Below are 72,089 nucleotides of genomic sequence, written 5' to 3'. Positions count from 1 at the left end.
ACAGCTTTGTGCATTTTGCTCGGGACCAGGAGAGCCAGGATGCGAGAGCAATTGGATTTGTCCAGATCTCGGGATTCCCACAGGTGCAGGGTGCTATCGACTGCACTCATGTGGTGCTCAGCTCTCTGTCGGAATGCGCAGTCAACTATGTTAACCATAAGGGCTTCCATTCGCTGAATGTGCAGCTGGTGTGCGACCACAACAAACACATCCTGCAGGTCTGCACACGGTTTCCAGGGAGTGTCCATGACTCCTACATTCTCATCGGTCACAGATCCATGAAGTCTTTCTGGGTCCACAGAGGCTGCAGGGATGGCTCCTCAGGGACAAGGGCTACCCACAGAGGATGTGACTGATGACACCCGTATGGGGGCCTCAGACTGCAGCAGAGCGAAGGTATAACAAGGCTCATGCTGTACCTCGCACCTTGGTTGAGCAAATGATCGGAATGTTGAAAATGGGGTTCCGGTGCGTGAACCGGTCTGGTGGAGCCTGCAATATAGTCCACAGAGGCTGTCACACATCATCGTCGCCTGCTGCGCCCTTTACAACCTGGCACTGCAATGGCGTGAGGAGCTGGCTGAGGAGGAGATGGAGGAACAGGACTCCTGATCAGCAGAACATCAATGGGGATGAGGGTGAGGAGGTCCTTGAAGGCGACAATGACGTCGATGAGGTCATCGCACTGGCCAGATGAGGCAGGCATGCTCAGGAGGCCCTCATAGCTGTAAGATTTGTGAAGGATGATGACGACATGCAGTGAGGAGACACCATAGATCCTCATATTGCATCTTCTGAACGTTTGACTCCAGGCTGGCTGATGGCAACGCACATACCCTCTGTGAGAATGCTCATGTCATGGAGACGCAGTGGAGGCCCTAATAGTTGCTCAATTCCAGGAGGATGATGATGACATGCAGTGAGGACACTCCATAGATCTTCACATAGCCTCTGAGAATGTCTAACTCCTGTCTGGTTGAGGACAGCTCACTTGCGCTCTGTGACCAGGGTCATATCATAAAGGCGCAGCCATGAAACTTTAAATGCACCTGTTCTTTTGTCAGCCTTCAGCACCTGACCCGTTCAGGAGCACAGCATCACTGGTCACAGATGCTGACAAGATGGGGGGCCAGCTCCACCTTAGAGGTGCTGAGAGCACACAGAGAGAATGATGGAACTCTGGGACACCTGCCCGCGACATTCTGGCAGCAATGACAAGCACCATCGAGGTGCAGGCATCAGTAATGTTTCCAGTTAGTGTGAGGCCGGACCATAACTTTGGTCTGAAGGCTGCACAAAGCATAGGGAAGAGGCCTTGGACTGCGACACTTGTCTTTATCTTGTGCAGGAACCAAGGTTTCACATCTGAGTGACACAAACACTGCTCATCAGCACAAGGAGACAGAGGCAGGGAGGCATTCTTGGGAGTTTATTTACAATAGTGAACATTATGTACAAGTGATTAACATTCATGCCCAGGCTGTGCAACTACGTCTTCTTAACCTTCCTAACCCTGCCGCTACTTCTAGATGCTCCCCTGACATCGACAACGGAGGTGGAGGCAGCCTGCTGACTGCATTGCCCTGTTGTCTCTGATGACTTTGGCAGGTGTCCCCTGGAGGTCCGAGGCCCGGAGGGCCCCGGCCTGCTTTTGGGGTCCTGTTGTGTGGCAGCGGCATCCTCTTCGGCCTGTGGAGCTGGAGATGCTGAGGTCATAGGAAGAGGGGACTTGGGTGTGCCAGACACTCCAGGAGTCACCTGGATGGATGGCCCTGGGTGGTACACCTGCTGATCCTCCTCCATATGGGTGCCTGAGTGCCCCTGGTTGATTCCTTCAGAGAAAATGGAGTGAGATCGAGTTGCCACACACCCCATTCGCATACATACTGTTGGAGGCCACCTCTCACGTCAGCGATGGAGTTCAGACCATACAGCTGTGCAGGAGTGACATTCTTGACCAAGGTCTCCATGGCAGCCACCATCCTACCAGTGTTAACCTCAGTGCATTGGCATGCTGGCACTATCACCCCAGACTGAAAGCAGATGGACTCCTCCATCGTGTCTTGCATCTGCGGAGTGCAGCGGACATCCCTTCCTGATGTTTCCAAGCTGGCCTTTTGCAGCTCCAACAACTGAGTATGACTGAGTCCAAGGGCTCGTCATCTGATTTCTGGCCACCATCAGTCCTCTGAGTGCCAGAAACCAGGGAAATTCCTGCTGCTGTCGGCTGTGGATCACACAGTGCAATGTGCTCACCAGATTGTGATCCCGAGGCTACTCTAGAACTAGGTCCCACCGAGGTGTGTCTCTGTGCTGGTGGAAGGTGTGGGTGAGCACTGTTGCAGGTCTTCAATGAAGAAGCCTTCAGATTCCTCTTCAGAGATACCTTCGGTGCTTGATTGGAGGCCCTGGGTCATGGACTCCGTCGACTGTTTCCCAGATGTGTCTGCAGAAGCAAAGAAGGATAATTAGTGCAGGAGAGTTGCCTGTGAAACAGGATACATCATTCACGGCATGGTTGTCTGATGAATGCTGCATGTTGGATCCTCATTTGCTTGAGCACTGCCAATCTCACGGGCAGCACAGGAATGGTCCAGATCCTCACCAGCCAGCTGGATGACTCTGTTTTCAAAGTTCATGAGGACCTTGACTTCAGGCATTCCTCCACCAGTCTACGACCTTCCCCTCTTGTGTGCTAGCTTGTCCTGCATGACTAGAGATGGGGAAAGCAGGACGCCTGCCAGGTCAGATGATAAGTGTGCCTGGCATATGAGGGTGGTGAGTGGTCCCATGGATGGATGTAGACAATGAAGGTGAGCGTGAGAGAGTGGATGGTGATGCCCCCTGAACAGGCAGTGAGTGAGATCCCTGTGGATGTGTGATGGGTTTGTGAGTGTGTGAGTTGAGAGTAATGAGAAGAGTGACTTAAAAACAAAAAACTACTGCGGATGCTGGAAATCCAAAACAAAAACAAAAACAGAAACAGGTTCTGTTGAAGGGTCATTGGACTCGAAACGTCAACTCTTCTCTTCTCCACCAATGCTGCCAGACTTGCTGAGTTTTTCCAGGTAATTCTGTTTTTGTTTTTGTGTGAGAAGAGTGACTTGCCTGACAGAACAGAGGAGATAATTCATCCTTTTTCGGCACTGGGTGGCTGTCTTCTTTTGCAGGCACTGGCGCTGACCACCGCTGCCACTGCCTCCCATGGAGGATTAGTGATGTTCCTGCCCATCCTGTGGCCCAAGCAGGGTAGAGGACACTCCAGAAGGCCTCCACTGCATCCAAAAGGTGCTCGAGGGATGCGCCATTAAACCGGCGGGCTGCAGTCTCCTTGCCTTTTGGGGCCATGTGTTCTTTGCTGCAGTCCTGGGCTGGAAGCACTGAGCAGTGTGTGTGCAGCTGCACTCTAAATATGGCGTCTGGCATGAGGAAGCGGCGAGGTGATGGCTTGGTGGGCAAATGGGAGCCCGCCAGCCATCGAAATGGCGTGGTTCCTGCGAATGCATAATTGATGAGGTGGGATTGGGGTGATACAGTGTGAAAAGCCGCTGCGGCTGGCGGGTAAAATGTCCTTTTTCCCGCCTGCTACTGCACTTAGTGCAAATCTGCAACGATTCTGCCCTAAGCCCTCGGCTAAAGAAGTTGAAAATCTGGCTTACCGGGCTGAATTTTACACCGGGGATGGAGTCCCAACCCTCTGACAGAAAGGTCGCTGGCAATTCCACCTTTGCTTGGCCGGCTCACCCTGCATCTATTTTATGGCCTATGGGCCAGTGATTGGGCAGCAGGTAGTCCCAAAGAGGAGTTGCTGATGGAGCTTGGACTCCAAGCTAAGTCTATTTTCTCTCCAGGGCCAGGCTGGCAGTCCCAGCAAGGAGGATTGCCTGGGTGGTGAGGCAGGTTAGGGGGGGTAAAGAGGAAATCCAGGGGGACAGTTAACTTGGAAGAAAGCTTCCAATGGGCACAAGGTGCCCAAAAAGCAGGCAGCGCCCCTTGCCCCCCTCAGCAAGCAGTCCGCCAGGTGCCGTGGACACTTGGTGCCAGCCTCCCTCACCCCAGGTAAAATCCCAGCAGTGGCAGAGGAGGCTCTTAATTGGTCATTAATTGACCACTTAAGGGCTTCATTGGCCTATGAATGAGTGGGCCACTGATGCCTTCCGTGGCACTGGTAAAATTGTAGCAGGGATGGGTGGGGTGGGTAGACAGCGGGCGTCGTGCCGCTGCATTGGCTGCTAATTTTATGCAAACCCCCAACCTGCCATTCTTCCCCCAGGGGCTGTAAAATTCCACCCCCAGTTCTTGATCAAGTGGCCCCTGATGCAAAGTACATGCATAGATGTCACACAAGCATAATGCTGGGCTTAGTTGCACTGATATCCTTAGGCTGCTGAGAATTGCTGTTTCTGGTTGCATACATGAAGATTGACCATGAGGACTGATTGCAACCAACCAGCTGTACTCATCAAGAGCCAACTCCTTTGGAGAAAGAGAGAAGGAAAATTGCTCTATATTAGTTAAGGGCTCCACCCAGCTGTCAGCCTTTGGTTGCAAACTGAGAATAACTTCTATTCCAAATGGAGCAGCATCTATAAACTAAAATTCAAATACAACTAATTTTAAGCATTTTTCGAAAAAAAAACTTTCATTATCTTTAACTAATGCTATTGGCTATCTTTATCTTGCAGGTGAAGTCAAATAATGGGATTCCAATTTTTGCACGACTGCTGTTTTTTATTGCTTGCCAAGTACAATTCCCCTGATGTTCAGCAGCAGTTTGACAGCCAATTTGGTGGCTATGATTGTGTCAGCATCTCAGAAAGTCTTCTGTGATATTATTAGAAATCAATCTATGCTCCAGTACGAGTTATGGGCCCTTTTGTGAGAATGCTGGTAATTTTGCCATGAATTACTGTCAAGGTGAAAAATGGCACTTAGAGCAATAAAGTTCATTTTGTTGGTTTTAATGGTCTGCCATATCATCTGATAAAAAGGCTCAACAGTGACAGAAAGCTCAGTGTTAGGGGTCAGGTCCAGTTAACTGGGTAAGTCTGCCATTTTTTGATATCCAAAATGCTGAGTAGCATTGGTGCTATGATCTATAGTTGGATCCTGTTAGCACAAACACACAGAAGTCAACTTGTTTATCTACTGGAAGAAGTTACAATGTAAAATAAGTTACAATGTAAAATAAATTGGTGATGCATATTAATTGTTCTGAAACAATGCTGATGATGGGCAAAGAAATGTTCTGTTATTTGTAATTAAATTGTATGCCCACTTGTTAAAGCACATGATATTTTTTTATGTGAACCACGCAGATTTATTCCACAGTTTTCCGCATGCATTGCTAATTTGCTGGATCTGTGCTTTAGGATGGATGCAGGCAGCAGGAAGTAGTTTAACCCAGGACTGAGTGTGTGCAGTTGTTGGGTAAGAAAGTCTCAATTTTTATTTTGTATAAACCTAATTTAATTTGTAGTTTGTAGTTGGCATCAAACTGAAATCTACAGTTTAAGTTCTGTAGTTGCCGGCCTTAAGCAGGGTTTTTTCAAGGGTTCCAGTGAAAGAGCAGCTTAATTAAGAGCCAGCTGAAACTGAATTCTTATTAAGTGACTCAGATAGGCCTTTTGTGTTAGGAGCATATATAAGTAGCCAACTTAGTGTGACTTATAATAGAGTGCCAGAGTTGAGCGCTTCAGGGAGTTAAGCAGAGGAAGGGAAAAAGGTGTTTGGTTGCTTTTGTCTAAACTTTATCAGCCTCCAGCAATTGATTCTTGCTCTGCTACAGGAGAAGAAGCTGGTTAATTGGTGAGTATCTGGTCAGTGATTAAGGTTTACTCTAAGGCTCAAAATAGTACATTTTGAGCGAGAGGTGAGCCGGAGAGGATAAAAGGTATGGATCGAGAGGCCTACCCGCAGTAAGAGCAGCGGCGGAGTGATGTCATGAACCACAACGTGATGTGGGGGCAGGGAAAGCAGCTGATTGGTGAGTATTTCTAGTTCTTAAAGTAAAGGACCTTGGTTTGTGTTTAGGTCTCTAGTCGATGGCATAATGGTATTGTCACTGGACTAATAATCCTGAGCCCCAGGGTAATGCTCTGGGGACCCGGGTTCGAATCGGCAGATCGTGGAATTTGAATTCAATAAAAATCTGGTATTAAAAGTCTAATGATGACCATGAAACCATTGCCAATTGTTGTGAAAACCCATCTGGTTCACTAATGTCCTTTAGGGAAGGAAATCTGTCATCCTTACCTGGTCTGGCCTACATGTGACTCCAGACCCACAGCAATGTGGTTGACTCTTAAATGCCCTCTGAAATGGCCTAGCAAGCCACTCAGTTGTGCCAAACCGCTACAAAGTCACAAAAAAGCATTAAAACCAGACGGACCACCAGGCATCGACCTAGGCACAGGAAACGACAACGGCAATCTCAGCCCTGTCGACCTTGCAAAGTACTCCTTACTAACAGTTGGGGGCTGGTGCCAAAATTGGGAAAGCTGTCTCACAGACTAGTCAAGCAACAGACTGACATAGTCATTCTCATGGAATCATATCTTACAGACAATGTCCCAGACACAACCTTCAATATCCCTGGGTATGGTGGCAGCACAGTAATATACAGTCAGGAGGGAGTTGCCCTGGGAGTCCTCAACATCGATTCCAGACCCCATGATGTCTCATGGCATCAGGTCAAACAAGGACAAGGAAACCTCCTGCTGATTACCACATACCACCCTCCCTCAGCTGATGAATCAGTGCTCCTCCATGTTGAACACCACTTGGAGGGAGCACTGAGGGTGGCAAGGGTGTAGAATGTACTCTGGGTGGGGGACTTCAATGTCCACCACCAAGAGTGGTTCGGTAGTACCTCTACTGACCGAGCTGGCTGAGTCCTAAATGACATAGCTGCTAGACTGAGTCTGCGGCAGGTGGTGAGGGAACCAACAAGAGGGAAGAACATACTTGACCTCATCCTCACCAACCTGCCTGCCGCAGATGCATCTGTCCATGACAGTATCGGTAGGAGTGACCATCGCACAGTCGTTGTGGAGATGAAGTCCCGCCTTCACATTGAGGATACTCTCCATCGTGTTGTGTGGCACTACCACCATGCTAAATGGGATAGATATTGCACAGATCTAGCAACTCAAGACTGGGCATCCGTGAGGCACTGTGGGCCGTCAGCAGCAGAATTATACTTGAACACAACATGTGCCTGGCACATCCCCAACTCTACCATTACCATCAAGCCAGAGGATAAACCTGGGTTCAATGAAGAGTGCAGGAGGGCATGCCAGGAGCAGCACCAGGCATACCTAAAAATGAGGTGTCAACCTAGTGAAGCTATAACACAGGACTACTTGCATGCCAACAGTATAAGCAGCAAGTGATAGAGCTAAGCAATCCCACAATTAATGGATCAGATCTAAGTAGTCCTGCCACATCCAATCATGAATGGTGGTGGACTATTAAACAACTCACTGGAGCTGGAGATTCCACGAGTATCCCCATCCTCAATGATGGAGGAGCCCAGTGCATCAATGCAAAAGATAAGGCTGAAGCATTTACTATTATCTTCAGCCAAAAGTGCAAAGTGGATGATCCATCTTAGCCTCCTCCAGAGGTCCCCAGCATCACACATGCCAGTTCGATTCTTCAGCCCATTCAATTCACTCCACATGATATCAAGAAATGGCTGAAGGCACTGGATAGTGCAAAAGCTATGGGCCCTGACAATATTCCGGCAATAGTACTGCAGACTTGTGCTCCAGAACTTGCCATGCCTCTAGCCAAGCTGTTCCAGCACAGCCACAACACTGGCATCTACCCGGCTATGTGAAAAATTGCCCAGGTGTGTCCTGTACACAAAAATCAGGACAAATCCAACATGGCCAATTACCATCCCATCAGTCCACTCTCAATCATCGGTAAAGTAATGGAAGGGGTCACCAATAGTGCTATCAAGCAGCACTTGCTTAGCAACAACCCCTCTCACTGACATCCAGATTGAGTTCCACCAGGGCCACTCAGCTCCTGACCTCATTACAGCCTTGGTTCAAACATGGATAAAAGAGCTGAACTCCCGAGGTGAGGTGAGGGTGACTGTTCTTGATGTCAAGGCTGCATTTGACCGAGCATCAAGGAGCCCTAGCAAAACTGGAGTCAATGGGAATCAGGGAGAAAACTCTACCCTGATTGGAGTCATACCTAGCACAAAGGAAGGTGGTTGTGGTTGTTGGAGGTCAGTCATCTCAGCTCCAGGACATCTCTGCAGGAGTTCCTCAGGGTAGTGTCCTCGGCCTAACCATCTTCATTAATGACCTTCCTTCCATCATAATGTCAGAAGTGGGGATGTTCGCTGATGATTGCACAACATTCAGCACCATTTGCGATTCCGCAGATACAGAAGCAGTCCATGTCCAAATGCAGCAAGACCTGGATAATATACAATCTTGGGCTGAGAAGTGACAAGTCACATTCATGCCAGACAAGTGTCAGGTAATGACCATCTCCAACAAAAGAGAATCTAACCATTGTCCACTGATGTTCAATGGCATTACCACTGCTAAATTCCCCACTATCAATATCCTGGGAGTTACCATTGACCAGAAACTTAACTGGACTAGCCATATAAATACTGTGGCTACAAGAATAGGTCAGATGCTAGGAATCGTGTGACGAGTAACTCACCTCCCGACTCCTCAAAGCCTGTCCACCATCTACAAGGCACAAGTCAGGAGTGTGATGGAATACTCCCCACTTGCCTGGATGAGTGCAGCTCCCACAACACTCAAGGAGCTTGACACCGTCCAGGACAAAGCAGCCCAGTTGATTGGCACAACATCCATAAACATTCACTTCCTCCACCACCGGCGCACAGTAGCAGCAGCGTGTACCATCTACAAGATGCACTGCAGGAATTCACCAAGGTTCCTTCGACAGCACCTTCCAAACCCATGACCACTACTATCTAGAAGGACAAGGGCAGCCAATAGATGGGAATACCACCAATTGGAAGTTCTCCTCCAAGCCACTCACCATCCTGGCTTGGAACTATATCGCCGTTCCTTCACCGTCGCTGGATCAAAATCCTGGCACTCCCTTCCTAACAGCACTGTGGGTGTACCTACACCACATGGACTGCAGCAGTTCAAGAAGGCAGCTCACCACCACCTTCTGAAAGGTAACTAGGGATGGGCAATAAATACTGGCCCAGCCAGTGAAGCCCACATCCCATGAATGAATAAAAAGAAGTATTTTTGTCCTCTCTTTTTCTTAAAAATGGCTTGTTAAATATAAGATCAAGACTGGTGTTAAAAAAATAAACACAATGAAGCGTAAAGAGCAGGGGATTCTTCAAGCGTAAAGAGCAACTAGAGTAATTAATTATTAAATTAAATATGGTAGTGATGGCAGGACAGGTGATGTGTTGCTGCTGCAGCATGTGGGTAATGCAGGACACCAAGGTGATCCAGAGCGAACACATCTGTAGTAAGTCTTTGCAGCTCAAGGAACTTTGGATCCAAGTTCAGGAGCTGGAGTCTGATCTGCAGGCATTGTGCCACATCAGGGAGAGGGAAAGTTACTTGGACACTTTGCTCCAGGAGGCAGTCACACCCCTTCGATTAGGTCATCGAAATTTGGCCTGTAATCAGGGACAGGAGGGTGTGACTGCAGGTGAGGCAGGTATGGGGACCCATACCAGGTGTCTCGGCCCCTGCAATTTTCCAACAGTTATGAGATTCTTGCAAGCTGTGTGGACAAGAGCGGGGACTGCAGGGAGGATGAGTGAACTGACCATGGCATGGTGGTACAGAGATCATTTCAAGTAGGGGGAGGAATAGGAAGGTAGTAGTGGTGGGGGACAGTATAATTAGGGGGATAGATACTGCTCTCTGCAGCAGTGAATGTGAGTCCCAAAGGCTGTGTTGCCTGCCCGGTGCCAAGGTTAAGGATATCTCCTGAGGGCTGGAGAGGAACTTGGAGTGGGAGGGGAGGGATCCAGTTGTCATCATCCACATTGTTACCAATGACATTAATAGGACTAGAAGGGAGGTTCTGCTGAAAGAATTTGAACAGTTAGGAACTAAATTAAAAAGCAAAACCTCCAAAGTAATAATCTCAGGATTACTACCTGAGCCACAGACAAACTGGCATAGGGTAAATAAAGTCAAGGAGTTAAATGCATGGCACAAAGATTGGTGTGGGAGGAATGGATTTCAGTTCATGGGGCACTGGCACCAGTACTGGGGTAGAAGGGAGTTGTTCCGATAGGACTGGTTTCACTTGAACCGTGCTGGGACCAGTGTCCTGGCGAATCGAATAACTAGGGCAGTAAAGCGGGCTTTAATCTAAATAGAGTGAGGGAAGGTTCTGGAGAGGGGATACTTAGGCTTCCAAAGCCAAAGGATATGGTAGCATTGCAGGGCAGCTACTTAGGTAATGATACCCAGAGTGTGACAGGAAGGGGCAGAGTGTACAAATATAAAAAAAAAACAGCAGCAAGTAGGATCAAAGGGGGGAAAAAATGGTAAAAAGGCAAAATGAATGGCTCTTTACTTAAATGCATGTAGTATTCGGAACAAAATAAATGAATTAATGGCACAAGGTGAGGTTAATGGGTATGATCTTATAGCCATTACGGAGACACGGTTACAAGGAGATCAAAGCTGGGAACTAAATATTCAGGGGTATGCGACTTATCTAAAGGACAGGCAGGAAGGAAAGGATGTGAGGTAGCTTTGTTAGTACAAGATGTGATAAATATGACAGCAAGAAATTATCTTGGATCGGAAGATGTAGAATCCATATGGGTGGAGGTAAGAAATAACAAGGGGAGGCAGACACTGGAGGGAGTAATCTATTGGCCCCCTAACAGTAGCTATACTGTAGGCCAGGGAATAAATCAGGAGATAATGAGAGTATGTAAAAAAGGCAGTACATTAATCATGGGTAACTTTAATCTTCATGTAGATTGGGAAAATCAAATTGGCAGAGGTAGCCACAAGCAAGAATTCATTGTGTATTTGGGACAGTTTCCGAGAACAATATGTGGATCCACCAGGGATCAGACTATTTTGGATCTGGTAATATGTAATGAGGCAGGTTTGATAAATGATCTCAGAGTAAAAGATCCCATAGAAAACAGTGACCATAGCATGGTATAATTTAACATTCAGTTTGAGTGTGATAAACTTGGGTCAGAAACCACAGCTCTAAACTTAAATAAGAGTAATTACAAAGGAATGAGGGCAGAGTTGGCTGGAGAGAACTGGGAAAGGAGTTTAGCAGAAAAGACGGTTGATGAACAATGGCAGTCATTTAAGAAAATAGTTCATGACTCACAACAAAGATATATCCCAGTGAGGAAGAAGGATTCTTGGAAGGGGATAAACCAACCATGGTTAACCAAGGAAGTTAAGGATAGTACCAAATTGAATGAAAAAACATACAATGTGGCAAAGATTAGTGGTACGCCAGAAGTTGGGAAAGTTTTAAAAACCAAAAAATGATTACCAAAAAAAATAAAGAAAGAGGAAATAAACTTTGAGGTAAACTAGCAAATAACATAAAAACGGACATTAAGAGCTTCTTTCAATGTGTAAAAAGGAAGAGAAAGGCAAAAGTGATCTTCGGCCCCATAGAGAATGAGGCTGGGGAAATAATAATGGGGAACCAGGAAAAGGCAAAGGAGTTGAATAAATAATTTGTTTCAGTCTTCACGGTAGAAGACACTAATAGCATTCCAAAAATACTAAATAATCAAGGGGCAAAAGGGGTTGGGGTGGGGGGGTGGGGGGGGGTGGTGAGCAGGGGGTGATAAATACAATAACTATCACTAGAGAAAACGTACTAGGGAAACTAATGGGGCTAAAGGCCGATAGGTCCCCTGGCCCTGATTGGTTGCACCCTAGGATATTAAAGGAAGTAGCTACAGAGATGGTGGATGCACTAGTAGCAATCTTCCAAGAATCCTTAGATTCTGGAAAGGCCCTAGAGGATTGGAAAACTGCCAATGTAACACCCTTATTCAAAAAGGGAGAGAGACAAAAAACAGGTCAGTTAGCTTAATTCCTGTCAATGGGAAAATGTTAGAGTCTATTATAAAGGATGTAATAGCAGAGCATTTAGAAATGCATAATCTAATCAAGCAGAGTCAGTATGGCTTCATGAAGGGGAAATCATGCCTGACAAATTTATTAGAATTCTTTGAGGAGGTAACAAGCAGAATAGATAAAGGCGAACCAGTAGATGTAATATATTTGGATTTCCAAAAGGCGTCCGATAAGGTACCGCAAATAAGGATGCTTAATAAGATAAAAGCCCATGGTATTGGGGGTAGTATATTAGCATGGATAGAGGATTGGCTAACCAATAGAAGACATAGAGTTGGGATAAAAGGGGTATTTTCAGGATGGCAACCTGTAACTAATGGAGTGCCACAGGGATCAGTGCTGGGGCCACAATTATTTACAATATATATTAATGACTTGGATGAGGGAAGTGAATGTACCATTGACAAGTTTGTGGATGACACAGAAATAGGTGGCAAGGCAAGTGGTGAAGATGACACAAGGAGTCTACAGAGGGATATAGACAGGTTAAGTGAGTGGGCAAAAACTTGGCAGATGGAATATAATGTGGGAAAATGTGAGGTTTGACAGGAAGAATAGAGGAGCTGAATATTATTTAAATGGAGAAAGACTGCAGAAAGCTGCAGCACAGAGGGATTTGGGGGGCCCCTTACATGAATCACAAAAAGCTAGCATATAAGTTTAGCAGGTAATAGGTAAGGCAAATGGAATGTTGGCCTTTATTTCAAAGGGAATGGAGTATAAAAGTAGGGAAGTCTTGCTAAAACTATACAATGCACTATTTAGACCACATCTAGAATACTGTGAACAGTTTTGGTCCCCTTACCCAAGGAAAGATATACAGGCATTGGAGGCAGTCCAGAGAAGGTTCACTAGGTTGATCCTGGATATGGATGGATTTTCTTATGAGGAGTGGTTGAGAAGGTTGGGCCTGTACATATTGGAGTTTAGGAGAATGAGCGGCGACCTTATTAAAAACATATAAGATTCTTACGAGGCTTGACAGGGTAGATGCTGAAAGGTTATTTCCCCTCGGGGGAGAGTCTAGGACCAGAGGGCATAATCTCAGAGTAAGGGGTCACCCATTTAAGACAGAGATGAGGAGGAATTTCTTCTCTCAGACGGTAGTGAATCTGTGGAATTCTTTACCGCAGAGGGCAGCAGAGGTTGGGTCGTTAAGTATATTGAAGGCCGAGATGGACAGATTTTTAATCAGTAAGGGAATCAAGGGTTATGGGGAAAAGACAGGAAAGTGGAGTTGAGGATTATCAGATCAGCCATGATCTTATTGCCTGGCGGAGCAGACCCGATGGACCGAATGACCTACTTCTGCTCCTATGTCTTATGATCCTATTCTGGTTTTATAGGCCCATAGTTCTACATGTCCAATTGGCAGCGCACCCAATTTTTTGATGTTCATTTGCCTTCAGTGCAAATTAGACTGCGCTGCCAGCGTACCTGGGCCTTAATTAAATTTAATAATTTGGTAAATTAGGTCCCTCATCTGAACTTCCAACTATGGGAAAGGGTTACTTATTTGTTTGCTGTTTGCCGGTCGAACTGAGTATACTAGAAATCCCAGGGCCTAGCAGGCAAAAGTGATAATCACCCAATTTTGTTTTTCCTAATAACCATTAGTGCATTTCATAGCAAACATTAGTTGCTTTTACTGTTGTTACAGACAGGGCGGGATTAATTTAAACATCCCTGATTTCTCCACTCACTACCTGACCATAAACAGAAAGGTGTTTTTTGATTTTTGATTTCCCCCTTTAAGTAGTGGTGTATTTTCCCCAACCCTTCAGTTTTGGAGTTATCCAATCATCTATTAATAACCCCACAGCAAACTCAATATTAGGTTAAATAAATGGGGTAGTTTATTTTGCACACACAAAACACGGGTAGGGATTTTGCAACATCTGCTCCTTATGTATTCATAAAGTAAAAGAGGGATAAGGGGAAGATAATATTCAAGACAAAGACCACGATAAAAATAAGAATTATGGTTTCACTTGAGTCCAGAACCAATGTCCAAGGAGGGTTCTTTTAGTTGGCTTTGTCTGGCAGAATTCCTGGTCTTGGTCCTAGGAACTTGGTTGTAAATTGAGTCCATTGAAGATGCAGCAAAGTATTCTTGTATCTTGGGTATTAGTTCATTCCGTGGGCGAGATACAGGGCTCTTTCTGCAATTCAGACTTGGAGAGTGATGGATGTTAAAGGCAGACTGTTAGCCTGGAGTCTGGTTTTCTTCTGAGGTTAAACTGCAACTAAAGATAAAACTCAAAAGCTGTTTAATTAAAGCAATTCAAACAGGTCAAGTCTTGGTCATGTGACAGGATGGTTTCAGGTCAAGCTATTCAGCTAACAAGGCACCATTTTTAAAACCCATTGTGTTTTGAGCAGGTAACTGAAGAGCCATTAGTACAATGCTGGATATGACGAGTCCCAAACAGTTCTGCCTGTGTCCAGAGCTGGCTGGTGCAGACAGATCATATACAAATCCTTTGTGTTGGCTTGGCTCAAATGTTTATACAATACAGGTCACATTCCAGGAGGATGATGAGGTTGCCATTGTCATTTTATGTTTTCTTTTGAGAACAATGTTTTTTTTCATTATTCTCAGATGCTGCAAAGATTTAAAAGGCATTGTGCAAAGTGTTGTGCACTGTCTGGTCTCCAAACAGGCTGAATGCTTCTAATGGGGAAAACAAACTCATGAAGGGTTCCTAAGTGAGTCTGCAGTAACCCTTGAAGAATTGTGTTTGCACCTGTCATTACCTTATGATACTCCACATGTATATGTCTTCACTATATGATACAATTCCCTTGACTGCAAGTTGGCATCCATTGGACTTCAGGGTTCCTTGTGTCAACCTTCCTGCCTGTGTCTAAAGTAAGGGTTTTTACTCAATGTTCAAGTGGTATTATACCACAGAAATGTCATTGTACACATCAATGGTCATTATTCAGGAAGAAGAGGAGGCAGGTTCAACTGAGGCATTCAAGAGGGCATTGGATGATTATTTAAACAGAAACAATGTGCAGGGTTATGGGGAAAAGGCAGGAGATTGGCACCAAGTTAAAATGCTCAGGGAGCCGGTGCAGACACGATGGTCCGAATGGCCTCCTTCTACACCGTAACAATTGGGTGATTCTGTGTAAGTCATTGGGCTTGAACTTCCAAGGAGTGGCAGTTGCAGTTGGATAGTTACTCCACTCCTTTTTACTTACACTGGAATGCAGCTGCACCTTTCTCACTTGACCTTACGACTCGGGCCAGGTTAGAAAGGTGCAGCGGATTCCCGAGATTTTCAGCAGCCGAGTCGGAGGAAAGAAAGCCACAACCCCTTTTTTACGATGCTAGCTGCTGTAAAGCAAGTAAATTTAAAGGTGCAGCCACTTTGAGAAGGCAGGGAGAAGGTAAGTGTGTAAGGATGGGTGATGGGGGCGGGGGGGGGGGGGCGGGGTCTGATGGTGGGGGTGTAGCTGGTCAGGGTAGGATTGGATGGGTTGGGAGGCATCAGGTGCTCAGCGGGGGTGATAGGATGGGTGGGGAGGGCTGGGTGGTCAGTCGGGGGTCGTTGGGGGTTGTGGTGGGGGTGGGGGGGGGTTCAGTACTGTAGTTGCACAGAAATTAGAAGTGGTTTTAATTCTTCTTACCTTTCCTGGGTAACTATTCTGGTAAGATAGTTGGAATCAGCTAAAGTCTCCAATTTTAATCTCAGTTCCTAGTGCAGGGTAATTGCCCACTGTAAATTTAAACTTCCGGGGCATTTCTCTTACAGTCCTTGCCTGGAGACTTCAGGGGTATCCCCCAGCGCATCTTCTGAGGTACCTCCAGGTTACGACCCTCCGAAGATCAGAAGTTATGGGCCATTATATCATCAGTAACCATTAAACCATGGTGGCTGCATTTTTGGAAAGAGAAAAAGACATTGGCTCTTGGAAGACCTTAGCTTAGAACACTTCTATATCCATGGTGACTGACCCCACTGAGAAAACCAACAGCAATGATAAGGGCTGTGCTGAAAACCCGAGCACCTGCTTGTTGTCCATATCTACGACCTCCACATGCAAAATGTGCTGTGCAGCTTTGGTGCAATTAATGTGTTCAAAAAGGCAATGGTTATATATATATATGTATATAACTTAAAATGGTATCACAGTGTGTGGGAGTTCTTACTATGGGATTATGCAACTGAGCCAACAAGAAATACAATGAGGATGACACTTACATCAATTCTTTCTGATACCTGCAAACCTCTTCCGCACTTGCGGCCAAATGTAAAGGATCTGCAATTTCTCCTCAATGCTGTTTGCACTTGTGCTTTCACTGCAGGGTGGTTTTCCACCATGACAGCAATGCCCACATCCTGTGAAAGAATAAATTTAAAAAATGAATCCCTGACCTCTCCTGCCCCCGGAACTAAGTAGGTAACAGCCTGAGAGGCCAGAAACAAGTTGGGGCAAACGTACAGGTCGAGAATGACAGTGTCTAATCCCACCTCCATCCACTGCTGCCAGAACGCGAGATAAAGACCTCCTCCTGTTCTCAACAATGCCTGAGACTCTGGTGCTCCCATATTTCAGGATTTTTGTCTCATGCTATTGATCTCTGGAACATTTTCATTGCTGCTTGTGGAATTGTATTGGACAAAATAGCTGCATTATTTGCCTAGATAACAGACTACTTGTCGCAACTGATTCCTGATTTTGAGTGTTCCAGTTGCGTAAAAGTAAGTTGGTATATGGTACAATGTTTGTACATTACAATGTATCCCAAAAAATTAATGCGAGTTGGTGCTGTGATCTCTCATTTGGTGAGGAGAGGCTGATCGCACTTGCCTCATGCAGCCTCAATGCCAGTGAGTAGAATTATGTTCAGATAGAACGTGAAGCATAATCTTTGATTTTTGGAGTAAGAAGATTTCATAAATACTTATATGGTCGTAATTTCATGATCATAAATAACTGATGGCTGTCTTGAAGCCAAATTCTCCAGTACCCACTTTAGCAGCAGCCCGAATGCAGAGGTGGGCTTTGATTTGGTCTGTGGAATGTAAAATACAGACGATTGGAATGTCATTGTAATGCTGATGTGATGTCTACATTACCATCCTCCTCAGAGGTAGAACCCAACAGGGAAGATGTATTTTTCTTTTCACATGTAGATGATTTGCCAGTCACAGCAGATGACAACAGTAGAAAAAATTGCAGGGACCCTGTATGGGCAAGGGTGTCTACCTATGTGGCAAATAGGTGGCCAACACAGATCCTGGATTTAGAAATCAGGCCATATTTTTCGCGCATAAGAATGAGTTGTCAGCTGATAAAGGTTGTGTTATGTGGGAAGTCAGAGTTGTAATTCCTGGAAAGTACAGACACAGATACTATGTGATGTTCATAATCACTTAGGGATGAGTTTGACAAAGAATCTAGCAAGGAGCTCCCTTTGGTGGCCAGGGCTTGATAAGGACATACACAGTGAAAGGGTGTAGAGTGTGTCAAGCTGTAGAAAAGAAGCTGCCATCGGTACTTCTGCAACCATGGAAACAGCCAGCTAGAGTGTGGCAGAGGCTGCACATAGATTTCACAGAATTTGAAGAGCAACAGCTATTCATTGTGATAGATAACCATTCAAAGTGAGTTGACGGATTGATCCAACAGAGGTCACTGGTGAGAAGTGACTGAAGAATTCTGGGAGAAGTCACCGCGACTCAGGAGGGAATTGAGGAGGACCCACTGTCAAAGAGCGGAATAGCCCCAAACATTACATTGCTGTAGTGTTTCCATCCCTCCCTCCTCCTCAAACCTAAAAAAAAAGAGAGGGGAAGAGGCAGTGCCTTCAGGAGTGCACCAGACCTGCGAGGGACACTCTTCTGAAAGTTGATTTGAAAGAAAAAGTAGCTGATTGGTGAGTAAATCCTGGAAACAGACTCGGAGGGAGGAGCACCGGAGCGGTGAGTATAGATCTAGCTTGCCTCGGGGATTTGCAGCCTTGTCTCCGGGGAGCAGACTCTGAGGGAGGAGCACCGGAGTGGTAACCTCAGGGCACAGAGTAACTGAAGCCAAAACTGAAAAAGTGACATCACAGGAAAGCTGTGATCTGATTAGTTGGTAGGAAATCTGCACCAAATTTGAAAAAAAAACACTGAAAAGCTAAGTAATAAATTAATTATCTAAGTCAAGATGGCTGGGCAGGTGATGTGCTATAGCTGTATGATGTGGGAGCTGGCAGATCCCATTGCGAGCCGCAGTGATCACATCTGCAGCAAGTGTTGGTTGCTGGAGGAACTCTGGCTCAGAATTGATGAGCTGGAGTCCAAACTCTGGACGCTGCGGCACATCCGGGAGCAGGAGAGTTACCTGGACGCTTTGTTTCAGGAGGCGGTCATACCCGGTAGATTAAGTACCTCAAGTTCGGTCAGTGGTCTGGGTCAGCAGGGTGTGACAGCAAGTGAGGCAGGTAGAGGGATCCTGTGTTCAGGAACAGAGGAGCCTCAGCTCTTGACCTTGTCCAACAGGTAGAAGATACCTGCTCCCTGTGTGGATGAGGAACAGAGCTGTAGGGAGGATAAGCCAGCTGACCACAGCACCATGGCACAGGAGGCCATTCAAGAGGGGGGAGCAAAAAGACATGGTAGTTGTGGGGGATTCTATAATTGGGGGAATTGATAGCATACTTTGTAAGCAGGATCGAGAGTCCAGCATGGTATGTTGCCTGCCCGGTGCCAGGGTGAGGGACATCTCTGACCAGCTTGAAAGGATATTGGAGAGGGAGGGGGAGGATCCAGTTGTTGTGGTCCACGTCGGGACAAATAACATAGGTAAGACTAGGAAAGAGGATCTGTTTGGAGATTATCAGGAACTAGGAGCTAAATTAAAGAACAGGTCCTCAAGGGTTATAATCTCCGGATTACTACCTGAGCCACGTGCAAATTGGCATAGGGATGCAAGAATAAGGGAAGTAAACACGTGGCTAAAGGAGTGGTGCGGGAAAGAGGGGTTCCATTTCGTGGGGCACTGGCATCAGTATTGGAACAGGAGGGATCTGTATCGTTGGGACGGTCTCTACCTGAGCCGATCTGGGACCAATGTTCTAGCGAAAAGGGTAAATAGGGTGGTCAACAGGACTTTAAACTAGAAAGTGTGGGGGGAGGGAAGGGTAAAACTCTAAGAAGTATGACTAATGGGAAACAAAGCAGCAGGTTAGCGTGTAGGGGGGTGGATTCAACTTCATGGAAAATTATGAAAAAACTGAAAAGCAAGGAGAGCCCAGGAGAGGCTATTAAAGTCTCCAGAACACAAAATAGGACAGAGTGTTTGGAAAGGGCTAGGAATCTAACTTCAAGCACATCAGATAAAGGGATGACAATGAGAAAGGGGACAGGAAATACAGGACTGAAGGTGTTGTATCTGAAAGCATGCAGTGTACGAAATAAGGTAAATGAGCTTGTGGCGCAGATTGAAATTGGCAGGTATGATGTAGTGGGCAGCACGGAGACATGGCTGCAAGGGGATCAGGACTGGGAGCTAAATATCCAAGGGTATACATCCTATCAAAAAGATAGGCAGGTTGGCAGAGGGGGTGGGGTTGCTTTGTTAGAAAGAAATGAAATTAAATCGATAGCAAGAAATGACGTAGGGTCAGATGATGTAGAATCTGTGTGGGTAGAGTTGAGGAAGCGCAAAGGTCAAAAAACCATAATGGGAGTTATGTACAGGCCTCCTAACAGTAGTCAGGATGTGGGGCACAAGATGCACCAGGAGATAGAAAAGGCATGTAAGAAAGGCAAGGTTACAGTGATCATGGGGGATTTCAATATGCAGGTAGACTGGGAAAATCAGGTTGGTAGTGGATCCCAAGAAAAGGAATTTGTGGAATGTCTACGAGATGGCTTTTTGGAGCAGCTTGTGGTGGAGCCCACTAGGGAACAGGCAATTCTAGATTTAGTGATGTGTAATGAGGCAGATTTGATAAGGGAGCTAAAGGTGAAGGAACCCTTAGGAGGAAGTGACCATAATATGATAGAATTTACCCTGCAATTTGAGAGGCAAAAGCTGGAATCAGATGTAACGGTATCACAGTTGAATAAAGGCAACTACAGAGGCATGAGGGAGGAGCTGGCCAGAATTGACTGGGAGATGAGCCTAGCAGGAAAGACAATGGAACAGCAATGGCAGGAGTTTCTGGGAGTAATTTGGGAGACACAGCAAAAATTCATCCCTAGGAAGAAGAAGCATACTAAAGGGAGGACGAGGCAACCATGGTTGACAAGGGAAGTCAGGGACAGCATAAAAGCTAAAGAGAAAGCATACAATGTGGCGAAGAGCAGTGGGAAACCAGGGGATTGGGAAGCCTACAAAGACCAACAGAGGACAACGAAAAAAGAAATAAGGAGGGAGAAGATTAAATATGAGGGAAAACTAGCCAGTAATATAAAAGAAAATTGCTAGAGTTTTTTTTTAGATATATAAAGTGTAAGAGACAGGCAAAAGGGGACATTGGACCGCTGGAAAATGACGCTGGAGAAGTAGTAGTGGGGAATAAAGAAATGGCGGAGGAACTGAATAGGTACTTTGCGTCAGTCTTCATGGTGGAAGATACGAGTAACATCCCCAAAGTTCAAGTGAGTCGGGGGGCAGAGGTGAGTATGGTGGCTATTACCAAGGAGAAGGTACTAGGAAAACCGAAAGGTCTGAAGGTGGATAAATCACCTGGACCAGATGAATTACACCCCAGAGTTCTGAAGGAGATAGCTGAAGAGATAGTGGAGGCGTTAGTGGTGATCTTTCAGGAATCCCAGAGGACTGGAAAATCGCTAATGTAACCCTCCTGTTTAAGAAGGGAGTGAGGCAAAAGATGGGAAATTACAGGCCAATTAGCCTGAACTCAGTCGTTGGTAAGATTTTAGAGTCCATTATTAAGGATGAGATTTCAGATTACTTGGAAGTGCATGGTAAAATCGGGCAAAGTCAGCATGGTTTCATCAAGGGGAGGTCTTGCCTGGCAAATCTGTTAGAATTCTTTGAGGAGGTAATGAGTAGGTTAGACAAAGGGGAGCCAATTGATGTTATCTACTTGGACTTCCAGGAAGCCTTTGACAAGGTGCCGCACAGGAGGCTGCTCAGTAAGATAAGAGCCCATGGTGTTAGAGGCAAGGTACTAGCATGGATAGAAGATTGGCTGTCTGGCAGGAGGCAGAGAGTGGGGATAAGGGGGTCCTTCGCAGGATGGCGGCCGGTGACTAGTGGAGTTCCGCAGGAGTCAGTGTTGGGACCACAACTTTTCTCTTTATACATTAATGATCTAGATGAAGGAACTGAGGGCATCCTGGCTAAGTTTGCATGTGAGACAAAGATAGGTGGAGGGACAGGTAGTATTGAGGAGGCGGGGAGGCTGCAGAAGGATTGGGACAGGTTAGGAGAATGGGCAAAGAAGTGGCAGATGGAATTCAATGTGGGGAAGTATGAGGTCATGCACTTTGGTAGGAAGAATAGAGGCATAGACTATTTTCTAAATGGGGAGAGAATTCAGAAATCTGGAGTGCAAAGGGACTTGGGAGTCCTAGTCCAGGATTCTCTTAAGGTTAACTTGCAGGTTGAGTCGGTAGTTAGGAAGGCAAATGCAATGTTGGCATTTATTTCGAGAGGACTAGAATATAAAAGCAGGGATGTGCTGCTGAGGCTTTATAAGGCTCTGGTCAGACCACATTTAGAATATTGTGAGCAATTTTGGGCCCCGTATCTCAGGAAGGATGTTCTGGCCCTGGAGAGGGTCCAGAGGAGGTTCGCGAGAACAATCCCAGGAATGAAAGGCTTAACATATGAGGAATGTTTGAGGACTCTGGGTCTATACTCAATGAAGTTTAGAAGGATGAGGGGGCATCTGATTGAAACTTACAGAATACTGAAAGGCCTAGATAGAGTGGACGTGGGGAAGATGTTTCCATTAGTAGAGAGACTAGGACCCGAGGGCACAGCCTCAGAGAAAAGGGAAGACCTTTTAGAACAGAGATGAGGAGAAACTTCTTTAGCCAGAGAGTGGTGAATCTATGGAATTCATTGCCACAGAAGGCTGTGGAGGCCAGGTCATTGAGTGTATTTAAGACTGAGATAGATAGATTCTTGATTGGTAAGGGGATCAAAGGTTACGGGGAGAAGGCGGGAGAATGGGGTTGAGAAATGTATCAGCCATGATTGAATGGCGGAGCAGACTCGATGGGCCGAATGGCCTAATTTCTGCTCCTATGTCTTATGGTCTTATGGTGTTATTCCCAATGAATCGAAGAACTAGCAAAATTCTTGATATTTTGTGTCGTTTGTTTGCTGATTATGGGTTCCCGGCAGAAATTGTGTCTGACAACTGACCTCAGTTTTGTTCAAAGGAGTTAGCAAAATTCATGAGAATGAATGGGATAGAACACATTAGAGTTCCACTGTATCATCCTGCTTCTAATGGAGCAGCAGAGCACACAGCATAAGTTGTTAAGCATGTTTTTGTTAAGAAAATGCTAGATATAAATTGGAAGAAATATCAGTTGTCAATGAATCACAAACTGGCAAATGTTTTGTTTTATGTATTGTAACACACCTCATACTCCTACTGGCAGAACACCAGCTGAATTGTTTCTCAGAAGAGAGACTTGAACAAGGTTTTCATTGCTGAAGCCACATTTAGCACAGTCAATAGAAGAGAACCAAACCAGGCAGAAAGAAAGTCATGGTAGGAGTAGAATGAGGGAAAGAAGTCTGAAGTTGAACCAGAAGATAAGGTGAAATAACATTATCATAAGTGGTTGCCAGGTAGAGCCATAAAAACGTGGTCCGTGCACATATTTGGTCAAGAAGTTTGGCAGTGGGAAGGTTAGTTTGTACATAGATCATGTTTTACCTTCCAAGGTTCATGAAGAAAAAGGAAGTTGGGAAGAATCAGATGAGTCTGTTGAATTGGATAGTTGATATATGAGTAACGTGCCAATAGTTCCTCCAGCACAAGTTGTGCCTGAACCTAGTTCAAACATAAGAACATTAGAAATAGGAACACGAGTAGACCATTCGGTCCCTCAAGCCTGTTCCACCATTCAATAAGATCATGGCTGATTTTCTTGTGTTTCGATTTCCACATTCCCATCTACCCCCGATAACCTTTGATTCCATTGCCTACCAAGAATCTATCTACCTCTGCCTTAAAAATATTCAATGAACCCACCTCCACCACCTTCTGAGGCAGAGAGTTCCAAAGTCGCACAACCCTCTGAGAGAAAAAAATTCTCCTCATCTCTATCCTAAAAGGGCGACCCCTAATTTTAAGACAGTGCCCCCTAGTTTTGGACTCACCCACAAGAGGAAACGTCCTTTCTATGTCTAATTTGTCAAGGCCGTTCAGGATCTTATATACTTCAATCAAATCACCCCTCACTCTTCTAAACTCCAGTGGAAACAAGCGCAGTCTGTCCAACCTTTCCTCACAAGACAGCCCACTCATTCCAGGTATCATGCCTGATGAAGTGGAAATTTCAATTGAAGGTCAAGGGAAAAATCAGTTCTTATAGGATAAAATTTCTCCTCAGACTCAGGCCCAGATGGGTCCAGGTCCTTCCTCAGGCTCTGGAATTTGGGTCAAGAAAGAAGGCATCCTTTTAGGAATAGGAAACCAGTGGTTAAGTTGGGTTTGTAATTGAATGAAAAACAAGAAAGCTATATGAATTGTTTAGAACTTGAACATTGTGTACTTACTCATTAAGGAGGGAAGAGTGTAATAGTACCCTCTTGTGGCTATTTGTGTATGTATGTATATGTAGTCAAACTGGAATAAACTCATTTCAGTTGGTACTTGATTTTACATGTGGCACACTGTCTCTTTTCTGCCCTGCAAAAGATATCATAGCATGCTTTTTTTTTCTACTGGTTATTACAAATAACTCTCATTGAAATCTGTTCTTGTGCATCTTCTTTGTTTCATCTTAAGCCACTTTCATATACACATTGATTTCCCCATTTTGTTCATTTATATCTGTAAATTTGAATAATTTCAACTAAAATTTGATTGAATAATTTAACTTACCACAATAAATTGAATTTTAGAGAAGCCAAAAACAGAGTGCCATTGGCTCAGCAGCATATTTATGAAATATTTGGGCCTGACGTGAAAAAATTCACTGAAAAGTTGTAGCATCGAAGTATTACTTTAACAAGACTTTAAAAAGTCTTATCTGGTATGTGAAATTGAAATAAACACGTCTTTTAAAAATCAAAACATGAGTTTCAGTGAGCTATTGATATCACCCTAGTCTTGTTGTCTATCCTGTCTTTCAATTATGTCATAAGTCCCTTTAAGATGTAAATTTCTGTTGAAATCCAGCCTTTTTTTTTCCTAAAGCTACAATTTAAAAGGGTGCAATCTGCATTAAAACTGTTTGCCAGACACATGGCATGCTATCATTGGCATGAAACTGTCACAAAAAATGTAATTGCCTTCTTTGATATTATACCGGACCCTCAACTTCCCACCCCTTCTTCCCCTCGACAGATTCCTCTGACACAGTACAAAATAACTTCCCCCAATCTCAAATTCAGGTGATGTCCCTTGATTTGTAAACAGATTTGATTTAGGTTGCTGCTGTGAGCCCATGTATTAAGCAGATGTTGGATTTAAAAATGAAGAAAAAGAAAAATATACCGCTGATACATCAAAGTTCAAGGTAATTCTGACCCAATGTATCACAAAGTATATGGGCACAGAAAAATGGTTTATCATTCTAGAGAGGTATAATTTAAGAGTTAGTCTGCTCTTTATATAATTCTAAATTGTGCATTATGTTTATTATCCTATTACATTCCAGTATTTTATTACTTATATTTTGAACACATTGATTTATGGGCTACTTTTATCTCCTGTGTGTTTATGTTTTTAATGTGATCTTTTATTAGAATCAAGACCGCATTGAAGTTCAAAGATTTCTTGCACAATACAAGCCCTTTCTCTTTTCATGCCATTGTAGTTTAGCAAATCAGCTTTGACAAACAAAACGTTGGAATGTTATGAAGATCATGAAACTGGACTGCATGTCCAAATCTATGCAGTTTGCTGTCAGTGTAAGCAATGAGCAGTCCAAATTTTGTCACATCATATATAATCATTTGTAATGGCTATTTAAGCTTTTACATGATATATATGCTGCTGTCAACAAAGGCAGGGCATATCATATGAAATGTGTTTGGAATGTTGTCCCAACTTCTAACAGGTTATACTTCCATCTGCAGCATCAGTCCCATTCCAGACGTACTTAGATTGCATTTCAATAATCTATTTTATTGTAAAAGCAGAAGACATGTTGTTCCCATTCCTTTATAAAATTTTAACTTTTGTAAGTAGCTTTATTTCACTTGAAAACATTGGGTCAAACCACTTCACTTTTTCATTTAATTTTAAATGTGCAGTAATTGCCTAATGCAGCTGACACTTGAACTTCATGGATATCTTATGTAAAATTTAATCAGCACCACCAAATTCTATATAAAAACCTAGGAGGTACCATTTCCAATGGTCTCAATTATGTGAACTTCACTGGCGTGGCAATTTAAGTTGAAGCCTAGGAACTTTGTTTTTCTTTGTGTCTTAGCTTTTATGGAGAATTAATATGAGTATAATAATCAGGAGTGAAGAGGAGAATAAAACTAGTAGAAAACAGCAATAGATTTTTTTCCCCATTTTACTAATTGAGTTTTGACCCACTGATAAACTGTGTTTATAAAGATTATCCCAAAAAATTGCTTATTAGGGATCAAGTCCTTTTTAAAGGTCAAAGGAAAACCTGGGTAGAATCGAATATTCAGGAGGTTGATGGACACAAGGCTTATAAAATCTATGCTTTCTATATCTAAACATACTGATTGTATATGAGCATTTCATTATTGGTTATAAAACAGATACTCCCCAAATGGATGTACGTATGGGTGCAATCTGACTGTCAGGACCACCTGAAAAATTAAAGTCGCTAAAGTCTTCAGAAGAGATGGTTGCATATGGAGATCCTAGAGCTTCAGAATCGCAGGCAGTTTACTAGCCCAGTGTCGCTCATCCAAGTGACACTGGAGGGAAGAACTAAAAATTCTGAACTCATACTAATCTGAGTTAGTTATGCAAAAGATATAGTTAAATTTGCATGTTCCACCACAACATTGTTAGAAGTGAATAAGTTATCATGTGCATAATGTGTGTGCAGCTGGTAATAATTACCAATTATCTCATTGTAAAGCAGGTTTAGGAAACGATGACCCACAAGCACTGGGTGTATAAGAACTGGCAGAAACAAACTAAGCTAGGCAGATCTAGCACAGCAGATGTGGTTGTCTGGATCTTATAGTGGTACATGATGAGGTTCAGCCTCAACACTAGATCCACAGTGACCTTCAGGGATAGTGAACCATGTGCACTATATTACCGGTGGCAATGAGAGACCCTACTGCCCTCAACATATAAACCAGACACTCTTGATAGGCACCCACAATGTATCACAGGACTCAGGTGTCCTGACATTTACTCCTGCATTACCAAGGCAACTGAAAATGTTTAATCAGGAACACACTCACCTAGACTTCTGGAGTAGCAGTACCAGAGGTAGCCAGTTGCATTGCAAAGAAACAGGATATCACTGACTATACAGCTATGCCTATTCTTGCACTTTTCAGAAACAGAATACCTAAATAGATTAAAGCAAAATACTGTGGATGCTGGAAATCTAGAACAAAAACACCTGGAAAAACTCAGCAGGTCTGACAGCATCTGCGGAGAGGGATACAGTTGATGTTTCGAGTCCATATGACTCTTCATCAGAACTAAGACATATAGAAATGAGATGAAATATAAGCTGGTAGAAGGGGGTGGGACAGGAGAGCTCGATAGGGGGCCAGTGGTAGGTGGAGGCCAAGAAGAGACTGCCAAAGATGTCATAGACAAAAGGACAAAGGGGTGCTGACGGTGGTGATATTATCTAAAAGATGTGCTAATGGGGATATTAAGTGAAGCAAGCAGGACAAGCTAGTGGCAGATGGCCCTAGTGCGGGTGGGGTGGGGGGAAGGGATCGAAATGGACTAAAAGGTGGAGATGAAACAATAGATCGAAATAAATTTAAAAATAGGAGGGAAAAGAAAAAAATATAGTTGTAAAAAAAAAAGATAAATTATTGGATAAAGGGGGATCGGAAAGGGGGTGGGGATGGAGGAGGGAGTTCATGATCTGAAATTGTTGAACTCAATATTCAGTCTGGAAGACTTGAAAGTGCCTAGTTGGAAGCTGAAGTGCTGTTCCTCCAGTTTGCATTGAGCTTCACTGGAACATTGCAGCAGGCCAAGGATGGACATGTGGGCATGAGAGCAGGGTGATATGTTGAAATGGTGAGCGACAGGGAGGTCTGGGTCATGCTTGCGGACAAACCAAAGGTGTTCAGCAAAGCGGTCACCCAGTCTGCGTTTGGTCTCTCCAATGTAGAGGAGACCGCATTGGGAGCAGCGAATGCAGTAGACTAAATTGAGGGAAGTGCAAGTGAAGCACTGCTTCACTTGAAAGGAGTGTTTGGGCCCTTGAACGGTGAGGAGGGGGGAAGTAAAGGGGCAGGTGTTGCACCTTCTGCAGTTGCATGGGAAGGTGCCGTGGGAGGGGGTTGAGGTGTAGGGGGTGATGGAAGAGTGGACCAGGGTGTCCTGGAGGGAAAGATCCCTGCGAAAAGCCACCGGGGGGGGGGGGGGGGGGTGAAGGGAAGATGTGTTTGGTGGTGGCATCATGCTGGAGTTGGCAGAAATGGCAGAGGATGATCCTTTGAACACGGATGCTGGTGGGGTGATAGTGAGGACAAGGGGGACCCTATCATGGATCTGGGAGGAACAGCACTTCATCTTCCAACTAGGCACTTTACAGTCTTCCGGACTTAATATTGAGTTCAACAATTTCAGATCATGAACTCTCTCCTCCATCCCCACCCCCTTTCCGATCACTCTTTTTCCAATAATTTATAATTTTTTTACAACTATATTTTTTTTATTTTCCCTCCTATTTTTAAATTTATTTCGATCTATTGTTTCATCTCCACCTTTTAGCCCATTCGATCCTTCCCCCCCCCACTCCACCCACACTAGGGCCATCTGCCACTAGCTTGTCCTGCTTGCTTCCCTTAATGTCCCCTTTAGCACATCCTTTAGATAATATCACCACCGTCAGCACCTCTTTGTCCTTTTGTCTATGACATCTTTGGCAGGCTCTTCTTGGTCTCCCCCTATCAAGCTCTCCTATCCCACCCCCTTCTACCAGCTTATATTTCATCTCATTTCTATATGTCTTAGTTCTGATGAAGAATCATATGGACTGGAAACGTCAACTGTATCCCTCTCCGCAGATGCTGTCAGACCTGCCAAGTTTTTCCAGGTATTTTTGTTTTTTTACCTAAATAGATTGACCATCTAGCTCTGAAGGCGGCTCATACAGACTCAAAAGGTTAACTCTGTTTCTCTCTCTCCACAGATGCTGTCAGATCTGCTGAGTTTTTCCAGCATTTTCTGTTTTTATTGGATTATTTAGGTTTGATGCAGTTAAAAAGCTACCTGTAAGGATCCACTAGCTATCTCACCCCTTAACACTCTGGTCTGTGCAAATTTGCATTTAAACATTGCAATGTGAGTTTAATATTACCTTTATTTCATTTGCAATCTTTGAAATTTTGACTGCTTCACTTGCATACATGTTCATTATATTAAAATAGGGAAATATTATTCCTTTACCTTGATGCTCCTACTCAGGTAACTTTAGACCTCTTCCAAAGTCCTCAGTGGTTAGTGCCAAAGGAACTCAACTGACATATGATCATCCTCTCCAGGACAAATTTGCGAGGCACCCACTAAAACGTTAAACTAAACACACTTTTCCAAAACAGTATTCCTAATGTATGCAAATTGTCTGCAGCATTTCCTTACATAGCCAGTGATTACACTTCAAAAGTAAAGCACCTGTGTTATGAAAGGTTCTATATAAATGTAAGCTTGCTTTAGTCACCAATTTGTATATTAACTCATTAATTAGCTCATTATGGGCAATATCACGGGCATTGATCATATCTGGTAATACAGAACACCATTTCACTTCTACACAGGTGCCAAGGATAGATTCCAAAATCAAAACTGAATAATATACTAGTTTTTAACCATCACTAAGAAGTCACAAGCTCGAGCTTAAGTGCTAAAAGATAACTAAAGTCTAGATACAGAAATCAAAGTTTTCTTGTAACTGAACTCGTTACCAACACTTCAAAAGCCTCACCCTAAATACTACTAGCTTCTATTTTAATAACATTTTTCTCATCTTGCTTCCACTTAAATACATCTATGCCAGCCGTCTTAACTTGTCATGTCCATAAGACATGAAAGAGATCATGCACTGTTTAAATCAAACCTTATTCTCTGCTTATTTAAAAATGGGCTTTGCTGGACCAAAAACATGGCTGCTACAGGTCATATAATTTGAAAGTTGGCCACAGCCCTGGAAACTTCCAGCAGTAATTACAGGAAGAAGCTCAACCCTCATCCTTGTCGAATCTCACCTGTCATTACGTGGACCCATTACAATTAAAGAAACAAGGGAGAAGATGGTCTGTCAACCCAGCCTGACAAAGACAGAGCCATTGAAACTCTTTATACCTGTGGAGGTACTAATAGCCACCATCTATCTCCCAAGGTGAACAATCAATTTTGTCAAGAGATATAGAAACTGATTGTTAACCTGAAATTGACTTAGCAATAGGTAACACCACATGACCTCCTTTGGCCTTTGGAAAATTTTAACGTTACATTCTTGGACACCCAGGGCAGTCTGCTGTTAACATCCACCCTGTCAACACCAAAGCAGGACTCCAGGCTGACAACAAATCCTGCCTCAGGTCTAAACCTCCTCAAAGCCTGGTTCTCTGGAAGATTCCTGCTATTGCCGTGTAGTGGACCAAGTCTCTGTATACCAACCTCATCTGGTAGCTTCACCAGCTTTAAAGGAATTCAGCAACTCCTGCTTTCAGCTAACTGAAGCCACCTGAACTTTAAGTCCTACGTGAAGGAACCCTCAGTGGACTGACACTCTGAACTCTAACATTCACATGAATTAAAATTCCTACATTTATTTTTGTTGTTCTAAGTCAATATCTTATATTTATGGCCCCTAGTTTTGACCCTCCCCCTCCCCGCCGCCTGCCCACCGTGGAAACATCTCTACCTTTATTCTACTAAACCCTTTGATAATCTTAACAGCTTCTCACCAGATCATCTCTCAGCCTCCTTAAGGGAAAAAAGCCCTATCTTGCTCTCAATTCTTCCTGATAAGTGAGCTGTTTTGGTAGTATTCGTGCAAACATGTTTTGCACCTTCTCCAGTGCCTCTATCTTTTTATAAAAGTGCATTGAACTCTGGTCTAACCAAGGTTCATTAGAATTTGAACAACTCCTGCTTTTCAATTCTATTACTGTAAATGTTAATCTCTTATGAACCTATGTCACAACATTCAGGAATGTTTCCTTTTGCTCTGGTGTCCCATTTAGACTTATTTCCCATATATTGTACTGAAATGCACCCCCTCACATTTAATCTACATTAAAATTCTATTTCATCTCAATCTTGCTTGGCAGTAAATACCAGTAGACAATGCCCAACTACGATGGATCATAAAAGGTATCAGTCAAGTTTCCTTATTTCAAAACATGTAGAATGCCAAGGGCAGCACACTGAAAAGCTACTGCATCACAATTAATAATGAGAAAACTGGTCAAATTTTGGCTCCATATCCGGGTCCAAAATGTATTGATTCTATTGATACCAAGACAACAGCACAGAAGCCCCACATAAGGATGTCTCCCTAACCTAATTAAGAAATTGGCCTCTTAGCTAAACTAGATACATATTAATTGGGGACTCATCTGTGCTCAAATGAGAACAGACTGAAAGTTTGGCTGTTGATTGGAGGTGTATGATCTGCAAATAAAAGGTTTAAGTATATAAAGACGAGGCTCCAGTGCTCTTTCATTGCCTGGCTGAATTCTAACAACCTCTTCAGGGGAGATGTTCTTTGCTCTTCCGGGAGGCATTGACTGACCAGCTGCTTTCCAGTATGTGTTGCATTAAGTTGCTTTTACCTCCACTTCAAAAGGACATTTTGTCAAGTCATGTTATGAACCTGCATCACATTAATTCATTCCTTCTCCTATGGAAGCACAACATGAGAAGCTGGGCCTGACCACCTGCCTCCCATTTTACTCGAATACAGATGCCTAAATATTGACACCAGCAGCTCCAGAATGTGGGCAGGGGAAGGCAGGACCTGTGGCAGATGCCAGGTCCATGGCATGTTGGCAGGGGCAGGGCTTGCTGCAAATCATCTGGTTAATTGTAATCAATTCCTCCCTCACCCTAGGGGAATTTGGGCTTAATTAGAAATCAAAGCCTGTCTCCAGGAGAGCTGCTAGTACTATCCCCAGGTGTGCTGTCTCCCAGCACATTCTTCACCTCTATGGTTTAGAACTCACCTTTTTCAAACATGGCATTGCTGCTGATAGCTTCCAATCTTGTCCACTTTCCAGTGACATCACTATACCACATGCACACAGGACTGTGCAGATTTCAGAATGGTTGCCACCCTATTTCATTAGGGCAAATAAAGGATTACTTTTGCCTACACACTGGCAAAACCCATGAAACCTTCGTGCGGAAACCCAGTTGAGAATTCCTGCTCTAAACTACTTAGGCAAATTGTCAGTTTCTCCACATTGGACTTAGCTAAGAAACATAAATGTGGTAAGGCATCCGTGCTTTTTATAGCAAACTGCACCAAGAAATTTGCTCTTCACCAAAGATTATAGCAGAACATTGCTTGGTATCAATGTTGCAATTTTAGGCAGCAATGAACAAGTCACTCATGTGAAAAAGAGAAAACCAAAGGCACATTCCTTTATGGCACTGTCAATTCAACAACTTAGCCAATGGTTGGGACGAGTTTTATAAATCAATTGAGCTTTTTAAAAGCCTTCTGCAGGATGCTAACCTATGATTTTCTCAGGATGTTTAGTCATTCAAATCAATATTGAAGTATAGCTTGATGTCACTTTACAATTTATTCACAAGCAAATGAAGTAGATGCCTTCAGCAGAGGAGCTATGTGCCTATGCTGTACTTAAATGGGCAGACATGATAATCGTCTAAAGCTTGAAATTAAGAGACTGACCAACTTTTTTTTCAGTAAAAACAGGTACTGCAAATTGATGCTGAGGAGAGGCTCCCATTAAACATTTCAGATGCAGTGCTCCTAAAAAGGTGCTAAAAGTTTAATGTCATGTCCCACACTATGCCCATTGGCCTTCCTTTGTGGGGCATGTGAAAGATGTTAAAAAGGAAAGAATAGCCAAAATAATTACTGTCTAGAGTTCAGAAACCGAACCATCCTTCTTTTAATCAATTTATTTCAAGAATATAGTCTCATTTTGTTACAGGTCACACAGTACTTTAAACTACATCACATATCAAGTAAACCAGCTTATCCCATCTGAACACCAATTCTGAAGCATCCAATTCAAATCATGTGCAAGTACAGCTAGATATCTTTTTACATTTCTCAAAAAATTCAAGTGATTACATATAAACCTGAACATACATTTCAAGTCACATCAAACATGTTAACTATAGCCAAGTCTTTGCACACAATGGAATGAGCAGCTTTGACAGCTGAAGCAAAGAACAAATAATTCAGCAAATCTACAGTGCAAATATATCTAAATTCTACAAATTCTTTTACAAAAATGCAGATTCAACTTCACAAATCAGAAACCAGCTTTTGTATTTGTACAATTCAAGTTGAATATCACATGGTGCAATGAGGACTCATTTGCTAACCCAATTCTATTTTATATATTTAATTTTCAGGCCAAATCATTTTTCCCCCAAAAGTCAATATATACTCTATAAATAAAAAGATTGTCCTAAACAGCAGCAATGTTGTCTAATTAAGAAAATGACAGGATTTTTGAAAATTAAGCATTACACTCTTTCATAGTATAGCTTCTCACACTAGTTAATGCAACACTATATGTGGAAAGGTGCTTCAAAAAGTTTGCAGTTGCAAAGTTGTAAGTGGTTAAAAATACAGATTGAAATTGAAGTACTTCATAATGAAAAATAAAGCTAAAAATAAATCAGTTTGAACTATTAGGGGATATCTTTGCGGTGCACTGTTAACCAAAAAGTGTTGCAATCAAAAGGTTGTTATAACTAACTTCTGTAAAACAATGCCATACCTAAAATGTTACCACCCATAAACATTTATCTTGACCTTCATTATTGCTTTTAACCTAATACACAACACTCAGGATACTCCTGAATTCAACATGGAAGGAAAACCAAGTTTTTCGATTTAAATTTCATAAAATATAGCTGCCATTAACATTTCTCCAGGCAGAAACTAGTGAATGTTTATTTCAGATTTCCTCCATTCCTCTTAATGTGTGGATAAAATATGAATAAAGTTTGTGGGCAGAACTCTCCATTCAAGCATTTATAGGACAAAAAAACTAAGTCAAGATATTTTGGAACTGTGTAAAATTGGAAAATGCACAATACCAGCTAGAACAAAGGCATCAACCTCATTTAAGATGCACCAGCTTATAAATAAAGGCTACCTACATTGCAGTTAGTCATGTGCTATGTTAGGGTTGTGATAGTTTGAAGCGACAACTGAAAGTGAAAAGAGATCAAGTCTACTCTTATTAGCTAGTGGCTTACTTACCAGTTCACTCAAGGTACTGAATGCTTCAGATCTTCTAAACATTAGCCAATATAACTGGAACTGACTGTGAATGCTCATCAGAATATTGTAGTATGTACTACTACACAATTAGAGGGCTTCTGAGATTTGCCACAAGATACAGTGGCATGCCAAAGGTAATGTGGATCTCTGGAATTCAAAGTGGTAAATACCTGATGCAGGAAAGTCACAAAAAAATATCCCTAGGCCAAAAGGCAGTGTGGCACTTGCATCCAGTTGTAGATACCAATTCCCTAGAGATGCAATTGTACTGCTTGTATAACTCAACTTCTTCTTGCCTGGGAAGATTTTGCATGTTAATGCAGAGCAAAATGATTTAGTACCATCTTGTAATGACTGGAACAATAAATTCAAGACTGGAGATGGAACATTCAGCCATATGAACTTCCAGTATCAAACATCTCCAATTCACCTATGGCACTCATATAAAGCCTCTAATGTCAAATTGCGGTCTAATCTGGTATTCAGACGAGTTATCCCCTATGGCAGTAGTGCCTTTTTTTTTTCAAGGTCTGAATTTAATTTGTGGGTAGTTCTGTACATTGGCCAAGGCCTAGGTTCCCGCAGTCATTTCTTGTACCTTTATAACCAAAGAAAGCTCCCAGTGTCAACTAGAGTTCAGTTCTTTAACTAAGTGTAACTAAACCCACATCAAACAATGCCTAAAGGCAACAATCTAACTCATACACGTACTTTCATAAGCAATACTCACTGAAGATGTCCAGCTCCAAGTTGAGTTAAAACCCACTAATAACAATTGACTGTATTGTAGGAGCTTAGAAAAGTAGCAAACACCATACTCAAAATCAATGCTGTCCTCTGCTCAACTGGTTGAAAGTATACAATGCAAAGTTATGAAACTATTTGCGCTACAAGTAGGGTGGAACTACTAGATAAAGATCAATATCTAATTTAAATATTCGCTGATAGTTTGACTGACTAGTTCTGCTTAGATTACACTGATTTATCTGGCCTCAGATCGTCATTCTATTTTAGGTTATTTTTCAATATAATTTTTGCATTGTATTATGGATATTAAGAATCTTAAATTTATTTTCACCTTGAATGAAATGCAATGACACTTGCATGGATTGAACATTGCAAATTCTACAATTAGGTTTTAATTCACTGAAACTTTCTGCCAAGGTGTTCAGTCCATTAGAAATTATTGGATGAAATTACGATAAAGCAATTTACAAGATGTAGAACACAATCAAATCTACTGGTTGCAGACTAGGAAAGTTCACATCAGTGTAGTTTATCTCAAAGTATTCAAGAGGTAATGTAAAAACTTGGAAAGAATTAGGATCGATTCTTTCAATGGAAGTTAATGCTTGCCAATGGGCAATGATGGAATTAGCATCAAAAGGCAATATAGTACTTCCATCCAGTTGTAGATACCAATTCCCCACAGATGGAATTCTGCTGTTTGTATAACTTTTTTTTCCCCTGGGAAGTCTGCATGTTAATGCAAAGAAAGATGATTTAGTGCCATCTAGTGAAGGCAAACTATTTTCTGCTTATCATTTCCACTTAATTTTAAAGAGCTAGCCAACTTTGTGTAGTATATAAAATACCTGTTGCATGCATATTGAATTTAAACAAAACATTGTATAGTCGAAAACCACTTGTAAGAGTTATTTTTAGTGATTTTAAAATCATAAAAAGAAATACAGTTTTAATAAGTCACATATGAACAGCTCCTGGAACTGTTAGCATTTGAAATATTATGGGTAGGTTAGTTTGCTTTAGCTGTATTTGGCAAGACAAGGATTGTTAAATTGAAAATTCATATCCTCATTAGTCAGCAGAATGTCGATGACAATTAAAATTGGGCAATCAATAATTTTAATTTACTATATTACACCAATATTAGGAAAAATTGGTGCTAATATGAATTCAGTCTGAGATAGGGATGTTTTGCAGGTGTGTCAATTTATATTTTAGGTGGATTATGCAGCAAGTTTAAAAAGAATGAAGTAAACACTAGATATGAAAATAAGACTTACTTCATGTAAAATGAACAAAAATTGACAGTGTTTCAGAAGGAAGGCAATCAAAGTTTTCAATTCCTGCAGCAGGTAGAGATGTATTCAAGGGGAAAATGTTCATAACACCATTATCCACTTCATTCTCAATTTACAAAATGCCAGAATCATCACAGCAATTCTAATCTGTTCAAATTAAGTGGAGACGACATTGAATGCTGTCCACAAAGTTGTCAACTGGTAAAGTTCTGGTTTTACTGCAGTACCAATAACTGATCACAATACTTCTGGAAGCCATTTCTTGTAAAAAGATTAATTTAGTTTGCAAAGTGGATAAATCAGTTATTTTTCCAAACTCTGCTTCATTCTAAAACTATATACCCTGTTACAACAGTAGGTAGATGCACCCCAAGTAGTTGTTATATTCATTAACTGGTTAAAGGTTTGTCACTTGTTAATTGCATATTTTCAGTCTTTCAAAGCTGTGTAATTAAAACTGAAAGATTTACTCAAATTTTTAAGCAATGAAAGGACAAAATGAAATAATTTTACATAACAGCTACTCTATGCAGTGTGTACTAATTCCAAGGCTTGATCCTGGTACAACATTTCAATTGTTGACTCGCTGGTTATTCCAGATGATGTAGAAACCATTCAATTCGCTTGCTTCCCATTAAGATCTAGCCATCAAAATACCTTCACATTTGAATCAGGTCACTAAATGTAAAATGGTCAATTTTCAAATACAGACACTTAAAAAATACAGATGCTATTAATTTTGAACAAATTTATACCCGTATGTCTCATTAAAGGCTTTAGTTTTTCCATATCATTGGGCAAAACAATTTCTTACTGCCAAGCTGAATTTTGCCTGCTAGTCTGCATAGTTTTAAGATTGCCAGGCATTGGACAACTGCTATACAATTCAAGAAATGCCATTGAAGGAGCCAGCTAAAAATAAAAAATAAGCTATAATTCATGTAAGTAATTGCACTTTTATATTCCCCAGCACCAGTGAAAAGTTAGTAAAATTTGACTATAAAACTAAACATCTGAACAAGTTCAAAAACACTGCTACTTTCAAAAGCACCTATCCGTTTTCATTAGTGCTTTTAAAACAGCCATTTCGATTACACAAAATACTGTTAGCCCATGTCACACCATTAGTTCATGCAAGTTGCCAGAAGAAAATCAAAACACTTTCTGAAGACATTGTGGATAAAGTTTGGCAACAACACATTCAAAATGGCGGCCAAGGTCCCATAACTTGTCTGGTGACTCATACACTTTCTTCCACTGATCAGATTCCTCATCATATTGGTACAAAGAGTTCTTACGGCTTGTACGGAAAACGTGTTCCTCCACTACCACTTGTGTTGCTCGCACAAAAAGGTGCAGTTTGTTAAGGAGCAAGAAGAGTTTAATATAGGGGTTTGTGGACTGATCCAGTGGAAGGTCCTTCTTCCGCACCCATTTATTAAGTTGGATGTCATAAGTCTCTACTGTAAGCATCCGTTGATGTGCTTTACAAATTCCGGCTACATAGTAGATAGAACCTTTACAGACAGCTGACAGCCCCTGGGATCTAGGCACGCTCATTGGTGTCAAACAGCCCCAGTAGTCTTTGTGAGGGTCGTAGCACAGGAAAAATTCACCTAAACAAAGGAAGTAATAATTTAGGCGTTGTCCAACTCAAAATGATAACTGTCATTCTGTTGACCAATTCATTAATCTAGGTGCTATAAGCTAATTAGTTCACTAACCAAAGAACTTACCATATGTATTGGGTCACCAAGCAACTGCTCCCAATTTCAACTACATCACCATGGGACATTCCTAGTCATTTCCTCATACCTGGTTCAGAACATTTGAGAAAAGGCGTGGGAACTGCCACCTATCTGACCCCAGATGCAGGGCACAGGAGACAGTGATCCAAACTTTGTAACTCAAATTATTTTACACTTTTTAAAAAACAGTTCACCAAGTTGACACATCTTTTGTGTGACAAAGTGCAAAGAAAGGCTTAGTTTTTCATTTTTTTTTTGATGGGGATGAGGTTGGGGGGGGGGTGGGGGGGGAAAGAGTTGCAAAAACAAAAAAGAACCCAGCTATGTTGGATATGGCATTTAATCTGTGGCATTCTACATTTAATTTAAATTCTTAATCACAGCTCTTTACTAGTAGAGTTTGTTTTTATTAATGTCACACTTGGTTTTCATTTTCAATTTCAGGATCATAGTAATGGAAGACATGCATTTGGTTGGTCGATAGTGACATTCATCCAACATTAATGGCCAGCTTTCGAGCTAAGGGGAGACGCTGGTGTAGTGGTAACAAATACTGGCCTTGTCAGCAACACCCACATCCCATTTAAGAATAAAAAAAGCTATTTAGTGGGACACCACTGTTAGAATTCATTAATGTATGTATATTAGCACCGGTAATATCATCAGCAATAAAATATTCAATGTTTGCAGAAAATTGTTTGTGGTTCAGACTGTTCCATTAGCTAGTTTTAAAAACATTGCAATGGAGTGCAATTTACTCAAGAAAATTTAATATACTACAAAACCCCTGGCACACAAAACCCATTGATGACCAGCTAAATTCCATCTAGACAGTCATGTTTAAAATATATATTGTCAGCTAATACACTGCATTGAGATTTATTTTTGGTACTCATCCCATGACGAGGGCATAAAGCCATTCTAATTAAATAGATTTCAACATTTATCCAGTGGCTTTCTTCAGGAGCTACCCTGTAAATAAATTTTTACAATTCCAATACAAAACAAAATGTTTAAGAATCCAGGAAAACGGCATTAAGGGTATTCTGGAGCTTGAAGCAGAGGTCAAGTTAATTTTTCCAAGTGTCAAATGTAAAACAAATAGGCTGCAAATGAACTATAGCAGCAGCGAAGGGGTGTGCCCAACTACCCCCTCCCCTCATCTGCTGTCATACGGTCATGCTTTGATTTTCAACTTTTTGGTTTTGATGACAATTAGCTAGTTAGTTTACTGAACTTTGTTAATGTCCATGTGAAAGATGAATTGCAAGAAAAATATTTAGTTTAAATGGTATAAAGTTTGCTTTTAAAGTTGTTCAAATGCTAAATTTTCTCTGTTGTTAATGCTTCTTTTGCATTACCAGCTGTGATGACATCAATATTTCAGTTTCTGCGACTAAATTCCAAATCTTTTTGCACTAAAAATTCACTATCCAGTGTACAGTGAAGTGGAAAATTAGTGCCATAAAAAGATAATTTAGAATTTAAAATGAGTACAAAATAACTAGCATTTCAGGTACAACTTACCTTATGGGAGCACGACCACCTGCAAGTTCCCTTCCAAGTCACATACCATCCTGACTTGGAAATATATCGCCATTCCTTCACTGTTGCTGGGTCAAAATCCTGGAACTCCCTACCCAACAGCGTATGTACCTAAACCACATGGGCTGCAGCAGTTCAAGGCCGCAGCTCACCACCACCTTCAAGGAAAACTAGAGATGGGCAATATATGCTGGTCTTGCCAGCAACAGCCACATCACGTGGACGAGTAAACAAAACCATACTAAAGTATCATGCTAGGTGGTTCAATGCAATCAGAAAAATGCATGCCAAAGCAAAGTATAAGGCATTGACAAAGTTAAAAAAGTCTTAAAATGAAAGGAGTGATCAAATATTTGAATGTGGTCTCCTGCCAAGACATTCATCATACAGATGATCAAGATGATCAATTCAAGCAAATGATTAATCAACTAATCTTTTATAGGTCTCCAAAATGAATTACCCATTACAGGTTGAGTATCCTTTATCAATAAACCCAAAAACCGCACTTTTTTGAACCTCATACACCTTTAGCACGGGAAGTTCCTGACCTGAGACAAAATGACCCGAGCCAACAGCACCCAAGCTTTTGCGCAAGTCCCTGACCCGAGCCAACACGACCTTCGTCGACCGCATCAGACATTTAGCGCAGAAGTCTCTGATCCAACCTGAGCCACCCGCACCTGACCTTTAATGCATGAAGTCTAGTTGTTTGTCTGCACATCAACACTCTGAACTGTCTCCTACAAGCAGGATCACAGATGGCGTCATGGGTGGAAACTTATTACAGGTACCCTGTGTTTATTATTTAGTGATACATCTTACTTTTCTAGCCATTTTATTTAATTTAGACTATAGCTAGACTAGGCTTACACTACTGAAGTGTAAGTAAGGCCTAGTCCTACATGCAGTATCCGAAAATCAAAATGATCTGAAATCCGAAAAGCGATCGGGACCGAGGATTTTGGATAATGGATACTCGACCTGTACTTGAAAGCAGGTTGAAAGCACAGTAGCACTTTAAGTACTAAAGCATAACATAATAGATCACTCCAGCTCGAACCAGGTGTCAGTGCAAATCATGCAATTTGATTATAGGAGCCAGTTTTTTCCATTACTATTCATCTGGTATCACAAGCTTAACTAACAGAATCATGTATACTGCAGCATTTCATACATCACAGAGTTGATAACATTAAGTTCATTTTGTTTTACTGTTCCATCTGAATCTTTTAATTGATCACAGCCTTGAAATACACCCCACTTCAGTTATCCTTAATTTACCCAGAAATGCTAGATTCAGTATTCTCAGCTGGGGGTGGCAGGGGGAGGAAGGGGCAGGAAGCAAACTCATTCCAATACAACTTAGAGCCCGACAGCAGCAGGGAATAGGCCGCTTCTCCAACCTCTCGGGTCAGGGAATAATAATCTGCATCAGGGTATTTGAGAAAAAAACATAAGATTTAAAATAGGGTAGAACATTTTCCATATAAAAAAAGTTAAATAAATAAACATAAGCACCCTCTGGCTAAAATTGCTTCTGTCCCCATGCAATCAGTAGCCTTCAATATCAAGGCCATTGTGTGCTAAGAACAGCTGCTTCTAATATTTCCTCTCAGACCATGTAGCACACATTTGAAACTGAAAATTGAACTTTAAACATTTTTCTTTTGGGGGTTGGGGGTGGAGAAAAAAAAAGTGTGGGATATAAAAAAAAGGTAGAAACAATAAAACTATTCTTGATAACCAAGGTCAAATACAGAGAAACTGCAGGCTGTTATGGATACATATTGGTACAAGGCTATAAAGTATATTAACTTGATTTATTAACATTATTAATCCCTTCCTCTTAGCCCAAGTTCATATAACCCAGCCAAGCTCATTCAATTTGTATCTCACCGCCGACAGTCCGGGCTCGTGACAGATGCTGTGGCTCTGGCGTGAGAATTCTGTATCCCACAATAGAACTAGATCCTCAGAGCATCAACAGGCAAGAGCCACGATAACCATTGCAGGGAAAGGCTTTAGGTTCCATATTAAAAAGAAAGCAACTGTGATTTTTCAGTTCGGGTCTGAGCATCAATTTTAGAGCTCCTTTTTGTTTTGTACAAGTTAAAAGCAAAACCTTTGACAATTATCACACCTCGAGTTAAAAAGCAGCTTTAATGAGGTCAGAGCTGAATCCTTGTATAACCATGCAAACGTAAGGATAATAAATAGTACTCTTGCCAATCAAATACCTTATTTATTGGCATTGTAATTAAAAGTATTTTCTAAATAAAAAACACTGCTTCTCCTGCTATCAAACACACTGACACCTACTTACCAGCTCTAACATTCATGAAGCTATATGGCATTGCTCCAGAGCCCTTACTCGCATTAGGCCAGCAAACTCATACTGTGAATCTGGCATTGAATTTAGCTCAAATTTTAGAAGACATTCTTCCACCATCAGCTGGCTACAAATACAGCAGTGCAGTGATTAGATAAGCCAAGAGGACTCCCTAAAGCAATATTTCCTCAGATCAGGATTAGAGAATTGCAAGAAATTTTTGTTTTCTTCATTCTTGGGATATGGGCATCACTGGCAAGGCCAGCATTTATTACCCATCTCTGGCACAACTAGGCTATTTCAGCAGGGCAGTTAAGAGCCAACCATTGTGGATCTGGAGTCACACACAGGCCAGGTTTCCTTTCCTAAAGGACTTGAGTGAACCAAATGGAATTTTTGACAATGATAATTTCAAGGTTAACATTATTGAGAACTTTTTATTCCAGATTTCCAATATTTAATTAAATTTAAATTTCCCTAGCTGCTTTGGTGGGATTCGAATGCATGTCTCCAGAAAATTAGTACAGGCCTCGGCATCACTCACCCAGTAGCATAACCACTATGCTACCCCAACTTCTTTTCCCTGCATTTGTATGACTATATTCAGATTCAGCTCTAATCTAATTCAAGCTGCTTTTCATTTGGGGTGTATCATTGTTAAAACATTGCATACCAACCGATGAAAATGAATGCAACACAACAATGGGTACACTGGCATCCACACCCTTACCTTGTAACACATAGATATTATCCTGATACTCCACAGCAGCATGAAACTCCATAGCAACAGGCATCGGACACACAGCTATCCAGCAATTATCCCTGGCATCATAGCACTCCACTGATTTTAGTGCATTCCGTCCATCACCTTCATACACCCGACCTCCAATTGCATAAATTTTGCTACAACAATAAACTAGTTTACACCCTATTCGTGCCCTCAGCAATGGAGCTCTGGGCAACCACCTGTTTGTTGCATGGTCATGCATCCAGAAATCACTCTCTGCTTTATGATCTATAGAAACATCACTGTTACTTGGCCTGTAACCTCCTGCAATATAAATGTCATTATCAGGTGACACCAAGATTCCCACCTCCCTTAAATCATTGGGAGGCTTGCATAATTTGAAGACTTCTCCTGTGACAGTATCTAAACAAGGCACAGTTTGTTTCTTTCCTGAGTGTTTGTTGGCAGCCTCAAAGCAGATAATCATCTGTGAAGCAGTCATACCAAGTCTTGGCCTACAGCCATCAGCCCCTTCATTGTTTCTATCTTCTGAGGAGTTTCTAGCCATAGCCTGTGCAAAAGTGCAAGGAATTTTCTGTAAAAAGGTCTTTTCCATCAGAGGTACACGTATACATTTGGCAAAAATGTCTGCAAGATGTGGCTCCCTTTTGTCTCTGCTATGCTCAAGCCACTGAATTATGCTTTCATAAACACACTCTTCCTTTTCCACATTTAAGTCATCACTGTTTAGAATGCTCGTGAGCTGGTCTTTAGTCAAATGGAGGAACTCCTGCTCTTTGGCAACACACAAAATTTTCTTTCTAATATAATCTTGAGATTTCTCCTTCAATTCCTGGTGTCCATAAGCATCAGCAAACATGAAAACCCCAATGGAGTTCTGTGGATCCAGTCGGCTGATCATATACTGGGCACACTGGTCCTGCAAGGATGGAATCTGGAAGAGACTAGCAGCTGTGAAAAGAGCCTGCACATTGACCTCTGTCAGTGATACTCTGGATGTATATGCATAGTCCAACACAAGCCGCATTGCATCATCCTCCACTCCCACAATTCGCACTTTTTTCTGCGTGCTCTCTGTAAGGCCACTTGTGAACATAGACCTATGAAATAAAAAAGCTTAATGAACTGAACCCATTCTGGAATAAAAGATTTTCATCCATATAATGACACATCACAAAAGCATGTTAGCACACAGTTGATTATTTTGCAGGTATAGGCAAACAGGCAAACATGAGTTATTGCTGCACAGCAAGAAACTACAAACAGCAATGGGATGAGTGACTGATCAATTTTTTTTTGATTATATTGGTTAAAGGGATATTGGCCAGTACACTGGGAAAATTCAATTATTTGAATAAAGTGATTGATCTTGAATGTTTCAGTAGTTCAAATACAAACAACTGGGACCCCAAAATTCTTACCTAAAAGAAAACTCCCTTGGTGCTGCCTTGGGGAATCAGCCTAAATTATCTACTCATTCCCTAGAATGGGGTTTAAATTCCTAACCTTTCAGTATAGAGGAAATGCTACCTACCGATTGAAACAAATGGAAAACCAAATTTCCTGAAAACTCAACATTACACTATTTTACTCAAAAGTTTTGTGAAACTACATCTTAACATGGAGAAAACTCAAAAATCAAATACACTAATCCAACAAGAATTGAAGAAATAGCTTTTCATAGATTTAATCCCAATAAACCAGCTGTCTGGTCAACTTGCTATTCTCTTCTACTGAAAATAAATTCTCATCAAAAGCAAATTATGAAACACATTTTAACTTATTTACAGTGGCTTCCTGACAGGGTTAAGAATTAAACTCTGGAATTATATTGTAGACTCTCATTCTTTATAACAAAGTCATCTTAAACATCATCTGAGATTTATTTTCAAAGCAGAAATATTCGTTCAACTCCATGCCATTGTACATGGTAGTGTAACTGAAAGGACTAGAATTTCAAATCCTTCAAAACTCAGATTCAAAGATAAAATGGCTGTTTAGTTCACATTGATTGACTCCATTCCCACCACTTTGATATGCCATAAGCTGGTTTGTAATATTAATATGTGACTAGCTACCAAAACAGCAAAAGCATACCTAAAGTAAGGACTAATTGCAGCGAGTACATTTCGGTGACAGGAAAACGTTTTTCCATGATCTACCTCCACCACAATGTCTGTCAGCTGCTGTTCATCGTACATACATTTAAGCTGCTGCAGAATGCTACATGCATGTGCAGGATCCATCCCGATATTCTGACTTGTACTTGAAACTCCATTGTGTCCCAGTGAAAATTTATTCAATTCTGTGGAAAGACAAGACAGTAGCAATCATCGTTTATCTCATACAAAAAAATGTGCAACAGTCATAAATATATTACACATAGGCCTCAAAGGGAAACACTGAAGCTCAAAATATTAACTGATTACAATTTTATACACATCTCCAACACCTTACCTGGCTAACAAGAGATTAACTTCAAGGTTTGTCCATCAGAAGTATGGGTCTTGATGAGTCTATTTAAAATATTAACCTGTGTTTTCATAGTTATACATCACAAAAACAGGCCCTTTGGCCCATCGTATCCATGCCAGCCATCAAGCACCTAGCTATTCTAATCCCATTTTCCAGCATTTGGCCCGTAGCCCTGTATGCTATGGTGTTTAAAGTGCTCATCTAAATACTACTTAAATGTTGAGGGTTCCTGCCTCTACCACCCCCTGAAGCAGTGTGTTCCAAATTCTAACCACCCTCTGGGTGAAAAGATTTTTCCTCAAATCCCCTCTAAACCTCCTGCCTCTTATCTTAAATTTATACCCCTGGTTATTAACACCTCCGCTAAGAGGAAAAGTTTCTTCCTATTTACCCTATCTATGCTCCTCATAATTTTGTCTACCTCTATCAAGTCCCCCCTCAGTCTTCTCTGCTCTAAGACAACATTTAACCCTTTTAACCCCATACCACAGATGCTGATGGGGTTTGCTTGACGTCTATTTCAGACATTTTTATTCCAATAGTACCAGTATCAGGACACTGAGAACAAAGTAAAATTCAGGGATGAGAACAATTCCCCCATTCCTAGGACATGAAATCAAACTCAATTCCGGACCAACAAGACCAATAGCAGAGGGGAAATGCTCAGCCCAAGTAAAAATAAAAGGTTAGTCAGTCTCACCCCAGCTCCCGTTGATGCAACTCAAAACTACAAACAACTCTTAGTGACCACTAGGATAGTGTTACCAGTATGACATGTCACCAGCTGTGAGGGAAAGGCTGAGGTGAAAGGGATTCATGTACATCTTTACAGCAATAAACTAACAGTTTTAATTAGATATAACTGTACCTATACTACATTTCAAGGCCCTTTAATGACAAGGCTAACATTGTACAGATGCGGTTGATGTACTTCATTCCAAGTAACATCAGGAACAAAATTCACAGACATTAAGGAATTTCCCTCTTTTACTCCTCCTGCATTAAGCAGAATTTGCAAACACAATACTTAAAAGGAGTCACATAAATCTTAATCCGCTTTGTTTGATGCACAAGTCATTTTAAAGGATTTTCAACTAAATCATTGACAATAACTCCAGAAATCATGCATTCGAAGTCACCCTTCACTTTGTAGGAGAGTGAGATCTTGCTAATGGGAGTAGTCTTTGGAGCTAAACACAAGAAAATACGAGCAAAGCCCAAAAATAATTATAGTAATATGTTCAAAATTACTTATTTACAATTCATATTTCAGCTAAATAGTGGCCCAAAAATATTGCAGCACTGAAGTAAAATGGAAAAGGGATTTTATTACTGAATTAATCTTATCACCCCCGGATCCATAAATGGGGATGAGAGAGATTTGCATTTATATAGTACATTACTACATCAAGACATTGCAAAAGAGCTTCACATGTAATAAAATTACTTTGAAGTGCAGAGACTTACATAAGTAATTTTGCACACAAGGCCTTACAAATATCAGAAAAGGTGTTAAAGGAGGAATGTTGACCAGAACAAGGGGAGAAATCCTTTGTACATCTGACACACCCAACCCCCACCCCCTGCCACTCGCTCCCAAACCAGACCCCAAAATTTAGCATTCTCTCAATACTGTTCTGGAGTCATCTGGGTTCATTTGCTGAAAGCAAACTCCAGACTACAATTTTCTGACTCGAAGAGAGAGGACCAACAGTGAAGCAAAGATGAAGCCTTCACTAGTCATATTTCAAGCCAAATCCTGTGCTCCAGATTCTAGACAGATTCTCATTTGCCATTTCTGCTCAGCTACTGGGGGCCAAATTTCCAGCTGTGATGACCCAGCTCTCAATAAGACGCTTATAAATCCACCTCGTCAGGTTACTGTGCTCTGGCTTCAAGCCGTCTAAACTTGCACTTGTCTCCCCCCACACTTCAACAAGTCCTCTATTTCTTAACTCTCCGCCTCTTTTTTCTTCGCGGTAGTGAGAGGATGGGGATGGGGGGGGAGAGATTCAAACTTTCAACAGTAACTGCATAAGTTATGGAGTTTCATCTTTGGGAGAAGCTATATCTACCTGGCAATTTCACTAGAAATATTACATGAAGCTAGGAGTAATTTTCTTTTCATATAAACATTTCAAAATCAAATTTTAGAATTGAGCAAAGCCCAAAGGGATTTGTAGGTTATTGACCCTCATATTTTGTAATAAGGACGCTGCATGAGACAAAGGCCAAGAAAGCAAGCAGAATGACTCACGACTGGACATATGATTTTCTGTTTCCTCTGCATTAAGCCAGAATACTTAAGGGAGAAGCAAAGTCTAAATCCGCTAGTAGCAAAATAGAACTGCCCTAGCCTAAAGGCTTAGGAATTTAAACAAGGCTGAGTTCAGACAGAACTGGAGAGGTAGATTTACAGAGTAACAGTGAAAGAAGAGAATATCCACATGGCAGCAGTGCAGAAGGATGGATCGAGACAGCAGGAACTACCTTTTCTTCCTCTCATCACCTTTTGATACAAAAGGCTGATATTGCCAACACCAGCAGTCTTATCTTGACAATTCTTGAGCTTGAATGTTCTTTGCTGCTAGGAAAATCAGCCTCTTAAAGCACTCATAACATTTTAAAAGCATCCATTCAGTAAGAATTACTTCTGATATATTAACAGCTACGAGTGCTTTATTTTAAAGAAAGTTAACAGCAAGGCTCAGAGCTACAAAAAGCAGCCAGTCTGGGGTTACTGTGCCTCCCTTCCTTCTACCTTTTGGCAAAGGGGAATGGGATGAAGTTAAAAATGAAAAGAGCAAGGGAAGGCAAGGAGTAAGACATGAAAATACAAAGTACAGCAATGATTTGAGTTGTTTACAGTCAGAGATGAACATTCTGTATTCACCAGAGCCACCCTTCTGGAAGCACTTGTGATGCCCTGGAGCAAAATGATTTTATTTAGATTTTTCTACAAACAAATTAGATCTCACCACCCCTAATTAATTAACAGGCTCTCGGATAAACAGATTCAAATGACATTTAGTATATAGTCTTTAAAAGCAGATATGCTGGCAAAAATAAGTGCCTGAATAGTACTAGATAATTTGATACAAACTTTGGTTAAAAGATGTCCACAGGCTCAAGAAGCCAGTCATTAAACATGTATAATGGTAGCTTGCTTTTTCATAGCAGATAGATATTCAGAATAACCAATAGCCAATGGGTTTTAATAACTTTCAGTCACTAGGGTATGGCTGGCAGCTTTCCTAATGTACAGATAACAAGACCATTCATTTAGTTTTCACATCCATCACAGAATTTGATCGTAATATATCAACATTATGTATTAAAGTCTTATTCACACTTTGGATTAGCAGGCCAATCAGAAGTACAGTTGCAACAGTGACTCCATCTGTTACCGTTTAAATCATTCACACCATTACTGCTTCTGTAATTTGCCAGGAAGGAGACAGGGACTGTAAGTATATCATATCAAAAATAACTAACATCGGACCAATTCACCAATATTTAAGTTCCCCCCCACCCAGAGTATGAATCCAAATCCATTTCCAGCTTGCCCACTCATTTTTAATCAGTACTTATCACAGAATTTTAGGTACTAAAGAGCTTAACTACATACCGATGCACATGTCATTTTCACAAACTACTTGGCAATCCATATCTAACTTTTTTTAAATATATAAGTGGCAGGTACTCAGGCTGGCACCATTCATTGAAATTAAACTGTGCACACAGCCGACTGTAAAAAGTCAAAAAATATTGAATAAATTGTGGGGAAAATTATAGAATTGGAATCATAGAATGGTGCAGCAAAGAAGCTGCCATTCAAGTCATTCTGCCTGTTACGGCTCTTGGCAGAGCCATCCATCTATTCCAACTCGTCTGCTCTTTCCCCATAGCTCATTACCCAATTCTTATTTGAATGTGACTATTGAATCTGCTTCCGCCACTTTTTCAGGCAGTGCATGCCAGATCACAACTCAATGTTAAATATTCTTCCCTCATATATCGTGTTCTTTGGCAATTCACCTTAAATCTGTATCCTCTGGTTACTGACCCTTTTGCCACTGCAAACAGTTTCTCTTTATTCTATCAGTAAACCTTCTCTTAACCTTCTCTGTTCTAAGGAGAACAAACCCAGCTTCTTCAGTCCCTCCACATAACAAAGTCTCTCATCTTTGGGACCATTTTAGTAAATCTCTTCTTCACCGTGTCAAGAAGATATAATAATGCTACAGCAAGTTATTTTAAAATAGAGTTTTGTGTGTGTGTGTGTCTCTTAATTGGATTAAAGCCAGCTGGCCTAGAGGCTTTGATATACAGAGAAGTAGATTTGAAAAATTAGATAAGCGTCGGGGAATAGGTGGCAAGGTATAAAGGGGGAAATATGCATTTTTAAATAGACCATTCAAAAGAGCAGGTGAAGTATTACATCTAATCAGGTGAAGCTTAGAAACAATGTGTTTATTTTTTAAAGCTTACTAGTAAAGTGGGTATTATGAAAGGGTTTTGTTAGAAGATTTAAAGTTTTTTTAAAATTCTAGTGACAATAAGAATTTTCAAAGGGGGAAATATCTATAAAGGAAGAGAAGGCTGTTGGTAAAAGGAGGAGGGATTCTAAGATCTAAAGCCTCCAGCCTGTAAGCCTCAAGTCTGTCCGCAAGGACGCAGAGCTGAAAGAAACTCATTTTGAATGTGACTGTCCAGGGTGTGCTTTGCCAGGGGTCTGTTTAAATCTGTGTTTTACTGTTGCTTTACCAGGGTCTAACAGAGTCAGACTAATTAGGGGATGTTTATAGTTATTATAGCAAAAGTTTTGAAGACATATGTTTGTGACTACAATCTTTGTATTAATAAATGTTTAATTTAGTTTGATTAAAAACATTGAGACTCAGTGGTCTTATTACTACCGGATTCAAAGCCTGCATCTCGAAACCTAAAAATTGCAAAAAATTGGTTATGACAGTTATTTCAGGTTTCCCTCTGAGATTTGAACAACTCAGCTTTTACTATTGGCTGTGTCATAATAACCCTCTCCAAGGTCCATCCTTCCGAAAGTATGGGACCCGGAATTGAACACAATACTCCAGCTATGGCCTAACCATTTTTTTAAACAAATATTTAGCATAACATCCATGCTTAACCCAAGAATTCCATATGCTTTAATAACTTTCTCAATTTGCCCCGTCACTGTCAAAGATTTATGTACATGCACCTGTAGATCTTTGAGCCTGCACCCTCTAAAATTGAACCATTTATACTGCTTCTTGTTCTTCCTACCACAATGTATCACTTCACACATCACTGTTAAAGTTTCTGCCCGTTTTACCTGTCTAGATTCTCCTGAAGTCTGTTATTCTCCTCATTGTTGACTACACTGTGCCATTTGTAAACTTTGAAACGACACCCCTGTATACCCAAGTTCAGGTCATTAATATGGCATTAAGAACATTGATCCTAATGCTGACCCTTGGAACGCACCACTGTCTAGCTCCCTACAGTTTGAAATAATTGCTCACCACTACCTTCGGCTTTCTGTCCCTTAACCAATTTTGTATCAGTGCAGTCACTGTCCTTTTAATACCATGGGCTTTAAATTTGCTTAACAAGTGCATCGTGCGATACTTTGTCAAAAAACGTTTTGAAAATTCATACAGAAATCAACCTTTTTACTTCTCTAGAGAACAACTCTAATCTACAGTGTTAAAAAGCTATGATTATTCTGTCATGGCTCAGTGTGGATAGTGCGCTGTAATATCAAGCCCCACTGTTCCAAGCCGTGACAAATGTGAAAAGTTTGATCAAACCACCAGATTGCCCCAATTCTACCTAACTGTTTAATTTAGGTTAACAGAATACAAGCACCAGGTTTGTAAACTTAATAGGTAACTAACTGTTTATTGAACAAACTTAACCAGTGTCAAAAAAAAAATGAACTGCTAATTTCTAACTAAACTCTACCCCTCCTTAAATCCCTATACACACACATACAAAGCACATAAGACACACAAAAGAATATGGATTTTAAGGGTGGGAATAAACAGTTCAGTAGCACAAATTCCGGAGTACAGGACTCAAAGGGTTGATTTTGATTGATGTCTTCCAAATCCCTTTCCATTCTTGTTGTTGACACGAGGTGGTCTTCCCACGCTCAGTATTGAGTTCACTGGTTGACTACTTGCCTTTCAATTACTCTAACTGACTTTCCCCTTTACCTCATGACAGGGGTTTTCAGAGAGAGCAGGTTATAGAGATACGAGGAGAAAAAAGGCAGCTAGCTATTAGTGTGGAATTACTGGAATATTCCACACACAGGAGATAGAGGTTTTATGTCTTTTGCCTTTCAGGCTAGGACGTATTCAGCTCACTGCTCTCACACAAAGCCTGGTCACCTGGTCAGGAGCCAATTAAAACATTGTTACCAGGCAGCTCCCTTGGTCCAGGACTCATTTCAAGCACCATCCTGTCTTTCATGGCACACACTGTTCCAGGACTGCAACATTGTATATATCTCTCATCCTGTTCCAGTGGACATGTCTTTCAAACTGCAGCCATTGTAATTTTAATACACAGTCCAACAGAAAATAAAAAGATATGTTTCTTACATGCCTCCGCCTTTAAGAGATGAAACACCATTTCAAAAATACATTTCATCACAAGGTATGTGACACACAGACAACAAAACACAAGACTTACACTCATCCTTCATCCCCCTATACAATTGTCAGTATTTCTTACCCCTTTAACTTATTTTATTATTTTAAGGGGAGGTGTGGCATAGTGGTATAGTCACTGACTAGTATTCCAGAGACCCAGGGTAATGCTCTGGAGACCCGGTTTTGAATCCCACCACAGCAGATGGTGAAATTTGAATTCAATAAAAAAAAATCTGGAATTCAAAGTCTGATAACAACCATGAAACCATAGCTGATTGTTGTAAAAACCCACCTGGTCCACTAATGTCCTTTAGGGAAGGAAATCTGCAATCCTTACCTAGTCTGGTCTACAGGTGACTCCAGACCCACAGCAAATGTGGCTGACTCTTAAATGCCCTCTGAGCAAGGGCAATTAGGGATAGGCAATACTGAGTGTTTTTTTTTATTATTCATTGGATTTGAGCATCGCTGGCACAATGCATTCACAATCACAATTATCTTTACCGGTAATGTGAACAATCTTTATTTTGAATGGTTGAAACAATAGACTCCATTAAACAGTTTCACATTGAGTTTTAAACTTTTCAATGAATACCAACGGATTATGGTCAGAACAAAAACAAAAAACTACTGCGGATGCTGGAAATCCAAAACAAAAACAGAATTACCTGGAAAAACTCAGCAGGTCTGACTGCATCGGCAGAGAAGAAGAGTCGACGTTTCAAGTCCTCATGACCCTTCAGCAGGAAGGGTCACGAGGACTCGAAACGTTGACTCTTTTCTTCTCCGCCGATGCTGCCGGATTATGGTCAGTGTAGGTTAGTGTTTGCTATCATGTCGGACATAAATTTCAAAGTGTTGAAGAGACAACAATAATGCTAGCGTTTCTTTTTCTACTGTAGAATACTTCTTCTGATATTGATTTAGTTTCTTGGAAAAGTACCCCACCAGCTTCTCTATCCCTAATTTATCATTGTGTAATAGGACTGCACCTACGCCCAAGTCGCTAGCATCAATTCCCATTTTAAAAGGTTTGGTAAAGTCAGGGTGGCCAACACTGGTTCATTTATTAAGATTGTCTTCAGCTTTTCAAAGGCTGCTTGGCATTCTGCTGATCATGATATTTTTGCCTGTTTTCTTAACAAATTGGTGAGAGGTACAGCTATTGTGAAGTTAGGCACAAACTTTCAATAAAACCCACACATTCCCAAAAACCTCATGGTTTCTCATTTAGTTTTAGGAATGGGGAATTCTATTAGAGAGCGCTCACTTTTGCTGTTCTTGGCAACACTTGCCCTTGTCCTACCAATGTGACCTAGGTAAGTAACCTTTGTTTTTGCAAATTTGCTCTTGGCCAGATTTATGACTAAGGCAGCCAATTGCTTAAACAGGTTCTCTAATTGCTTTACAGGTTCTTCCCATGTGTTACTATATATTACGCCATCGTCAAAATGAACCACACAGTTAGGCGCTTCAGCTGCGACTTGATTCAAAAGTCTCTGAAATGTAGCTGGGGCGTTTTTAAACCCAAGCGGCATGACTAGACATTGATACAACCCACTTGGTGCAACAAATTTCCTTTAGCCCTTGATGTTAATGGCACTTGCCTGTACCCCTTCAATAGGTTAATTTCAGAAAGAAATGAGACACTGCCAACCCTATTAATGGAATCTTCTAATTGAAGAATTGAGTACAAATCTGTCCTTGCTACAACATTCACTTTCCGGTAGTCTAGACAAAATCTAGTGGATCCATAGGGTTTAGGAATAAGCACTACTGGTGAACTCCAGCTGCTTCGGCTGGGCTCAATCAATTGATTTTCCAGCATATATTGGATCTCTGTTTCTAACGGAGCTTGTTTTTTGGACTCAGCCGATAATGATGTTGTTCTATCGGCACTGAGTCTCCTACGTCCATGTCATATTTATCTAACGTGGCACATCCAGGTGTATCCCTACAAATTCCCTTATGCTTCCTAAGTAACCTTATTAGATATTTCTTTGGTCCTTCCTCTAAATATGACTACACGGTGTCTAACTGTCCCAGTACTGTCGTATTGGCTAGTTGAATTGTAGGAGGTTCACTTTGGGTACTGTCTATTTCTCCTTCTACCTTGCCCTTACTGTCTCTGTCATCCTCTACTACTATCATCTGGCACACTTGCTCTGTCTTATCTTCTCTGCAATGATATTGCTTCACATGTCTATGTGACATAACCATTTCTTCTTCCTACACTCAGGAGGGGTATCTATCAGGTAAGTCATTTTACTAACTCACCTAACTATCTTACAAGGGCCACTGAATTTCACTTTCATGGGGTTCACCCTGCAAAGGTAATAATACCAATACTTCATCTCCTGCTTGGAACGTTCCAGTTGTAGCATGTTTGTCTGTCCATTCTCTCATTTTGGCTTGGGAAATTTTGAAGTACTTTTATGCTACTTCACATGCTCCTGAGGGTCTTTCTAGAAAGATGCACAGGTAACCCAACATGGAGGATTCACCTTTCTCCTTTAGGAACTTTTCCTTGATCACTTTTAATGGACCTTTTATTTTGTGATCACAGATCAATTCGAATGGACTAAATCCAGTAGATTCACTCGGAGAATCTCTGGTAGAAAATACTAAGAAATCTAATCCTTTGTCCCAATCTTTTGGGTGTTCATTGTAATAGGTCTTAATAATGGTTTTGAGTCTGATGGTGTCTCTCTCAAGTTCCCCGTGTCTGTGGGCGACAGGTGGTAGACTTTAGCTGTCTGATTCCCTAACTGTTGATTACGTCTTGGAAAATTTTAGACATGAAGTTAGAACCTTGGTCAGATTGTATTTCAATTGGTAGGCCATAACGAGTGAAAAACTGAGTTAACTTTTCCACTACCACTTTAGCTGTAATTGTCCTTAAAGGAATAGCTTCTGGAAATTGGGTCATCGTATCCATGATTGTAAGGATATACTGATGTCCTGCTTTTGTTTTGGGCAATGGTACTACACAATCTACTAATACTCAACTGAGCGGTTCTTCAAAAATTGGTATGGGTATTAAAGGTGCTAGTTTGATTAAATGTTGAGGTTTATCTACCACCTGACATGTATGACACGTTTTACAAAATTGCACTACGTCCTTATGAAGCCTTGGCCAGGTAAAATGCCTGTTTATCGATGCTTGGCTTTTCCGTACTCCTACATGTCCTGCCATAGGGATTTCATTGGCTGCTCAATATCTCCTTACGATATTTGGGCAGCTTCACTATATGACCAACCATCCATTCCTCATCCGCAGGTCTGTGAGGGTGTCTCCACTTCCTCATTAGAACTCCATTTTTAATGTAATAGCACTTTGGAATTCCTTCCACCTCAGCTTCAGCCAACTGTGCTAATTTGTTTAACACTGGATCTGCTTTTTGAACCTCAATTAATGAAGATATGCCAAACACTTCCTTTGAATTATCCTCATCCTTAAAGAAAGTTTCAGGTACTCTACATCTGCTCGTGGTATTACTTTGGCCCCTGGTGATGGACATTGTTTAGCCATTGCTCTGGTCACCATACACGATGGAAAAATACCAGAAATTTGTTCTTGTAACTGCTCCATCTCTTTAGCCTCTCTTGGACTTTCCTTAATTATGGGTGAAGCTGTAACTTTCACTCCTGCCATATCATCCCCCAGGAGCCAAATCAACTACATCCACTGGTAATTTCTTAGCCACTCCTACAACCACTGATCCAGACAAAACATTCACACTCCAATTGCACTTTGTACAATGGAACCGGGATATATCTTCCACTTATCCCATTTACCAATACTTCAGCTTTCATTTGAACACTCTGGAGGGAAAACCAGGTCCTTCTCCAGCAAGAGTTTGAGTAGCTTCTGTGGCCCTTAATATAGTTATGGGTTTAGCTGCATCATTTGATGAAAAAGGGGTTATCTTTCCTTTAGACAAAAACCCTTTATATTTCTCATCTACTTAATTAATTTTACCTGCATTTACAGCAGTGTTTACCTCCAGACCTTTATTTGTAACTCTTTCGAGTACATTCACAATTCTTAGTTTTTTTCCAGGAGTGGGACATGAACCCACAACCTTCTGATTCAAAGGCGAGGGTGCTATGAACTGAGCCACAGCTGACACAGTTAAAGCTACAATTTGATCCTTGGCATTTTCTTTTCGAGTTCCCTTTTTGGACTCTTACAAACTCCAATAAGTCCCATGGGCTTCCCTTGCAACTTCCAGCATTCTGAACGAATGTGTCCCACTTCATTAGAATGGAAACACTTAGGCCTTCAAGTTTCACCTTCACCCTCAGTACCTTCCTTCCTGATCTGGGGAGGAGATCTCAAGTTATTCCTAGCTATCCATTCTTTACATTGGCTACTTGCCTTCCTTTCACGCTCCCACTTTCTATCCTTTTCAAATTTATGGGGTTGATGGAAAAAAGGTTTTGTTTTATTGATCAACTCAATCGTCCACCATTACTGCTGCCTGTCTAGCAGATGCAACCCTTTGGTCTTCAACATGGATTATAGCAGAAGGTAGAGGCTTTTTAAATTCTTCCAAGAGAATGGTCTCGCTAAGAACTACATAGGTAGTTTCAACTCCTAATGCTCATATCCACCTGTCAAAATTACTTTGCTTAATCCTTTCAAATTCAACGTAAGTTTGCCCAGACTGTTTCCTTAAATTTCAAAACTTTTGTCTGTATGCTACAGGGACCAACTCATATGCACTCAAAATGGCCTTTTTCACCACATCATAATCCCTAGAAACCTCCTCTTGACAGTGAAGCATAAATTTGCCATGCTCTACCTGTCAATTTACTCTGCATAGGCAATGTCTAGTTTTCCTTTGGCCAGTTCATCTGTTTAGCTATCTTCTCAAATGAAATGAAGAATGCCTCAGCGTCCCTTTCCTCAAATTTTGGAAGAGCTTGTACATATGTAAACATCTCACTGGGTTCTGATCTGGAAATAAGTCCTGCCTCACCTACTAGCGTCTCTTTTTTAACAGTCAGCATTTTAAGCTGGAATTCTCTCATTTTCTCTTTCCTCCTTTTCTAACTTTGCCATTTCTAGCTCCCTTTGAAATGTCTTTTCTCTTTCCTTTTCTGCCTGTTCCCTTTGGAATACACTCTCTCTCTTTTCCTTTCTCTGCCCTTTCTTTTTCTGCTGCCCCTAGTTCCAATTTTTTTTATTTGTAACTGAATTTGAGCCCATTCCAATGAACCAACCTTTGGAGAACTGAGTCTCTGATATTCCTTCTAATTTAAAATGCTGTGCCATCTTTGATTATCTCTGCCTTCCTAGCTTTGGCAGGCAATCCTACTCTTAATTTACTTGCCAATTCAACTAACCTGGCTTTTGGGATCTCCTGTAAAATTGTCAGGGATATCTCTTCCACTTGCAGGAAAGTTTTAGCAGTTTCCAGTGCCATCTTATTTTTGACAGTACAAACCTGGTGTTTCCGTTTAGCTTTTATTACTTCCTAAATCTGCACCCAAATTGTGGCTGTCTTTTGTTCCAAAATATCCCAGACCCGAGCCCCCAAACTTTGTCACGACTCAGTGGGGATAGTGCGCTGTAATATCAAGCCCCACTGTTCCCCGAGGTGTGACAAATGTGAAAAAAATTGATCAAAACACCAGATTGCCCCAATTCTACCTAACTGTTTAATTTAGGTGAACAGAACATGAGCACCAGGTTTGTAAATTTAATAGGTAAATAGCTATTTATTGAACAAGTTGTTAACCAGAGGCAAAAGGAAGGAATAGGAATTACTAATGTCTAACTCTATAACCTAAACTCTACCCCTTAAACCCCTATACACACACAAGACACATAAAATCCATGTTTTGTTGTGTGTCTTAAGGGTGGGATAAAACAGTTTAATAGCACCAATCCCAGAGTACAGAATTCGATGGGTTGATTTTGATCGATGTCTTCCAAATTCCTTTCAGTTCTTGTTGATGACACAAGATGGTCTTCCAGCACTCTGTATTTAGTTCGCTGGTTGAGCACTTGCCTTTCAACTGGGATTGGTGCTATTAAACTGTTATATCCCACCCTTAAGACACACAACAAAACATGGATTTTATGTGTCTTGTGTGTGTATAGGGGTTTAAGGGGTAGAGTTTAGGTTATAGAGTTAGACATTAGTAATTCCTATTCCTTCCTTTTGCCTCTGGTTAACAACTTGTTCAATAAATAGCTATTTACCTATTAAATTTACAACAGTGACTTTCCCCTTTGCCTTTTGACAGGGGTTTTCAGAGAGAGCAGGTTATAGACATACGAGGAGAAAAAGAGCCAGCTATTATTGTGGAATTACTGGAATCTTCCACACACAGGAGAGAGGTTTTAGGTCATTTTCCTTTCAGGCTAGGGGCTATTCAGCTCACTGCTCTCACACAAAACCTGGTCACCTGGTCAGGAGCCAATTAAAATGTTGTTGCCAGGTAGCTGTCTTGGTCCAGGACTCCTTTCTGGCACTATCCTGCCTTTCATGGCACACCTTGTTCCAGGACTGCAACATTGTATATTTCTCTCATCCTGTTCCAGTGGACATGTCTTTCAAGCTACAGCCATGGAAATTTTAATACACAGTCCAACAGAAATAAAAAGATATGTCCCTTACAATACACTGAGCAAATGAATGGGTATTTTTTGTTAAACTAAAATACAATAATATTGGGAGTGTGCAAACATCTGTTCACCTAAAGGTTTTAAAAAAAACCATGAATGAAAACCAGCATCCTGCACAGATTCTCTTACTTGAAATAAATGCTGGTCTATTATTGGGTAAATTGATCACTGCCATGAAGAAATATGACCAAACTACAATCTGGCCAATGACCTTCAATTTAATTTCTAGTTTAAAATGAAACACTCACGTTTCTTAAATAACAATTACAAAAGTACAAGTTTAAAGTGCAGCAATGAAGAAACAATATGCAAAGCAAATGACAAAATCCAACTAATTACTGTCAGAGTCAGAGTGAAGTTGCTTGTTGATTATTTAGTGTGATCACACAAAAATTAGTATAATCATGAAATATAGACTTCTGTGGAGAGATATAGAACTATATGGATTGTGCGGGATATTATGCACATAACACATCCCCCAAAACTGATCTGAAGCAAACACAAACTATACATAATTAAGAGGCCAAGCTGTATTGCACAAAATTCCACAACAGTGCTCACTATTCAAGTCAATGGGGTATCAATGTAAAAAAAAACAAAAGTTTGTGATACGCAGTTATACGTCTTTTGCAAAGTTAGCTTTTTTCGGTTTAGACATTAATACAGCAGGTACCAATTATATGCTTCCTGTTTACTCAAAAACTTGATTTATATAGTGCCTTGCCTAAAAGTAAACATCCCAATATGGTTTGATGAGATTCATCTTGGGCTCTTGCAATCAAAGGAGATATCAGGCTATTAGGGCAGGTGACTAAAATCCTCATCAAAGAGGTAGGTTTTAAGGAGAATCTTCAAGAAGAGAGGCAGAGAAGTTTAGGGGAGGGAGTTCCGACTTAGGGTCAACACAGCTGAAGTCATGACCTTCAATACTGAGTCAAGAGGAGCTTGTTGGGAGGGGGAGGGGGGCACTGTGTCGAGCAGGGGATGGGTGCACAAGAGGCTAGAGCTTCAGAAAGGTAGAGTTCGAAGTGGGTTGCAGGTGGTTACAAAGGGAGGAGCAGTCCCATGGAGGCATTTAAATACAAACATGAGAATTTCACATGTGAGGCACGCTGTGATAGGAATTTGCTGCAGGTTAGGATTGAGCAGCAGAATTTGGATGAGCTACAGAGGGTGGAAGATGAGGCCTAATAAGAGGGCATTGGGATGGTCATCATTAACACATTCCTCAGCTAATATCACCACCGTCAACACCCCTTTGTCCTGGTGTCTATGACATCTTTGGCAATCTCTTCTTTGCCTCCACCTATCACTGGCCCTCTATCTAGCTCTACCTGTCCCACCCCCCCTTCAACCAGCTTATATTCCACCTCATTTCTATATTTCTTAGTTCTGATGAAGAGTCACATGGAATTGAAACGTTAACTGTGTTCCTCTCCGCAGATGCTGTCAGACCTGCTGAGTTTTTCCAGGTATTTTTGTTTTTGTGATTGGAATAGTAGCAGCTGGGGGTCCCAACAGCAGCTGGGGGTCCCAACAGCAGCTGGGGGTCCCAACAGCAGCTGGGGGTCCCAACAGCAGCTGGGGGTCCCAACAGCAGCTGGGGGTCCCAACAGCAGCTGGGGGTCCCAACAGCAGCTGGGGGTCCCAACAGCAGCTGGGGGTCCCAACAGCAGCTGGGGGTCCCAACAGCAGCTGGGGGTCCCAACAGCAGCTGGGGGTCCCAACAGCAGCTGGGGGTCCCAACAGCAGCTGGGCTTAGACAGTGACAGAGGCGAACCATGTCAGAGGCAGAAGTAGGCAGTCTCTAATAACAGGATGTGGGTTAAGAAACTCAGCTTTGGGTTCAATATGTCACTGAGGTTGCAAGGTTGCAAGCAGTTGAGTTCAGCCTGAGACACCGCCCAAGGAAATGAAATTGATGACGAGACCTAAAGACATTGTCTTTTGTGATCCCAATGTTTTAATTGGAGGGAATGGCAGCTCGTCCATGATTAAGCAGCTGACAACACAAAAGATAGTGGATGGATTAAGTGAGGTGGTAATGACAGACCTAGATGGCATTAGAGTACTTTATACAACAAAAGTCAAATGAAATAAAGTTCATTCTTTTGCAGGATGCACCTTGCTGAGTCGCATCCTTCTTTAAGGGTTTCTGAGATAATTTCCTGACTTCAAGATAATTTCTGAGATAATTTCCTGACTTGCAAGCACTTTTATGTTTGTCAGATAAAACATTACATTTTTAAACATACCCATTACATTTACTATACTTGATTCCTCCAATTAGCAGTTCTTTACTCACATGAGACATACCAAGGTAGTGCTATTCTTTCCTGGATCAAGTACTCCCACACCTATTTAATTCCCCATGTTCACATACTCCAACAATTTTAATGTCCTCAACACTAATCAGCCATTAAAGTGCTCCCAAATTTCACAAATGCATGCAACCACCCATTACTCCCATGATCTGTGATCTCCAGGGTCACCTCCTCAACTTCCCACTGTTGCTATTTGCAGTTCCTGCAACTAGAGAAAGCTTCCCTGCCACCTCTGTGTCCTGACACACTTGGATTCCAAGTGCACAAATACATCCACATCCAATTACACTATTTTGAGACATTGATAATGCTATCCTAAAGACTTGTTCATTTCTGCTTGTGACGTAAAAATGAACTCTCTTATTGGACTGAATCTGAGCTTTCCAGGATTAAATGGTTAAAGGTCCCAGTTTGAATACTAACTTTTATCTTCAGGTATACTTTGCATGTACCTGTATAATCAATGGTTAATCAAGTGCTTTTCAAATCTGACAGAAACTCACAATTATGTTTATACTATTTCTTTATCTCAATTCAAGATTCAATACACTTCAGTTCAAAAACTAGTTTGACTTATTGGATATCAGGAAGTATTTTGTTTTTAAAAAAATATGCCATACTGAACACAGTAAGCAAACATTTAACAATTTGAAAAACAGATGCAAAAGTGGGCTTGCACAATTTCTTCCCCCGTGACTCTCCAAACCACAGCTAATTAACTTAAATGGTACAAGCAGAATTTCAGGATTTACAACTTATTTCACTCTGGCTAGCACAGGGTAAAAAGTAATTCACATTCCAATTATTACACATTGGTGCGAAGTTGAACCAAAACTGATTAAAAATGAGGCAGACGCTGAGAGAGTAGGAAGGAAAATCATTTCCTTTTGGATTGTTTTTCCTCCCTCATCTGAATCAGTCATCTTCCAAATATTCCAACAGAAAAGCTAGTCACCCTCTATTGCTTAACCATCCTTTCAGACTGCAGAAAATCTTGCCCATGATTTCATACATCACAACAAGAGTCACTGGTTTACAATAACGGAGGTCAAATTCCACTTTATTACTGTCAGATACCTGAATTTTAAAATCGAATTTGGGAACTTTATGATTTACTATTTCCCACATCTGTGGCCACCGTATTTCAAATTGGGTTGGCTTCGCCTGAACTTGGAGATCATGCAAAAGTCTAAATTTATGTTTTACCTTTTAAAATATTGTGCATGTCAACAATTTACTGAAGACAAAGTAGGCTTCCACATTTGTAGGCTTAACATTCACCAATAGGACTCCTACTCCATGCTAATTAACCAAAGAATGTCTATTAATATATTCAAATAAAAACGGCCACTTGTACTGCCTTATTTCTGATTCTATTAGATGCATCAACACTAAATTAGAGAAAAAAATAAACCTCAATAATCCACATCGACATTAAAATTCAAAGCACCAATTTCATGGGGACTGATTTTGAGTTGGAAAAAAGTTTTAATTAATGGGATTTTACAAGATGTATTGGTCTCTTGTTAATCTAGGAAGTCTCCTTTGCTATCAAATTAATTTTGCAAAATTTTAAATCAATTACATTAAGCCTAAAGTATACTTGTGGTCAGTGTGTTAACAGGTTGTACAGATAAGGAAAATCACAGTGCTGGCCCTTGTCCTGGGTTAGGCAGTCTCAGCCACACAAGAGACAAGGGTGCAACATCTATCAGCTATAAATCCTTTGAGACATCCCAAAATCATGAAAGGCACTACATAAACGCAAGTTCTTGGTTTCTTTTGGACTCGATTCATCTGGCTACATAGGTTAAAAAATACTCAACCTGGGTTGCAGCCATTCATGAATATGCACTGTACATGGGGACTGGATTGGACTACCACTAGCTATGGTTACTGACTGTAAATGCAAATATGAATTAACTAATTCAGTGAAATCTTGGACAGTAGTCAGCCCCCAAAAACATGATCCTAACAGTACCTTCAAGGTGAGAAAGAAAATTTGGTTATGGTGGGGCCTAAATGTTTTTAAAAATAAGGATGGCAACGGAATGGAAACAAATTGCACCATACTATGTCCAGGCCTCAGGTAGCATGCACACTCTCTACATTGGACCATTACAATTATGAAAGTTGAAGGTGATGTTTTGGGGCGGTATTTTTATAGTTAGGGTAAAATGAAAGGGGGGGGGTGGTGTTGTTGTCAGGTATCATGTGACCTGCTCTGCAGTCTGCCTGACAGTAAGCCTGGGTGGTTTGATTGGTAGAGATCAAAGGAAAGCTTAGATTGTTTTATCTTGGGAAGAAGGTGCAGGGTGTTTGCTTGGAGACAATGGCAGTGGCCTGTGTGTTAAGAGTGGAGACTCAGTCTCCCAAAGTCCCAGAAAGGTGCTAAAAGTATTGGGTTGTAAACCATTGTGCTGTAAGCTGTCCACTTAAGATGAAAGAGTGTTGAGGTCAAGCATAGCTACTCAGCATTTCTGCCTGGATGCAAGGCTAATACATTTCACATTGCCATGGGGAAAGTGCAGAGGATGTCACTTTTGGGATCAGGTTACAGACTTCCCTACAAATCAATGAATATCACAGACAGCAGTCATGTGGTCAGTAGGGAGAAGAGGATGCTTGGCTTTGCAAGCTACCACAGCCAGATGAGGGAGGAAGACCGTCTTTATTCAAAGAGATGCATCCTGCAGCCATGTAAGGATGCCAGGAAATTCAACCTGGTGTGGCCAGAGGGAAAGAATCATCGCAACAGGCTTTACTGCTGGTAGATTTAGGAAACTCGCCAAAAACTAAATGCCTGCAGATGGTCGCCCAAAGTTACTACTTGGCGAAATGTGGAAACACGAACCCATTGTAAGCTGGGATTGACTGTGGACTGTTTGCTATAAGGACAGTAATTCCATAGGGGGTGCAATGTGTGCCAAGTATAAAAGGAGAACAGTCCTTCCTGTATTTTTAAGTATAAGCTGCCTACAAAAAGGGTATTTAGTCATGTGTTTTAATCATTTGTTACAGTAAAAGTCATAAAACGTGAAATCTTGCCATATTATCCTTTCCAGCTATTAACTGGAAGCTCAAATCATTTTTTCCCCTCAAAGTTATCAGTCTCTAAAGCGATTGTAACAGCAGGTGGATGTGTTGATCAGCAACTCTATGCAACTTAATCAAGACAGGCACTGAATATAATGGAGGTGTGCAGTCATTTGACCTTTAGGCATCGCTTTCCAGCAACTTCATCTCAAACCTTTGACTACAGCATATGCTTTTACAATTGTGAAAGAATATATTCAAGACAGTTTGTGAAATTCCAGTCATCTTAATACCCTGGACATAGCAAGTTCAACATTGCACACTAGCATGCTTATTACCATTTGCTCATGTAGAGGTTTGGGCAAGGATGTGCCAACCATGAGGCCGACTCCCCTCAATTGAAGGCAGAGAGATAAGCCTTTCTTTTCCACAACCATCCTGCCAAAAATTCACCCCACAATTTGACCCTGGATTTCAAGAGCCAAATGAAGCCCTTCTGTTGTGGGCTGAGTAGTTCAAGCTATAAACTACATACCTTACATACTAATGCCCAATTGACCTGCATTGGGACCTTGTAGTTAATTAAGATAGGAAAGGTTGAAGCATCCTTTTCACCTCTTATTGTCTTGAAGAACTGTGCACAAACCAATGTTGGCATCACAACCAGAAATCCAAGATATTACTATGAAATGAACCATTGAGGTAATGACTTCTATTTTTTTTGTAAAAGATAGTCTGGAGATTTTCAAAGCTAGAATCTCATATTTGAATCCTGAATTTTTGTGCAGCTCTCTATAGGAAGCATGCTGAGGCCATAGGCAGTAGTGTAGAAATACATGTACTTCAGGAAACTTGAAAGAAATGGGACTGTTCATTAGAGATTATGGGGAGAATAGAAATTATAGAATTACGAAGGAATAGACTGCATAGATAAAAAGACGAACTCCAGCAGCTGAGGAGTTTGGAATGGAGAGCCTGATACAAGATGAAGTGTAAGATTTCAGAGAACCAAACTTAGCTTTAAACAGGCTTGTGAAAGCTATGCGATGCAGTATTTGAGTTAGCAACTGAAGCAGAAACTTTTTTCATTGAATGTGGACATTGTTACCAAGGCCAGCATTTAGTGAGGAGGTGGTGAGTAGCTTTCTTGAACCCTTTCAATCTGTGTGGTGTAGGTACTCTCAGTGGTGCTAGGTAAGGGTTCCTGGATTTTGACTCCCCAACAGTGAAGTAAAAGGCAGTATACTCCCACGTCACGATGGTGTGTAATTTAGAGGGGAACTTGCAGCTGTTGGGCTTCCCATGTGCCTGCTGCCCTTGTACTTCTAGATGGTAGAAGCCACAGGTTTGGTAGGAGCTGTTGAAGAAGCGAAGGTGAGTTGCTGCACTGCGTCTGGTACTAGGTACGCACTGCTGCCATTGTGCACTTTTGGTGCAGGGAGTGAATGCTGAAGGTAGGTGATGGGTGCAATCATGCGGGCTGCTTTATCGTGGATGGCGTTGAGCTAGAGTGTCATTGGATTCCTCCAGTGAGCATTCATCCAAGCAAATGGAGAGTTTTCCACCAGACTCCTGACTTATTGATGGTGGAAAGGCTTTGAGGAGTCACTCACTGCACGATTCTCAACATTTAACCTGCTCTGCAGACACAATTTTCATGTGGTTAGTTCAGTTAAGTTTCTGGTCAACGATAACCCCAGGATGTTGATGGGGGGGCGCACGTGCAAGGGGAGGTGGTGGAATTCAGCAATGGTAATGGGAGTGGTTAAGACTCTGTTGTTGGAGATGGTTGGTCATTGCCAGGCACTGTATGACACAAATGTTACTTACCACTTATCAGCCCAAACCTCCTGCTTCATTCTTTGTAGACTTGCAAATGGAATGGAACAGTGTAATCATTAGCAAGTATCCTCGCTTCTGATAAATGGAAGGTCATTGATGAAGCAATTAAGATTACTGCCTAGGACACTACCCTGAGGAACTCTTGCAGCGATGTCCCAGGATGACTGGTATTCAGCTACCACAACTTCCTTTTTCTTTATTCATTTATGGGATGTGGCTGGCTAGGCCAGCAACTATTGCCCATCCCTACTTGCCCTTGAGAAGGTGGTGGTGAGTTGCCTTCCTGAACAGCTGCAGTCCCTGTGGTGTAGGTACACCTAGAGTGCTGGGGGGAGGGGGGAGAGTTCTAGGATTTTGACCCAGTGACAGTGAAGGAATGGCAATATATTTCCAAGTCAGGATGGTGAGTGGCCTGAAGGGGAACTTCCAGGTGGTGGTATTCCCATGTGTCTGCTGCCCTTATCCTTCTAGATGGTAGCTGTGGGTTTGGAAGGTGCTGCCTAAGGAGCCTTGGAGAGTTTCCACAGTGTATCTTGTAGATGGTACACACTGCCTAATGGTAGATATTACTCCAGCCAGTGGGGAGTTTTACCAAGATTTCCACTGCCTTCCATTTTACTTGGGTTTCTTGAGGCCACAGAGTCAAATGCTGCCTTGATGTCAAGGGCAGTCTCACCTGGTGTTTAGCTTATTTGACCATATTTGGACCAAGGCTGTAATGAGGTCTGAAACAGACTGATCATGGCAGAATGCAAACTGAACATTAGTGAGTAAAGTTATTAGTAAGTGCCATATGACAGCACTGCCAGTGGCAGCTTCCATCATTTTGCTGCTGATGGTGTGGTAAAAGGCTGGATTGGATTTGTCCTCTTTTGGTGGATAAAACATAACCTACACAAATTTTCCACTTTGTTAGGCAGATGCCAGGTGGTCCATCCAGTTTTGTCCTCATTAGAGGGCAGTTAAGAGTTAACCATATTGCTGTGGATCTGGAGTTACATGTCAACCAGACTAAGCAAGGGCGACAGACTTCATTCCCTAATGGATATTAGTAAATCTGATGAGTTTTTTTTTAAAATGACAATCCAATAGGTTTATGATCATTAGTATTAATAACAACTTTTTATTCCCGATTTGTCTAATTAACTGGGTTAAATGCCCCAGCTGCCATAGTGGGATTTGAATGCATGTCTCCAGATCATTAGTGCAAGCCTCTGGATTACTAGCCCAGTAACAGACATTTAAGAGTAGATTAGTTAAGTGCTTGAAGATAGAGATAAAGGCAAACGAGATAAAAACCAGCAAAAACTGGTTGTGTCAGCCTACTTCAGTGTTGCAATTCCCATCAGATAGCCAAATAGTAATGACAGCAAATAGAAGGCACTAGACAGCAGACATATTCTCCAGCTTTACAAAGAAAATCCCAATTCTTTCCAAAATGCCTGAAACAAGCACTCAACACTACCCTTTACAAAGAAAAATAGGAAAATGCCAGAATCTATTAAGGAGGACATTTAGAAAATCACAATACAATGATGCAGAGTCAACATCGTTTTGTGAAAGAGAAATAGTATTTGAAAAAATTATTAGAGCACCATGACGATGTAACAAGCAGGGGGATAAAGGAGAACCAGTCAATGTTGTGTATTTGGATTTCCAAAAGGCATTTGATGAAGTGCCACGTAAAAGCCTACAGCAGAAGAGAAGAGCTCAAGGTGTTGTGGGTGATATTTTAGCATGCATAGATGATTGGTTAACTAACAGGAAAGAGAGCCCCTAAATAAATGAATCATTTTCAGGCTGGCAAACTGTAACTAGTGAAGTGCCATAGGGGTCAGTGCTGGGGCCTCAACTATTTATAATCTATATTAATGATATGGATGAAGGGATATTGTTGCCAAATTTGCCAACATAGATAGGAAAGCAAGTTGTAAGGAGGGTACAAAGAGTCTGCAAAGGGATACAGAGTTAATTGACTGGGCAAAAATGTGTCAGATGACATGTAATGTGAGAAAATGTGAGAACGTCCACTTTGGAAGGAAGAACAGAAAAGCAGAATATTATTTAAATGGAGGGAGATTGCAGAATGCACAGTACAGAGGGATCTCAGTGTCCTGGTACATGAATCACAAAGTTAACATGCAGGTACAGCGAGTAATTGGAACGCAAATAGAATGTTGGCATTTATTGCAGTCAGGAAGTCTTGCTACAATCGTCCATGACTTTGGTGAGACTACACCTGGAGTACCATGTACAGTTTTGGTCTCCTTACTTAAGGATATATTTGTATTGGAAGCAGTTCATTAAAGGTTCATTGGGCTGATTCCTGGGATGAAAGGGTTTTCTTATAAGGAAAGGTTGAGCAGGTTGGGCCTATACTCATTGGAGTTTAGAAGAATTGAGAGATCTTGTTGAAACATACAAGATTCTGATGGGGCTTGATAGGGTAGGTACTGGGAAGATGTTTCCTCTCATGGATCAAGGGTTATGGGGCAGACAAGAAAGTGGAGTTAAAGCTACAATCAGATCAGCCATGATCTTATTGAATGGTGGAGCAAGCTCAATAGGCCAACTGGCCTATTCCTGCTCCTAGTTCTTATCTTACACTATCCAACACATGGCAAATAAGATGAGCAAATGCTCAAGAAAAGTTTGCTCAGTTAGTCTCACAACTGGTCAAACTAGCCAACTCCAACCTTAGAGCTAAAGTACACATCTTGAATTCAGCTAGGTTGCCACAAATCAATTAAAGTGGATGTCCCAAAAACTGATGATCTAGACTACAGTACGGTAAAGCTACAACTTGCTTCTCAAATTTCATAAGTGAAAACATCAGTCTGATCCTTTCAAATTACTCCTTGGTCTTCCCAATATGCATGAAATTACACTGCAATTAAGTACCCCCCAAATGTTTAACCTCATCTTAAAAACACAGATATAGAGCACAGCAACCAAGAAACACGTTCCATGGGAAAGGGGCTATAGTACTATCCCAAATAAAAGTACCCAATTTAACCTCATAAGGTAGTCAAACACATCTTAACCACAAATACTCGTATCAAAGCCTTTGTTCGTATTCATAGTTACCTAATCAAATCAATTAAAACATATTCCTCTTCATTTCTGAAGGCATATTGAAAGTGTCACGCTATTGCGGTTCACTATGAAATTACTTCTTTCTTGGAATTAAATGAACGAGTTTTAAAGTCGAGCAATCACAATTGTTTAGACCGTGACAAGGAAGAGATCCTCTTCACCTAAACCTCAGGGGGAAGGTTCAAACAAAAGCAAAAAAATAAACAAACTCCCCTCGAAGGGACAGAGAATACAAAAGGCAGAAGTTGCCAAGAAGGAGCAACAGCAGAGGGCAGCTCCCCAGGCACTGGGCCTACCAAGCTTCCCCCTAACCCTGAACTACCCCCTCCCTAAGCGGCGGCCCATTGTTTCCAGGGCCGCTCCGCTCCCTCCCTCCCTCCCTCCCTCCCTCCCTCTCAGGGCTGCCCTTCGGCACCCAGCCGCTCACAGCGGCCTTTCAGCCCGGGCTTTAACGGTGCGGTATTGCCGGCGACCGCCACTGTCCCCTCCCCGCGCCTCTGAAACAATAAACGGCGAGAGGCCGAGTTACTGACCCGCTGCTGCAGCCATTCTAACCGCCTCGACTGACGGCACAGCAGCTCCCCCTTCACCTCACGCAGCCGCCGCCGGCTCAGCAAAAGCCAATCAGCAAAGCGGCCGGCCCGCGCCCGTGCGCGCCCCCGGCCCGCGCGGCTCGCCCCCGCGCCCTCGCCATTCCCTCCCGCTGTCGGATAGGATCAGTACTCGTGCGTGTGCGCGCGCCTGGGGAGTTAGTTACCGATGGTTCAGAGCAACTTCCCTCTGCTAACTTTCTAGGGCGATTTTAAAATCTGACAACGTATCACGTCAGCTCTCTTTCCGTGCTGAAGATGGAGAAGTGAAAATATCAATAGACCGTTATAACCAGCACTGGCAACAGTTGGACTCATGGAATGGTTACAGCACAGGAGGCCATTCGCACAGAAGCAGCTGAAATGGCCTCAATCCCCACCTTTTCCACGTAGCCCTCTTTTTTCCTCTTCAGATAATTATCCAATTCTCCTTTGAAGGCCTAGACTCAATTTGCCTCCAACACACTCGCAGGCAGTCCATTCCAGATCCTAGCTATTGGCTGTGTAAAAAAAGATTTTCCTCTTGTCACAATTTCCTCCTTTGCCAACCTCACACTATCACAGTATCTTTACAGTGCAGAAGGAGGCCATTCGGCCTATCGAGTCTGCACTGGTCCTCTGAAAGAGCATTCCACCTAGTCCCATTCTCCTGCCATATCCCCGTAACCTTGCACATTCTCTCTTTTCAGGTAGCAATCCAATTCCCTTTTGAATACCTCGCTCAAACTGCCTCCACCGCCCTTTCAGGAAATTTGTTCCAGACTCCAACAACTCTCTAGGTGAAAATTTTTTTCATCATCACATTTTTTCCTTTTGCCAATCATTTTGAATCTGTGCCCTCTAGTTCTTGATGTTCTCTTGAGTCAGAACAGATTCTCAGTATTTACCCTGTCCATACCCCTCAGGACCTTGAATACCTCTGTCAAGTCTCCTCTCAGCCTTCTTTTCGCTAAGGAAAACAATCCCAACCTATCCAATCTATCCTCATAGCTACAGTTCTTCATCCCGGGAATTGTTCTTGTTGAATCTCCTCTGTACTTTCTCCAATGCCTTCACATCTTTCCTCAAGTATGGTGCCCAGAACTGGATGCAGTACTCCAAATGAGGCCTAACTTGTGTTTTATAGAAGTTCCAACATGACCTCCTTACTCTTGTACTCAATGTCCCTAATAATAAAGCCTATGATACTATATGCTTTATTAACTGCTCTTTCAACATGCCCTGGCATCTTCAATTACCAATACAACAAGGTCCCTCTGTTCCCGCACCTCCTTTAGGGGGTCTCCCTTTATTTTATACCGTCTCACTATATCTTTCCTGCCAAAATGAATCACCTCACACTTCTTTGCATTGAACTTCATCTGTCTAATCCACCAATGTATCTAGATCCTTTTGAAGTTCAAGACTATCCCCATCACAGTTGACAACATTTCCAATCTTTGTGTCATCTGCAAATTTTAAAACCATTCTCTGCACACTACAGTCTAGGTCATTAATATATATCAGGAAGAGCAAGGGTCCCAACACTGACCCCTGAGGAACTCCATTACAAATCTTCCTCCAATCTGAAAAACACTCCCTGTTTCCTGTCACTCAGCCAATTTCTTATCCAAGCGCCTACTTTCCCTTTTATTCCATGACCTGGAATTTTGCTCACAAGTCTGTTGTGTGGCACTGTATCAAATACCTTTTGAAAATCCATATACACCACATTAACAGCGTTTCCTTTATCAACCTCTATTATCTCCTCAAATAACTCCAGCAAGTTAGTTTAACATGATTTTCCCTTGATGAATCCATGATGAATTTCCTTAATTATCCTGCACTTGTCTAAGTGATTATTGATTTTATCCTGTGCTTTAGTTTCCAGAAGTTTGCCTAGGACTGAGGTCAAACTGACTGTCCTGTAGTTGCCAGCTTTACCCTTGCAAACCTTTTAGAACAAGGGTGTGACATTCGCAGTTCCCCAATCGTCTAGCGCCTCTCCTGTGTCTAAGGAAGATTGGAAGATTATCATTAGTGCCCTGCAATTTCCACTCTCACTTCCCTCAGTACCCTTGGATGCATCTCATCCACCCTGGCACTTTATTTTAAGTAAAGATAGCCTTTCCAACACCTCCTTCCTCTCAATTGTAAGTTCTTCGAGTGTACCAGTTACCTCCTCTCTCACCTCAGCCTGAGTAGCAAGTTCTTTCTTTGTAAAGACAGATGCAAAGTACTCGTTCAACACCTCTGCTATTTCTCCAGCCTCCACATGCAAGTCCCATTTTTTGTCCCTAATCAGCCCTACACTTTCTTTTACCACCCTTTTATTATTTACATGCTTATAGAAGACCTTGGGATTCCCTTTTATGTTCGCTGCCAACTTCTTTTCATGCTCTCTCCTTGCTTTTCTCATTAGTTTCTTCATTTCCCCTCTTGTCCTTCTATATTCAGCCTGATTGTCCATTGCATTTTCTGCCTAACATCTGTCGTATGCACACTTCTTCCTTTTCATGTTTACCTCTATTTCTCTTGTCATCCAGGGTGCTCTGGATTTATTTGTCCTACCTTTCCCCTTCAAGGGAATATACCTTGACATTGCCTGCAATACTTTTTCTTTGAAGGTGGCCCATTGTTCAGCCATCGTCTTTCTGCCAACATTTGATTCCAACTCACTCGACTCAGATGCATTCTCATCCCATTGAAGTTGGCTTTCCCCCAATTAATTATCCCTGCTCTGTATTGTTCTCTTTTCTTTTCCATGATTAACCTCAACGTTATGATACAATGGTTACTGTCCCCTAGAGGCTCTCCCACTGATACTTGATCCACTTAGGCTAACTCATTCCCCAGAACCAGGTCCAAAACTGGAAACATGCTGCTGCAGAAAATTATCTTGAACACATTCCAGGAACTCTCACCCTTCTTGACCTTTTGTACTATTCCTATCTCAGTCTATTTGGATAATTGAAGTCCCGCATTATGATTACTCTGTAATTCTTGCATCTCTCTGTAATTTCTTTGCAAATTTGTTTCTCCAAATCCCTTCCACTAGTTGATGGTCTATATACTACACCAACCAATGTTATTGCACCTTTC

The 72,089-nt window shown here is 41.6% G+C and overlaps 1 protein-coding gene across 2 annotated transcripts; it reads right to left on the bottom strand.

The window, feature by feature from the left end:
- Window positions 1-32,568: 32,568 nt before the first annotated feature.
- On the bottom strand, window positions 32,569-69,051 carry kbtbd8 (kelch repeat and BTB (POZ) domain containing 8). Of its 2 annotated transcripts, none has more exons than XM_078543677.1 (4): window positions 68,952-69,051; window positions 44,438-44,645; window positions 42,323-43,440; window positions 32,569-37,586 (listed from the first exon to the last, which is right to left on the bottom strand). In XM_078543677.1, exons 1-4 carry the CDS (start codon window positions 68,965-68,967, stop codon window positions 37,123-37,125), a joined length of 1,806 nt encoding a protein of 601 aa, XP_078399803.1. In that variant the 5' UTR covers window positions 68,968-69,051; the 3' UTR covers window positions 32,569-37,122. The 2 variants fall into 2 exon arrangements, with proteins under 2 accessions (XP_078399803.1, XP_078399804.1); XM_078543678.1 differs by having other exon boundaries at window positions 44,544-44,645; window positions 68,952-68,983.
- Between the last annotated feature and the right edge of the window lie 3,038 nt (window positions 69,052-72,089).

Source organism: Cetorhinus maximus, chromosome 6 (genome assembly GCF_964194155.1).
Source record: "Cetorhinus maximus chromosome 6, sCetMax3.hap1.1, whole genome shotgun sequence".
Taxonomy (NCBI): Eukaryota; Metazoa; Chordata; class Chondrichthyes; order Lamniformes; family Cetorhinidae; genus Cetorhinus; species Cetorhinus maximus.
Note: the sequence above shows the minus strand (reverse complement) of the source record. Positions and strands in the feature narration are given on the sequence as shown.

What these genes read in the sequence shown, in the direction of transcription:
- kbtbd8 (XM_078543677.1), bottom strand. An exon ending in GCAATTAGTCCTTACTTTAG is followed by an intron (nt 43,441 to 44,437) that starts GTATGCTTTTGC and finishes TTTATTTCATAG; the next exon opens with GTCTATGTTCACAAGTGGCC. An exon ending in TAATATCTATGTGTTACAAG is followed by an intron (nt 37,587 to 42,322) that starts GTAAGGGTGTGG and finishes TCCTTTGTTTAG; the next exon opens with GTGAATTTTTCCTGTGCTAC.